Source organism: Salvia miltiorrhiza, chromosome 1 (genome assembly GCF_028751815.1).
Source record: "Salvia miltiorrhiza cultivar Shanhuang (shh) chromosome 1, IMPLAD_Smil_shh, whole genome shotgun sequence".
In the NCBI taxonomy this organism is placed as follows: Eukaryota; Viridiplantae; Streptophyta; class Magnoliopsida; order Lamiales; family Lamiaceae; genus Salvia; species Salvia miltiorrhiza.
The window spans coordinates 36,991,356-37,062,881 of record NC_080387.1 but is presented as its reverse complement, the minus strand read 5'-3'; the positions used below and the strand labels follow the sequence as shown (position 1 = coordinate 37,062,881).

At 34.2% G+C, this 71,526-nt stretch overlaps 7 protein-coding genes across 9 annotated transcripts; 3 read left to right on the top strand and 4 right to left on the bottom strand.

Annotated features, from left to right (window-relative positions):
- Window positions 1-402: 402 nt before the first annotated feature.
- On the bottom strand, window positions 403-1,458 carry LOC131023408 (uncharacterized). Its single transcript, XM_057952950.1, has 2 exons — window positions 766-1,458; window positions 403-684 (listed from the first exon to the last, which is right to left on the bottom strand). Exons 1-2 carry the CDS (start codon window positions 1,348-1,350, stop codon window positions 445-447), a joined length of 825 nt encoding a protein of 274 aa, XP_057808933.1. The 5' UTR covers window positions 1,351-1,458; the 3' UTR covers window positions 403-444.
- A 3,466-nt stretch (window positions 1,459-4,924) lies between these two features.
- On the top strand, window positions 4,925-7,696 carry LOC131023402 (FHA domain-containing protein FHA2-like). Its single transcript, XM_057952945.1, has 3 exons — window positions 4,925-5,628; window positions 6,371-6,528; window positions 7,149-7,696. Exons 1-3 carry the CDS (start codon window positions 5,031-5,033, stop codon window positions 7,356-7,358), a joined length of 966 nt encoding a protein of 321 aa, XP_057808928.1. The 5' UTR covers window positions 4,925-5,030; the 3' UTR covers window positions 7,359-7,696.
- Window positions 7,697-8,691: 995 nt separating this feature from the next.
- Window positions 8,692-13,064, bottom strand: LOC131023385 (ethylene-responsive transcription factor-like protein At4g13040). Of its 3 annotated transcripts, none has more exons than XM_057952933.1 (7): window positions 12,732-13,064; window positions 11,539-11,598; window positions 11,248-11,375; window positions 10,568-10,643; window positions 9,655-9,829; window positions 9,215-9,336; window positions 8,692-9,143 (listed from the first exon to the last, which is right to left on the bottom strand). In XM_057952933.1, the coding sequence occupies exons 2-7, from the start codon at window positions 11,579-11,581 to the stop codon at window positions 9,028-9,030; spliced, it is 660 nt and encodes a 219-aa protein (XP_057808916.1). In that variant the 5' UTR covers window positions 11,582-11,598; window positions 12,732-13,064; the 3' UTR covers window positions 8,692-9,027. The 3 variants fall into 3 exon arrangements, with proteins under 3 accessions (XP_057808916.1, XP_057808919.1, XP_057808910.1); XM_057952936.1 differs by lacking the exon at window positions 12,732-13,064 and adding an exon at window positions 12,532-12,635; XM_057952927.1 differs by lacking the exon at window positions 12,732-13,064 and adding an exon at window positions 12,328-12,538.
- A 14,947-nt stretch (window positions 13,065-28,011) lies between these two features.
- On the top strand, window positions 28,012-29,203 carry LOC131023380 (wound-induced basic protein). Its single transcript, XM_057952920.1, has 2 exons — window positions 28,012-28,195; window positions 28,974-29,203. The coding sequence occupies exons 1-2, from the start codon at window positions 28,125-28,127 to the stop codon at window positions 29,044-29,046; spliced, it is 144 nt and encodes a 47-aa protein (XP_057808903.1). The 5' UTR covers window positions 28,012-28,124; the 3' UTR covers window positions 29,047-29,203.
- Window positions 29,204-32,096: 2,893 nt separating this feature from the next.
- Window positions 32,097-33,617, top strand: LOC131023376 (uncharacterized). The gene has a single exon (XM_057952917.1). It carries the CDS (start codon window positions 32,321-32,323, stop codon window positions 33,428-33,430), a length of 1,110 nt encoding a protein of 369 aa, XP_057808900.1. The 5' UTR covers window positions 32,097-32,320; the 3' UTR covers window positions 33,431-33,617.
- Window positions 33,618-34,787: 1,170 nt separating this feature from the next.
- On the bottom strand, window positions 34,788-38,653 carry LOC131023362 (nuclear transport factor 2-like). Its single transcript, XM_057952905.1, has 9 exons — window positions 38,350-38,653; window positions 38,131-38,201; window positions 37,914-38,051; window positions 37,299-37,578; window positions 36,970-37,211; window positions 36,632-36,800; window positions 36,407-36,528; window positions 36,221-36,286; window positions 34,788-35,428 (listed from the first exon to the last, which is right to left on the bottom strand). The coding sequence occupies exons 2-9, from the start codon at window positions 38,179-38,181 to the stop codon at window positions 35,081-35,083; spliced, it is 1,416 nt and encodes a 471-aa protein (XP_057808888.1). The 5' UTR covers window positions 38,182-38,201; window positions 38,350-38,653; the 3' UTR covers window positions 34,788-35,080.
- Window positions 38,654-49,089: 10,436 nt separating this feature from the next.
- On the bottom strand, window positions 49,090-50,836 carry LOC131023370 (nuclear transport factor 2-like). Its single transcript, XM_057952911.1, has 5 exons — window positions 50,669-50,836; window positions 50,374-50,444; window positions 50,150-50,287; window positions 49,561-49,840; window positions 49,090-49,462 (listed from the first exon to the last, which is right to left on the bottom strand). Exons 2-5 carry the CDS (start codon window positions 50,422-50,424, stop codon window positions 49,245-49,247), a joined length of 687 nt encoding a protein of 228 aa, XP_057808894.1. The 5' UTR covers window positions 50,425-50,444; window positions 50,669-50,836; the 3' UTR covers window positions 49,090-49,244.
- Window positions 50,837-71,526: the final 20,690 nt, after the last annotated feature.

Sequence of the window (71,526 nt, the reverse complement as noted above, 5' to 3'; positions counted from 1 at the left end):
AGAATCATAATCTGAAGGGCGTGCAGCAAAATGCTGGGTCTCTGGATGGCGTGGTTCCTCATCGCGGGGGTCGTCGTCGCAGGGAACTGAAACGCTTGGCCCTGAAGCGTCGGGCCCTGAAGCAGTATGCGGGGCTCTGTGCTTTGGAGGAGACCGTGGCTGGTAATCATCAGGGGACCGTCGCTGGGCATCATCATCAGGGGAGTCGGGCACTGGGAAATGTTTGCTCTTCTTGCACCTATCCTTTTTACCCTTGCCCTTCAGTTTATCCAGTAATTTGCCGAAGGCCTTCTTAATCTCCTGACGGATCGTCTTCTTCACCCACTTACGGTCCACCTCACCCTCGCTAGGACTGGATACAGCCCGAGATCCGCTCGACGATGAAGAAGTATGCGGCGCTGGGCGCTTGCCCGTATCTACTGAATGACGAGTCGGCTCGTGGGGTCAAGCATCCCTCACAGGGCCCCGAACACTGTGACTGCGAGTCGTACGAGGTTGTCTAGGTACATCCTCCTCGCGCTCCTCCACAAAACGGGCTCCGGTGTGCTGTGGAAATTGGACACCCCGAGCTAATGGGTTGTCGGGGGGCCTGAAGCTCACCGAGAGTTCGCCCGGTGTCAGCGCTGTTATGAAGTAGTGACTCGACAGATCGTCACCATCGGGCTCCACTGGCAGGACACCACCCTAGTAAGCAACAAAGATAATATATTAGAACATAAGTAAAACCAGTAACGGTGAAACACTAAATCTGAAATAACTGATTACCTGTCCCTCAAATAGCTCGCGCAGACCGTGAAGCCGGGGCTTACCCCTGAAAGTCCATCTCAAAAATCGAGGGTGCGCTGTCGGATCACCGCTAGATGCTGCGACCATGTGTCCGAGGCCCGGGACGCGCTCCAATGCCCAGACATATAAAGCCCACGAAGGACCGTAGAAGTGATACTTCTCGCCCTTTCCTGTCTCTCTCGTATAATGGCATAACATCTTATACGAATACGCGCCCCAGGGGAATCTATCAAATGCAGCCAGATCATCCACCAACACCCAAAGCCACGGCTGTACCCGCGCATCCAACCCAAGAACAAGGGTGTGAGCCACACACACGAGGACAGCACGAAGGTACAGGCTCACATCCTCATCATCCACTCGACGATCCAAATCGCACACGCGTTTGATGAGCGACTGTATGGTCATGCTTCGCCCACCGCAGAATCGTCGGTATGCCTCCACGCGACTGCAGTCGTGCTGTAATGTCGCATCGAACCTCGATCCCCCGAAATTGAGCCCAGTCACTAATGCGTAGTCCGCTGGGGAAAATCTGACTCGTGCTCCGCACAGAAAGAAGCACATCTCATCGTCTTCTGACACAATCTGCCTCGATACAATCTGGTGTAAGGCTTTATTGCTCTTCGGGCCGGGCCTCCAATCAGTGAAATGCCCAAAACATGATGCTCTAAATCTTCCCCACAACCCTTCGCCGCCTATTTGCCTTAAAGTTTTAACCAGCTCCGGAAAAAGCGAATCCCTATAGTAGGTGCTGATAGCAACCTCCGTCTGATTTATAGTGTCTGGACGAAGATATGGGACATTCGCCTATTCATTTACAAAATGAAAACATATTAAATTCACTAAAATATTAAAAAAATAATACAAATAGGCATAATCAAAAAAGAGGCGAAATTAATTAATACCAAGCAATACCAAGCAATTTAATTAAACTGCAATTTAATATTAAATTCAGTAAAATTCAACTGCAATTAAATTCGAGTAATATTAAAATTCAGTAATTCAATAAAATAGTAAAATTCAGTAAAATATTAAAATAGTAATTCGAGTAATATTAAAATTCAGTAAAATTCTGTAATATTAAAATTGAGTAATATTAAAATATTAAAATTCAGTAAAATTAAACTGCAATTAAATTCAGTAAAATTCAGCAATTTAATATTAAATTCAATAAAATTCGAGTAATTCTGCAATTTAATATTAAATTCGGTAAAAATTCAGTAAAACATTAAACTGCAATTAATACCAAGCAATTTAATTAAATTCAGTAAAATATTAAAAAACTGCAATTTAATTAATACCAAGCAATAACAGTTTCAATAATTAATAATTAAACAATTATAATTAAATTAAATTCAGTAAAATAGTAATAATTAACGTAAACATACAGATATATTTAATAAAGTATTTTATGCCTAAAGAGAAACTATCCGGCCGATGAAGTGTCCGGTAAAATGTATCCTGCCGGGTACATTTCAGATTGAAACTGTTCCGGCCGGACGCATTATTCCGGGAATAGTGCCGGCCGGATAGTTGCAAAATAGGCATAAAATAATTCATTTTATTAAATTGTACAAAACCCACATAAACAATGCAATGTAATACCCAGTAAAACTCGCAATAATAATTCAATAATGATTACTTAAACAAATATTAAACATACAACTCAGTAAATTAATAACTGATTAATATAAACATACAACTCATTAAAATGGAATATTTTATGCTAAAAAAATATCGATCCGGCCGGTGAAGTTCCCGGAAAAATCAATCCGGCTGTATGTTTCATTTAAATAATGTACTCGGCCGGATCGATTTATCCGGCCACTTCACCGGCCGGATCGATTGTTTTTTAGCATAAATTATTCTATTCTATTGAATTTCATGAAAATTAAAAATAAAAACGTGTGAAGAAGATGCCATGGATGAGTCCGACGTGCTTCAATATTTTGAACTCTCTCGGTGGGTAAAAAAAAAGTGAAGAAGCCGTGTGGTGAGTAAAAAACCCTAGTGAAGGAAGGTAAATATAGTGTTAAATAGAGATAGATATATGGACGAAAATAAAGTGATTGAAGCCGATACAATCGGCTTTATGTCTATCACAAGAGAATCAAATTTTTTAGTAAGATTTTTTTGTCCTTTATGTATCGGTTCTTGCATAATTCACTTGGTAACATGCATGATTTTTTTGGGTAACAAGCATGCATTTATTTGGGACGGATTTTGAGTATATATATATATATATAAGTGAGGCGAAATTTAACACTTTTGGCTATTAACACTATATATATTTTAAATTTAAAGATATGGATTAATTAACACGATATATATAGTGTTATATACTATATATCAACATTCAAGAATAACACAATATATATATATATATACAAATAATTTCAAAGAATATATGTATTGAAATTAAGATATTAAAGGGAAAAAAAATAAAAAATTTAAGATATATACGCATGGATATATTAAATTAAATTCAGCAAAATAGTAAAAATTATAAAGATACAAATAGATAGAATACAAACTTTTATTTCGATATATCATCGATCCGGCCGGTAATTGTCAAGGAAAAATGTATCCGGCCGGGTCATTTGTAACCTGAAATGTACCCGGTCGGATACATTTATCTGGCCATTTCACCGGCCGGATCGATGATATATCGAAATAAAAGTTTGTATTCTATCTATTTGTATCTTTATATTAATTTTTACTATTTTGCTGAATTTAATTTAATATATTGTTTAAGTGTTAATTAGTGTCCGGTCGATATATTTACAATTTAAAGATATGAACACTATATATATATATATATACAGTGTAAAAAAAATTATTGCATGCACTCAATGTAATCATTTCGGTCATTATTGTAAAAAAATGCATTGAAACTCAAAAATGTGTAAGATTGTGTAAGAAGACCGAAATGATTACATTTGATGTTGACCCACTTAAGGGTTATTTAGTAATTTAGGGCATGGATAACTTTGCATGATAAGGGTGGGCATTTTTCAAATTATGAATAAGGAATGGGGCACTTTGCCTATTAACACTATTTTTTATATATAGTGCCATCTGATATAATAATATGATGTCAAATTCATATGACTAAGGTAAAATGAATTAATTAACTATCTCAACAAGCAGTAATAAAATTGAGGCATCTAAATACTCTCATTTGTTAGAGCATCTCCAATGCATTGTGTCTTAAAGAGGGTCTTAGATGGTGGTCCCCACCTAAGACACACTCCTCTCAAATGCATTATGTCTTAAAGAGGGTCTTAGTTCTTCATTTATACAAAATCCTCAATTCTACACTTTTAATTTTAAAATTTCAAATTTTCATTAAAAATAAAATTCAAACATTACAATAAAAAAAATATTACTACATAATTTAAATAATAAAAAATACATAAAGAAAACATAGGATTTTAAAAATTAAAATATTCAATATTACATTAACTAAAATAAAATATAGGATTTTAAAATGAAACAATGAATATTATTTTATAAATATGCTTAGGGTAAAATATTTTTAAGAAAACTCTCAAACGATGGGCCAAAAAATTGACATTTTCTCATTTAAAATTGAAATAAGTATGATAAAAAAAAACACATATGGGGTTTTAGCAAATAAAATCACGAATTATTTTAAATTTGCAATTATAACGGGTCTTTTGATGTGTGGCGAATTAAATCATCATCTTTTCAATTTTTGCAATTCCACCCCCCTCCCCCCCCCCAACTTTTTCCGGTCGTTGGATTGTTGATTTCTAATTTACGTGGATTAACTCTCCACGTAATATTCATATTGCGACATCGTTTGCAATAAAATTATTAAATATTGAAAATGATTGTGCAAATACAGGAGATAGTCGACTCCTTTATAATTTGAAGAAAATTTTAATTAAAATAGTACGAAACGACATCGTTTTGACCTCACAAAAATATTGTCACTTCTATTAATCCACGTCAGCTCCAATTCAATACTCTGTCGATCAAGAAAAAAATTATTGATACGAAATTACAAAAATGAAAAAATAGTGATTTAATTCGTCACACTTCAAAAATCACGTTAAAATTACAAATTCGAAATAGTTGGTGATTTTATTTATTAAAATCCCAAAACATATAGATCAAATTTGAAGAAAGAAAATCAGTTCCCTATATAAATAGGATGGCCCTTGAGCAAATTCGAGCAATTTTGCTACCAAATTCAAAAAATTCCAATCTGATCGGCAATGGAGAGCGGCGATGGCGGTGATGTGGAGGCAGGCTTCGCGAAGCTACAAGGCGAAGATTTCGAGTACTACATGCAAACCTACTCCATAATTCTCGGCCGCAACTCGAAGAAATCGGCCGTGGACGTCGATCTCTCCTCCCTCGGCGGTGGGATGAACATCAGCCGCCACCATGCCCGAATCTTCTACGACTTCCAGCGCCGCCGTTTCGCGCTCGAGGTCCTTGGCAAGAACGGCTGCTTCGTCGAGGGCGTCCTCCACCTCCCCGGGCACCCGCCAGTCAAGCTCGATTCGCAGGACCTTCTGCAGATCGGCGACAAGGAATTCTACTTCCTGCTTCCCGTTAGGAGCATCCTCGGCGGGCCGGTCGCCCCGAGAAATCACGCGAACAATTATCAAACAGGTTCTGTGCAGCCGCAGCATTTGGGGCTGCCGCCGCCTGCTGGCAGCGGAGGGGCGGGTTTTGGGAAGAAGGGGAGAGCGTGGGATGAGTATGATGAGGAATGTAGTGAGGAGGAGGAGGAGGAAGCCGGCGGCTCCGGCGGCGGCGGTTATAGGTATGCTTCTGGTGGGAAGGCGGGGTCTTCCGCGCGATCGGGTGAGCTATTTTTAGGGTTACTTTGTTTGAATTGGGGCTGAATTTGTTGATTTTTTTAGGGCTTTTTTGTTGATACCTGCTTCTTTGAATTTTGATGTATTTTGTTTTGTTAATTGGCTCCTAATCTTGATTATGTGAGTGTAGCTTCTGCATAATGAGGTAGTAATGCTTCAATTTTGTTATATATTCTTGCCGATAAATGATAATTTGAAGCTCAGTTTACAACACATTTATTGTTGATTCATTTTCTTGATCAGAAGTAGAAACTGGTGAAAATAAGCTGTGATTTTGGCAGCTTATTAAGGCTATCTTACTTGAAATATCTGACAGCAGTTTGGCCTGAGAGTCAATTCTCCATTTCCTTGAGTGAATTGCTGAATAGTATGGCATTCTGATGCCATTATTGGTGTAGTTTTTCGGTGTTGAGTGTTAGGTACTTGAACTGGCTAGTTTCTCTGCAGAGGGCTATCTTTCAGTTATATCCTCGTCCTGCATTGGACCAATTTAGCAGCGTTTTTATGTACGATGACCTTTTCTCGTCTCAACTATATTTGTACGTTTAGGAGGGTATCTATAGGTTTCTGTGACAACAATATTAGAGAAGTTGGGGACTACATTTCTGAGGAGTGAAAATTGCTTACACAGAACGTCCTATATGGAATTTTTTTCCTACAACCTGATTTTCTAGTTCAGCGGGTTTATTTGCACTGTAAATCATGCCTTAATACGGATAATCTTGCAGATAAGAAGGCTGATGTGAGAACACGTGTTGATAGAGAAGCGGATAACCAACAGCTTCTTCAGTTAGAAGAAAAGGATGTTGTGACATCAGTAGCCACAGTGCTGTCTGATATATGTGGTCCTGGAGACTGGATGCCGATGGAGAAACTACACTCTGAGGTCAATTGTTTTCTTACACTCCGATGCAAACCTCCTTTGTTGTTATATTTCACTATCAGCTATGATGATTTCATGTTGGGATTTCTAGTGTTTCTTGTGATTATTCTGTTGCTTTCTCAATGGCATAGTTCACTACTATGGATATTAACGATTTCAGCATGTGCGTTTTTTTCTATATACTAAGACGAACTTAGAATGTGCACACACACATGCCCCACAACCTATTAAAGGTACAAATTATTGAAACTTGAGATGGCATTGTCTGAATTGTTAGATTCCAGCTACTAGGATGGACGTGAATTCATACGAATGGGATCAAGGTAACAAGTTAATTCCATCAGAAGGCCTCAGTTCAAGGCATCTTGGTGCAACTTTGATGATGGACTTAGATTGATTGGGACTCCTATTGTCAATTGGTTATATTCTTTTTCGTTTCTTGCAATCGTATTCATAAGCTATCACGAGACTCGAATCAATGGCATATTCCACCCTTTTAGCACTATGATATCTACATTTGGTCCCTTTCACATTATGCATTATCCATGTTGTGTTCCAAAACTTTGATATTGTTTCTTGAATGTTGGGATCATCACTTACCTTCGCCATGATTCTGTATGCAGCTGGTGGAACAATTCAGCGACGTCTGGCATCACAGCCGTGTAAGGAAATATCTCACGTCCGAGGATTATGCTAGTCAAGAATCCCAAGGGAAGCCGTGGTTCGGATTGCTGGTGCTGTTGAAGAAATACCCCGAACATTTTGTCATCAACACGAGATCCAAGGGACGAGTGACACTGGAATTTGTCTCCCTCGTCTCGCTAGTTTCCTGAGAAGCGGCGGCATCCTCCACAGTGAACACCAGAACACTCGATCCCTTTTCTGACACGATCATATATCTGTTTAGCTTGGCTTTGTCCACATTTCTTCTGTCTTAATCTTCTATATCGACCAAGTTTGTGGGCTGTGCATTCCGTTAGTTGGATTTAATAGTAGGCCCAATAATAATAATGCATATGAAAGGAAGCCCAAGCCCATATAGAAATAGTTGGTTTTTTTCTGTATTTTTTTTGGGTTGAAATTGAATGCTTGGACGATGAAACTTTCTACTAAAAGATTTACTGTAAATAATTGATGAGGATCTTGATGAAATAAAAGTTTACTTACGGCATGAATGTTTTGGTCAGTTACTTTCCTTATATTGATTTCATGAATTGGTTTTAATTATAATAATGCTGTATGAATTATTTCTACAAAATAAATGTCTAATAAAGAAGGTGGGTGTGGGACCAACAAAATTTAATACATTTCCGAACTAACAAAATGTCAAATTTGTTCTGTTTAGTATATAAGTCAACGTGTGACCTATGGCTTGTGTGGTTTGTGCCTTGTGGCGATAACTCACCTAAGATATTTGTAATAAATTTATTAACATTTATATGGCATGTAGTACGAATAAATTTTATCGGTTTAAGTTGGCAGCTAAAATTTGGGTCAACTAATCTGAAAATTGAAAAATCGGATTTATCAATCCAAGTTGAATCTTGGAAATTATAAACTATATACTCCATTCAAGAATTAAATCATTAAAGCTTTTGAATTTTCCGTTGAGATTTTTGGACCTTTCAAAGAGACATTACTGATATGTACAAATATGTATGTTGTTATTGTTGAGTGTAACTCGAGAATCACTTTTTATTCAAACCTAGTATAAAGAACTTATCTTTTCAGGCATTTACTTTAAACGATAAGATAGTTTGATTAAAGTAAGGTAAGTTATCGCTCAAGTAAATTCCCTTACTATATGTTTAATTGTCTTAGTTTAATTTAATTTACTTTGACAAGTATTTAAAGCCATAATTCAATCGGGTGAAATATCTCTTCTCTTATGAGTACACAGTTGACAATATAGAAAAAATCTAACTAAACCAAAGTTATGAGAGCTATGGCTAAAAATAAATAGTTTGTGTGTATAGCGTATTGATCTAAAGATAGAGTGGTTAATGAATAATGTCAAAAGATTTTAAGTTTGAGTTCACCGTCGTCACACCATCTTTAAAATTATAAAAAGAAAAAAAGTAAATATAGTTAGATCATCCACTACATATAGAAGAACAAGGCATCTATATATAGTAAGACATTTTAGATCCTCAACAAAGAAAGTGAAAAAAAAATAACCATTCTCCCATAAATAACTCAGATTCCACGTCATCAAAATCAACATTTATTGTGCATGTTCATGCTACCTTGAATTGTGCAATGAAACTAAGAATTCTCAGACAAGAACGATGATGATAAATCGATGTGATCCATCTGTTACCAAACTACAGCAAAATGTTGTGCTTTTACCTTGCGGAATTTGCCCTAATAGGGGCACTTATATACCAAGAATCGAATCAACTCTTTAGCATTAAGCCGAAACATATATATTTATATAAGGTGAAAAAATGAAAAAGAAAAAGGGAAGAAAAAAAAAGTGGTAAAGAAGGCGATCAATGGAGGTTAGGGAGCTAGCATATCATCATCAGAAGCCGATATACCACTGCGCCCTTGCTCACCTTCCCAGTCGTGGTCTAGAAGCTTCCTCCGTGGGCCAGTCCCATTTCGTCTCTGGCTTTCTGGATCACGGATCAAATCAGAGGCGTGTAGTGAGTGGCATGAGGTTTTAAGAATGTGGGAGAAAACTTACTCTTGTTGGTGATGGCGGAGCGCGTGATGGCTAAGAACTCGTCCCAGTTGAATTTCCTGAGCTCCTGCTTTTCTTCCTCAGATAGTTCAAAGTTGGGCTCTCTTCCACACATGAACGCGGCCCTGCACGTGTTTCAAAGTCGAATGAGCAACATTGGTTCATATACTCATGAGTTGAATGTGTTGTCTTTGCTCATCAATCTGCATAGCTTTGAGGTTGCAGTAATCTATGTGAATCTTGTAAGGGTAAGAGGGTTTCTAACTTGAGAAAGCATGCGGCTGTCTAAAACGATGTGCCAAATAGTTGTTGGCGCGAGCATGAAGTTAAATAGTTCGTCTATCAGCCGAGGAAAATCAACTTGATGCAAGAACCATAATGGGAAAAAACCTAGGACTGATGCCGTTAGAATGAAGAGGAGATGTTGTGAAACGGGACGATACCTGTCATAAAGTCGAGCGGCCTCTTCCTGGGAGCCTACAGTTCCTAAATGGATCTGTTTCTTGTCAACTTTAATTGCAGCTTGCCATTTCAAATTCTTGAAATAAACACCTCGCATGATGCATGGCTCTTGGTTCTCGACGTGCTTCCTTCTGTGTCTCTTTCTTCGTTTAACCTCTGCAGGAACGAAATCAGTAAGCAACAAAGAATCGAAGTAACTGACATTCAAGAATGTTGGAAACAACTGAACACAATGGATTCTAGTTATCTACTGTATTAATGTTTGAAGTGAAACAATACATCAGATTCTTCAAATATATATAAAGCCTCTCTAAAGCTTATTCCATATAGTATATTTTTTATTCTATCCACCTCAGGCGTGATCTTCTGAGAGGACAAGAGCAACTCACTACTGAACCAGTCGAACATATTTTGGGCGCGTTCATCAGAAAAAGAAAGTCCAAATTGAGTAGACACAAGTCACTGTTGATCTTCAAAGCAACAAACTTCAAGGGAGATTTGCTTCTACATTTGGTACGACATGTATATACGTGATAGCTATTATAATGCGCAACTCAGTCACAATTCGAGATTGATTTCATCTTCCTGGAGCTACTCCTACTCACCTTGGGTAATGCACGGGACGATGAAAAACAGATGGCGAAATTAAGCATGTTTGATTGCTGTTTTTTCGTGAACTGACAAATTCATGGATGAAGGTATGCTGTTGATTTAAGCATAATACAATCATCCACAGTTGTACTCCATTAATTAGCTATAAAAAGAAACTAATCTAATTTATGAATGAATTGCCATAGACAAACTCTACAAAAAAGGAAATACTTTTACTAGAACCGAAGCTGCTATAAGTACTCAACAAGACCAAGAGCAGAAGTATAGAGAATAAGAACAGACCGGGAAAATGCTGAATCGATGCACTTGAAGCAGCAGACATGTTTGATGAACCAGGCCCAGCTTCCAAGCTGGTTTCCTAGACAATGATAGAAATCGATGTCTAAATAACATCATTTGCATGAATTTTCAAAGACAAAACAAATAGATAAGCAAGATTTTCTATTCCAACATTCATCCATCCAGTTCAAACACAATCTGTAAGCTACTCATTTTCTATGTGCATGTTTATAAATTAGTAACAGTGATACCAACGACAAGGGCACCGTTCCAATTCCAAAATGTTGAGATTCAAAAATTTGATGGAATTAAAAGTGTAAAACAATCATCTATATATGTAATACACAAATTTAGTAGATATACACATACAATCATCTATAATATGAAGATTAGAACAGCCTTCTATCTGCAGATGATGATTCTATATAAAACTGAATTAAGAAGCTTCCACAAAACTTGAAGTTTGATGGATCTATCATCCTCTTATCAACGTCTGAATGCTATCTCTCAAACCTCCCTGCTCACAGAAGCCACTATACAGCAGCCACACAGTTATGCAGAATATTGGTCCTAACTTTAGAGGGTAATTCGAAGCCAAGCAACTAACAATGTAAAAGACGAGCATGGAGAATCACATGAATGTACTCAAAGGTGCATATGAATACTGGTATTTAGAAGCTTACTTCTTTTGGTTTGCGACTATCATTTAAAGGCAGAGGATGAACACTGACTGGTTTAGTGCTTTCAGCGGTCTGTGGATTCTGTCCTTGCTCAAAGATCGGAGAAATTGGAGCCAAGAAAGAATTGAATCCTACAGAGATTAGTACTACTACTAAGTAAGAACTCACAGGAAGTGATCACAAACAGCATAATTATCACACGAATGAACGAATCAGGATCGTGCATTATTTTGATGGTTGAATACAAACATACTTGAACATCATCCCTAACTTTTAACAGAAATTGGAAATTACCAGAGCACAATCCTAAGAGCTTGCGCCTCCGAAGGCTCACCATGGCAGGTTCTACTTCTCCTACAAGACAAGGTACAGAGTTAGTTGACGGCCTCATCTTTCACAAGAACAATCAAGAGTTATTGCATAAATGGAAATTAACACATCGCGAGATGAAAAGGTGTATACATTCAAACTATATGTATATATAGCTCAAAACACAAGTATATACACCACAACATCACGCATTTTGACACCAAATATCTCAACATGTATAGCTCACCTCAGATCTCACACCCGAAACCAAAAGGCATTCACAATACAAACAATTCTGCGAAATTCTTGAAGTCGGAGGCATCGAGTTACCGACGACTCTCATGCCAATACAGAGCATGCCTATGCTCTTCACCCGAGTTCTTGACATCACATTACTTTGGGCACATAAATTTCAAAGCAACTAATATCAAAGAAGACAAAACACTTCAACTCTCACTCCAAGTAATCAGCCACCATCAATACCAACACAAACTAGAAAGATAGAAATTTGGAAACAACAATAAGTGGCAATTTGAACAAAGACACAGCCATTAACAATTTATTTCAAGAAAACTACAAGCATACATAAAAGTCTCAAGAATCGTTTCAATCAAAGAGCACAAAGGGTTACAACCAACTTGTAGAAGCCATAACCCAAAGGTGACCAAGAAAAAATCTTGAACCCTAACCAGCCCGACCCAAAACATTAGAAAGGTGGTAGAATGACAGCCAACATATGCAAATTTGCCATAAAAATAGACCAACACCACATACCACCCATCACCCTATACAGAAAAAGGAATTTCATCGAATCTACATAATTGCCCAAAAATTCTCCAGTTTTGTGGAAGTCAACCCCACCAACCTACCACCTTTCATGGAGGCAAGAAATACACAGAAAAAGATAAACCCAACAATAAAAAAACAATCTTTAAAACTCCCACAAGCTAGAAGAGAGGAAAAAATCAAGAGTACCACCCGCAACAAAACAGCTCGAAAAACACAAACTTTGTCATCATTCAAGATTGAGCCAATGCCAGAGCCCATATGGCAACCAGCAATTAGTGCAAGACCACAAGTCAACCGATGCAGACAAAACAGTTTAGAAACTTAAATAAAAACGCACAAACATAAATATGTGTGTGTATCAGACAAGAAGCCATAGTGAACAGTTATACCTTGAAGAAGCAAAGGTGGGTAAAAGGCAAAAAAGGAAGAGGAAATATAAGAGTTGGCGGTGCGGGGAAACCGAGGAGGAGGGGGAGGGGGTGGTGGGGTGGTTTTGGTTTGTGTGGATTACAAAAGGAAGATGGTAAGAATAGAGAGAGAAAGAGGAGAGTGGTTTGTAGTTTACAACACACAAGTAGTTGGTGTTTTACTCATGCATCTACCACCTTTTGTTTTATTTTTACTATCATAATGTCTTTTGTAATTGGGGAGGGTGGTGTGGTGATGTTGGGTGGAGAGAGAAAGGAGAGAGAGACGGAGGTTGATGGTTGAATAAGAGAGAAGCTGTGATTCTCTGCTATTTTTTCAATGAATTTTAAGCCAAGGAAAATAATCAAAATTTTACGTGTGGATGGACAGAAATACCCTTGGAAAACTTGCGGAGTTTACATGGACTTTAGGTTTGATTGGGCGAATGCCAATTGACTGAAATGACCTCCTTCTTTTATCTATCTATGATCACCTTCTTCTTTTATTTTTGATCAATCATCAATTATTATTAATGTAATCGCACTCGAGTCCAAAAGAAAATTAATTCATTATGATTTTGATATTCTTTTCCACCCACTTTATTAGTAACAAATGAAGTAGGATAGTTGAGATTCTACCACGTATCTTTATATATGAAAATTTGTGTTAAAATTATCTCACAATTTAAGGTAAGTCATGGCGCATATTTAAATTGAACTCATATTTAATGGTATGTATTTTCTTTGTTTGGTGTAAGAATGTGCATATTTCTCAACTAAAAAGGACGCTCGAAAATAATAGCCGTATGTATTTGATAGTAAAAAATATATCAAATCGCCTTCATTAAATTAAATCCTACAATACTATAATGAAAACTTCTGATGGAGTTTAAGTATATTTATTAAATTTGATTGATAATTAATATTGTGCTTACGTCCTAACTACATAGTAGATTGTGATATGAGAACTATAATTTTTAAAGTGACATATTTTACATTAGACTGTCATCCCACCGATTAGGGGGTTAGTATTATTTATTTACCATTGGCGTGCTATAACCTATAATCTATTAATGAAATTTTGTAGAGTGGGGTTAAACTGAAATAGTGCTTGGTATAAATATTACTACTGCGTTAGTTAAACCATTATTTCTATTATGCAAAGTAGCTTCGGACTTTTTGAATTATATATGTGGGTACAATTTTCTTGATGCGTAATTATATTTATCACTCAATTTACTGTTTTATAGATAAAAATATAAATAATGTAAAGTGGAAAAGCGTAATTATATTTATCACTCAATTTACTGTTTTATAGATAAAAATATAAATAATGTAAAGTGGAAAAACATCGCCGCCAAGCGAGATTGAACCCAAAATCTCTCACAAAGGAGAGTCTTTGGTGCCTGATCATCAGCTTTGCCACTAGAGCAAGGCATCATCGATATTTTTTTTTTTTTGAGACAATACTTTCTGAGTTATTAATTCTGCAATGTGTCTTTCTTCAGCATGTTTAATAAATTACATCGTTTAAGGGCAGCATCTTGTAGAATCTCAATAACAAATCTTGAAAGAGAAGTAGTTATGTAGCAAAGGTTAATTGACCCTAACTTTATCGTTAAAACATAATCAACTTTTTTCCTTGTATATTTTCACTTTGTTTCTAGTAAATAATTTAAATAAAATAAGTTTCTTTGCATATTTGCTAAATAAGTAATGCAAAACGGAAAAAGAGCTAACGTCTATATCTAATTAATTAAGGGCTCACATTTTCTAGGTTCACTTTAGTCCCTTTTGGAAATAGCACGTGAAAGAATCCATTTATTTTCCGTACCTTTTTTAGATACAAGATTCATTAAATTAAATATGTATATAAGGAATAATCAAGTAAGTCGATCGAATTAATATAAACTTGACTAAATAACCAAATAAGTGAAAATATAAGCAAACAATGTTGATGAGATTTAAATAAAGGACTTGTTGCAAGAGAGAGATTTTAATGCATCAATTTTATCGGTTAGATTAAGCCTTCTCGATTCTATTTAGCCTACTTTTGGTCCCCTTCCATTTAGAATTTAAGATATCCAGTAAGACAAAGTAAGTATATATAAGTTGGATAACGTCCTTCAAAAAAGAAAGATTAGGATAACATATTTTCACCTAGTAAAATCTTTCTCAAACATGAGCTTAATTTCTCCTCAAGAAGACAAGAACCCACGTATAAATATATACTACATTATGACATATAGTAAAACATAAAACATATCTCAATCAAATATATCACACATTATCATCTCATACCGCGTACCAAATGAATCCTTAGTAAATATAATACACGATGAATTATTAGCATGTTTGATAATTTTATTATGGAATAAGAAATTATTATTTAGTAAACCAATATTTTACCATTATTACCATAACAAATACTCCCTCCGTCTCAAACGAAATGTCCTGTTTTCCTTTTTGGTTGTCCCAAACGAAATGTCATGTTTTATTTTTTGGCAATACACTCTCTCTCTATACTTAATATTTAAATAATTTTCACCAATTCACTTTATCTACTTTATACACATTTATTAATCTCCGTGTCGAAAAGAAATAGGATATTTCGTTTGGGACGGAGGGAGTACTATAAAAATTATATAATCATGATAAATTATATTCCCTCCGTCCCATGAATCTTAATGCATTTATTTTCGGCATGAGAATTAATGAATTGTAGATTAGTGTTATAAATATATAGTTAATAACTTAATATACCATTAAAGGAATATGCATCAAGATTATTCGTGGGAGTGCATCGAAATAGCAAATATTATTGTCCATTAAATTCGTTAATTTCACATATTCATATCATCTGTTTCTTTAAAGAATAGATCATTCGGATTTTGGACTCATATAATACGACATAGTATATTATATTTTCTCAAAATATATCATATACTAATATAATGTAGTATAGTACTATATATACACACAAACAATATACACATGTATTGGCCATTCCATTTCAGTTTTCATATTCTTATCCCTCACTACTTAAAAAGTTATCAAGTATTGAGTATCTCGAGTAATAATCGAATTGAAATGATAATCTTATGATAATTTCGATTTTAAATAGGGAGAGTGTAGAATACTGGAAGTATGAAAAAATCCGATTAATTGAAGTTAATATCCGATTTATTTTATTATTCTAAATACCTAATTAATCTGAGAGAATCGCGCCTCTCAACTCTCTCTACTTTACGTGTGGCCCGCTCCTGGAAGGAAGCCAACCCCAGTCGCTCGCCTCCGAGCTCCGGCGGCGGCGCTCCAAAGTCTAGGCAACATCTGCACTGCTCAGCAGCTCAAGTGACTGGTTTTTTGATGAATTGTTTGCTTTTCAAATCTGTGTTTTTGATTAACTAAGCTAATCAACTTTGCCTGGTTTTGGTGTTGAGTTCAATCTTGGTATGTGTTTGTCTTGAATCAATTGTGAAAGAGGGTGATGTGTGTAAAAGCTATGCTCGAGTCGACTCATTGTGGTTTTTTGGAATCTGTTTCTATAAAATCATGTTTGCAGAATTGCAGATAAAATAGCGATGATATTATTTTGACAAATCGGGTAACCCGTTTCTCTACTCGGGTTCGGGGGATTTAGGATATTCTCAGGTTTGATACCCGATTTTTTCGGATAGAGTAACCGAACCCGACCCAAGTCCCATTCTATATAGTATTTAATTTTTTATTTGTATTCAAATTAAATTAGGCTTAAATTAATAGTTTTACTGTTTTCATTCTCCTTCTTTCTCGTTCGTCTCTCCGCCAGTCGAGGGCTGCCCGTGCCCGACGGCCGACGCAGCCCGAGTTTAAGATTTGATTGCATTATACTCAAGATTAATTGATTGCACGAGACTGCCCAAGACTTTGATTGGAGGTTGGTGACTTGGTCTGTGAAATTAGTCTCTGTGTGTGAAGTCGTTGCTGAATATTGATAATGAATTTGGACATTCAGTGTTGTTTTTCCTCTGTATTGGCTGTCGAATACTTCTGTTGCATATTCCGTATTTCTTTCAGAAATCAGAATTCTTTCATTTGTGATTGTAAGGAATGAGGATTGATAATTCTTGGCTGATCAGCTGTTTGAGAAAATGCCTAAGTAGAACTAAGCTTGCTCTTGTTCAATGAATCAATTGCGAACTGTGTGTTTGCTATTGTTGCTGTGCTGACTTTGTATGTGTTCAAAAAATTGGTTATTTCGGTACCCGATTAAGTCACCCATCCAAAATGTGATCTTTTTTTTTTCTTTATTTCTTTCCATTTTTGGGTCGAAATAAATAGTCATATTTTTTAAAGATCTGTGAAATGCAATGCTATTCTGAATTCAATTTCATACCCGATTAATTGGAATGGTAATGGTGGTACAAAACCATGAAGTTTTGCTAATCCACGAGTTCTATTCTTTATGAAACTGTAATTATTGTGTTGCTATGTATTCACTATACACGTTTCACTCCATTAACACGAGTTATTGTCTCTGTGCATTCGAATAGGGAAACGAATTATCTAATAGCTGAAATGCTGAGTTTGTAAATAATAGTATGAGTTTGATTGCTTGCCAGCTCTATTTTCCTTAATGGAATGTTCTTCGCGTAAAGGTCTTCTTTGAGGAGCTTAGCAACAATCATATTCTTCCTCCCTGGCATTTTAAGCTTCAACGAGATAACATCATGTTCAATTTTCCCTATAGGATTATGTGGAGTTGATCAGTTTATGCCTCTTCTATATGCTGATGATTATGTAAGTACAAGTTACGTGGAGGTCATTCCTTAAGCAGAAGCTCTGCACATTTTTGTGTTTATAGATATTGTTTCTATAATCTGACCTGCTCAGTTCCCCTGCCTCCGCTCCCTTTCCTTTGCAGTTGAGAATTCATTAAGAAGTTATTTGAAATGCCAACTGGTGTTTCTGAACCCTTGCGGATGGTAGCTACCGTTGCGGCTACATTTTTTGGTGGAATTTTTGCTGTTGGTTTGCTGTCCTCTTCAGTTTCTGAACGTTATACTTCATTTAAAAAGGTTAGAATGCATTGTGTTGTATAGGTGACTTTGAGTGGTTTTCTGGTAAAGTATAGGTCCCGAAACCCATTTTGTTTCGTAATCACTCACACATCTCTCACATAATATTAGACGTCTTTGTCCTTTTTTTTGTGTTCTCTTTTCTACGACTTCATTTTGTTTGCAGTGCATAACTCAAGGAGTCCTACTTAGTTCTTATGCATGTCTAGTTGTGTAATGTAGGTTGCTTTTGCAGAGAAAATATGGGCGGCCATGTCGGAGCTGTAAAGCAATTGGCTACTACGCATGCAAGCTGTGTAAAGGGGACGGCACAATAAACTGGTCTCCACTCTATGATCCCGTGTTTATAAACCCTTGTGTTTGTCCAACATGTGATGGATTCAAGTAAGTGCTTTCTGCTTCAAAACTTCCCATCACATAAAAAATAAAAAAACTTTGATCATTGACAGAGTTGTTAAAGGTGTTATCTCGTGCATTTCTTGTTGTAGGGTTCAACGCTGTCTTAACTGTTTGGGATATGGCTCTGCATAATTTTCAGATGACATGATGCTAGTAAGATTGAATTTTCTTGTTCTTTCGGTAGTAAGCTACATGATTTTTTCCTTTTACTTTTCCAGACTTCACTTGTCTTGAAAGATGAAATCAGAAACGGTTAGCTATTTTTCTTATTGGAGTCACACTTATAGATAGAGCACACACCACCAGCTAGAACTTCGTCATTCTACCTTTTGTAGAAGCTTAGCAAAATGGTCATCCAAAACCATAAAGTGCCACTAATGTTACCATTTCAATAGCCTTATACATAAATGACGAAAATAGGCTTAGTTGTCTTAGATAGCCAGTCAATTTCCATCTAGTATTGTCTCTTCAGGATTTCCATTTAGGGTTAAATGCACGGGGACTTCCTCGTCGAATGAATTGCATATTCAGTAATATTAAAGGAGCATCACTAATTCTCTTTATTCATATTGTAAATTGGAGAAGTGAAGTTAATTTTCACTGCATTGCAGTGTTTGCCTTTCAAATGAACTTCAGGTTTCCAATATAGCCAGTTATGTTTGCTAATTAAGGATATGTTCATATTGGTATATATACATCAATTTTTGTGTAATAATTCTATTTAGTCAGTATTTGATCTAGCCATTATAAGTTTTATATTATAACTATAGTATTTGTTTGCAGGGGTATAATTCTGAGGTTTGTGAGACTCAAAAACTTTCTTCATAGATTAGTTAATTTAGTTGGTGCTAATAGTGATTTTGATGTACTTGATATTCTTATTGAGACAAGAATCGATGGCATATTTTTTTAATAATTTATTCTTTTAGTTAAATGTAGAGAAAGATGTAGCAAATTTCAATACAATGGATATATTATGCTTTATTTTTTTGGATAAATTAACAGTATTAATTATTAAATAAGAAATTTAAAGGTCGCGCCACAGGCAACTCGAACTCAAGACCTTTGGTCTTAGGCATTATCCTTACCGCTTGCCAACACACGCACACTATATTATGCTTTATTTATGTCTTGATTTAGTTGGTATATTGGCCCAAAATTGACAATAAGAAAATAAAACAAGTTAAAAGAAAAACAGAAAGAAAAAAAAAGAATTAAAAAAATTGACTTATCCAAAAAACGAGAGAGATGAGAGAATTTTCTTAAGTTTTTATCTCTAAACAAATACTCTCTTGGTCCCATAACTACACATACACATAAGGGACTCACTTTTATTGTAGTATATGATAGTGATAAAAAAAAGTTAGAAATTTGTTATGAGCATGTGTGATAAGGTTGTAAATAGATTGATAAAAGGTAAAATAAAGAATTTATGATGAGATAGTGCATACACACTCACAATCTTATGGGACAGAGGGAGTATAATTTTATATTTCAAATTCAATTAAATATTGAATTTGAATATTGAATTTGAAATATAAAGTTATACTCCCTCAAAAACAATTAAATATATTAAATTAAAGCACTATGTTGTGATCTTTAATTTGATATGCAAATCAAAAACTCATACATTTTATATTAGTTGAACTTTACAATAATAATAATAATAATAATAATAATAATAATAATAATAATAATAATAATAATAATAATAATAATAATAATAATAATAATAATAATAATAAGAAGAAGAAGAAGAAGAAGAAGAAGAAGAAGATCAAAAAGGAAATAAAAAGAAAAATATGTAATTCATGGATGAATAGGAAAGTGGAAAAAGTGATAAATATAATAAGTATACAAATAAATCTTCAATTTTATTTATAATCACATAATTACCATTTAATTTTGAAATTGATTTGAATTTGTTTAAAATATAAAATTATTTATTTAGAATATTATAAATTGGAGGTTGGCATCTCAAAAATGTTAATTAGGATAAATAATAAAAAAATGATTTTAGAAACGAGGAAGACCACAAACCAATATAATCTAAAGAGAGAATGAATGCCTAAATATATATAGGTGGTAAAAAGCATGTGGATAATAAGTTGGACCTGCAACACAACACTTGTCGATGTATACATGGAACCAAATAAATTGCCATACAAACTTTTCAATTTGTATTTATACTACCCGACGATTTAGATAGTCTTCGTGCGAAAATATAGGAACTCATTCAATTCTGTATTGTGGGAAATGGAATAATTAGTTATCTGCCTACGCATCGCATTCAAGAGCATGTCCCTTTATTATGGGACTAGAAATACTTATTTTTTTAAAAGCGCATCATTTTTTATTTTTTTCATAATAACTTGAATCTTAATTTAATGATTAAAAGAAAATATCTTATTATAATTGAAAAAATTATCATATCAATTAAGTTGTGCTTGGTTGTTAAAATAAATATCATAATTGGTTTTCAATATTAAACACTAGTAGATCTTAAAAAAAAAACACTAATATATATTAGAAAAATAAAATAAAATAATAATACACACTCGTATCACGTATTCACATGTTCCAATATATTCGCTGTGCTAATTCAGTAGTTTTTGATAGGCACTTGTTTGACTTAGTTTTTATATAATTAACAAAAAATTAAAATACAATTAGACTCAAATAGCATACAAAAATCCTAATCTATAAATTATTGTATTAACTAAAGTATCAGAAGTCCAAACTTGCATAATTTTCGTCAATATCTTTTTGTTGTGAGAAAACAGATTCGTGATTTATTTGATTTATGGGTTTTTTTTCCTTTTCGTTTCGATGGACAATCGTAAATCCTACATAAAAAAGACAACATTACAATTACTAACTAAATATATATATTCTCTAAAAAGAACTAAATAAATATGAGACCTAAAAATAAATAATCAAACGTAGCTAACCGAACAGTTATTATAATGCTAATGTGTTTCCAAAATATAGAAAATAAAAAAGAATAAAACATAAAGGCTGCAAGGGTAATACCGTCAATCTGCAGGTCGTATCATGACCTACCGCCGCTATTATGACGGAGAAATGCCGTCAAACATTAAAGAGAGAGGAGGAGAAAACTGTAATTTCAAGAAATAAAAAACACACTAACAGAAAACAGAAGGAATTTAGGGAAATGAATCAATAATTGAAAAGGGGTGGGTGGCCGCAACGAATAATAAAACTTTGCTTCAAATAAAAATAAATAAATAAATAAATAAACTTCACCGACGAAACCATTGATTGGATAGCCCGCCTGCCATTTAACCGGATAACGCCCTGTCAGCTTTTATTTTATTTTTTTACACATAAGCTTTTATTTTATTTAAATTGTCATAAAACTCACAACGCTAGTTCTGTCTATATTATTTATTTTACCATAAAAACAAATCAACATATTTTATTTTTTCATTAAACAAAAACCATCAAGATTTTGTATTTTCATTTCTTGGTTTGATTTGTTTATTTATTTTTTCGATCGGAGGAGGAGATTAAGGAATGAACGATATAATCACGCTTCATGAGTCGTGAATTGTGACGAGAGTTAGTTATCGTTGAATTACGAAACTATAATAAATTGAATTTAAATAAAATTTATATTTTTTTTTCATTGATAAAAAATTTATTACATTGTGAACAACACAAATTTTAATAAAATATTAGTGAAATTATTAATGGAGTACAAGTCATACTTTAAATATGAGTCGAGTTATGTGAATCATACTATTATAAATGAAAGTGATTTTTTTAAAAAAACAGATCAAAAACAAAATTGTGATAATTTTTTTAATGAACGAAGGGAGTATATATTTAGTTGGCAATAGATAAATTTTACTATAAGGATTAATTTTTTTTTTTTTACATAAGCACACGTACACATGTCAAATGAGTAGTGATATATGCACAAGTGAATGGATGGTTGTGTACAAGTAGATAGTGGTTGTTGCATCTAGTACAACCGTTCACATTTTGTGATCTATATATACATACTAGTACAACCAATTCGTGTGATGCACAACGAACATCGAAATTAACGATATATTTAAATAAATAAATTTATATATTAAATAGAATTAAATATATAAATAAACGCAAACTATATTTTTTTAAAAAAAATCCACATCAATTACTCAATAAAAACGTAAATTTTCAACTTTGTATAAAGTGTAATGATAATTATAGTTATTTAATAACTTAAATTATTTATAATAAAAATTAACATTACTTATTATTATTATAAAATATTACATGTCATAGTAAAATAAATAAGTATCGTCATATACAAACATAAATAAAAAAAGTTGTAAAATTTTAACGAATCGAGAGAATAAAATATTTTAAAATTTTCATAACTTATTCGTTTAAATTCATTTTTGATGATTTTTTTTTTTTTACCATATTAAAGATCTTGTCATAAATCTAAATTTAAGATGCATATTGATTTTTTTTTCATAAATAAAATTTGATGATTTTTAGAATAGATTAAAATTATAAAAAAGAAGAGAAAAATAGTGAAAAATGTTGGAAGAAGAGAGAGAATTATTATATAGATTTGTGATACGTGATACTCAATGCCTTATTACTTTTGAGCGCAGAGATTAAAAAATATGTAATTAGTAGATAAAGTGAATTAATGAAAAAATAAATAAATATTAGGTATAAAGAAAAAATATGTTACAAAAAAATGAGACATTCCATTATAAAAAAGTGAGACATTTATAATGGGACGGAAGAAGTATAATTTTAGTGCAATCCAATTATTATTAGTTATTAACCCTTCAAATGAATCTGAAAACTTATATACACTCGATAATCAAGACTTTTCTCAAATAACATAATAATATTATGTTTGTTTCGTTAATATTGAAATATATACAATGATGTTAGACACTTCAATTTACAATTTCATGGAGGATATATACAATCCCCATAAAATTACAATACATAGAATGTTATTTTGATTTAAAAACTATTGCTACTACACTACTATGTACCCCTTTTGTTAGTTACATAGTGAAGGGTAGTTTAGCCCAATAATATTGATATAATACATACCCCTTGTTTAGTAATACAATGAAGGGTAGTTTAGTCCAATATTGAATTAATGTTTTGTATATGTGAGTTATAGATATCGGGTGGGCCATCTACTCTGTTTAATACTAAGAATATTGATACATTTCATCCAAAAGTAAATACTATATTTAATTACATTTATCAAAATCAAAATTAAGTGAATCTTGAATTCCATTAATCCACAACATATCACATACTCCTAGCTCAGTCATATGTTTTGCAATCTTAACAAAAACACACTCTCCAAAATATAGTTGGATGTCAGAAGCAATTAAAGAAACACGTGGGGGCAATTTATTTTTTATTAATAATTTTGATTTTGGGTCCAAAATTTTACGTATAAATCTCAAGCCATCTGTCTAATACCAAAATAAATACGGTGTGGAATTATTAGCCGGTTGGCCTAGATATATTGTATGTTGAAAGAGTTGGACAACTTCATTTATTTCATTTTAATTTTTTTGAGACGACTTCATTTTTTCTAAGTCCTCTTCCTTCCTAGTCCTTGTAACGACAAGTATGAAAATTTGATACAAGTCAGAAATAGACTTCCTAAGACTATAATTGATAAATTATTTAACTAATCACTATTTTTCTTTCACACTCAACATAAAGTCGCGTTTGTATGACTTTCAAGATTGGCGAGCACAGAGAGAGAGCTCAAAGTAAAAAATGCAATCGAAAAATCGAGCACGAAAATGAATTTTATGTAACATGAAAACATATATCAGGCTTGTAAGCTATGATATTATTTAATAATTGATATTCGTCTCAAAATATTCAATCAAAAAATTATATGATATTTAGTTTTACATATAAGTACAGTATTTTATTGATTTTTAAATGCTGAACTAGTAAATTATTGATTTTTGTAATAATTTTTGTAATTAATAACACCCATCTAACTTAGTTTTTTATGCGAAAAGGTTATAGTCGTCCATTCGATTTCTACCAGATTATAGAATTGTAATCAAATCCCAAGATTTTCTCACTTTCCTTGTAGATGATGATTGGAAGCGATTTCTACGAACTGAAATTACATATTTTTGCAGTCATTTTTGCTTGTTCACATTTGTTTCATCCTCCGAACTTGTACAAAATAAAAATTAGGGCGGCATCTTGCAGAAGGTGGGGCTGCATCTGAACCTGTTCGAGAAGGTAACTATATATTGGTTCATACTTTATGGGGTTCTTGATCTATCCTATTTGTGTGTTTCTTTCTAGTTTTCTGTTCGGAATTATTGAGTGTTCATGTGATTCCATTTTGTTTATGTATAGTTCGTGCTTTTTCGTTTTTTATTTTTTTTTATGGATTTCTTAATTTTTTTTTTGGATTTATTATGTGTAGTTCATGGGTTTGTTCGAGAAATAAAAACTGGGGTTTTTCATTTTTTTTTACATTTTATTGGGTTTTTCATTTTTTTCATGGATTGTTCAGAAAGTTCAATGTATTTTAATTGCTATGTTCGTTTTATGATCGAACGTAAGAAAATAAATAGGTACCCAACTTGCGTATTCTGTATTTTAGAATAGAACACTTTTTATTATGTGTTTCTCCACAATTTAAACTTGCAGTCCTGCGAACTTATGGTCCTTTTTTATGAACATTTTATCATTTTTTTGTGATTTTGTGGTTCTCGATATTGGTCCACCATGTTCAATAGTTGTTGTTTTTTGTAGTGTTTTCGTCTCCCCTTGGATTCTGACTTTTTTTCGTCCAACTATAAAACAATATCAATGTATTGTTTGGACTTTTTTAGTTGTTTTATGTGGTTCCAGAATGTGTGTAATTATTTAAAACCTTAGATGCAAAATATAAGGATAAACTTTTAATATTATCTTAATGATGGTGTGTGATGTGTTGAATTTAATTCATTTTAATTCATAAAATTACTGAATTGTCTGCAGATTATCTCTATCTATAATGTTCATCAGAAATATATAACATGTTCATCTCAGATTGATTGTGGTGTTCATCTAATATAATTTGATATCGAAATTGAAGCAAGTATGAATAATTGTATTCTTTTGTTTTAGGTTTGGTTATTGGTTAGGAGATTCAATGAGCCACAGCAGTACAAGCCCTTTGTTAGCCGGTGCATAGTCCAAGGTGATCTGAAGATTGAAAGTGTTAGAGAGATGAATGTGAAGTGCATATTTGTTATTTAGAATTTGTGTTGCACTTATTAATGTAATTTAGTGAACACTGTACTTTTTTTGATGAATAAATACTAAAAGAATGTTGCACATATATTTTTTTTTTTTTTTTGTGTATTTTGTTGTAGTATGATAGCTAGAATAGCAAAGGTGATGAATATGAAAAGAAAATTGGTAGATCTATTATGTTGTATCATTCTAAATATTCTAAGTTGTAGATTCATCAAATTGTGAAAGTTCAACGTAAATATATAATATATTCATTAATTAAGTTCGTTAAATAGTGTGATATAGTTCAATAAAAATCAGATAACGTTCATTATATAATTTTGAAGAACGTGTTTAAAAAATATAACGAACAAAGTGAGTTGTTCGTTACTTTGTGATACAAGTTCAATAAAAATCAGATAAAATGCATTTCTGACAAACATATTAAAAATATAACAAACAATGGAGTTGTTTGTTACTTTGTGATACACGTTCAATAAATCAAATAATTTTCATTATATAATTTTGTGAATAATTCAATTTAGGAGAAGAAGAAACGTAAAGTTAATAATATAAAAAACGTATTTTCAATAAAATCTTCCTAAAATATTTTGATTTGGCTAAGAATAATAATGATAGTTTAATCAAAAATTGGATTATAAAATTTTAATCTACCAAAAATAGTTCAATCAATATATACATATACGGTTATATCAAAATTGGAGATTATAAAAATGTCCTTTTTAATAGAAGGGACGTATGGTATAAGATTAGATGATAGCTGTTTGATTTTGTTAAATAAAGGGTTAGGATTGCTTCTCACTTCTTAAAACATTTGAGCTTCTCACTTCGTATAGAGTGCGTACACAGTAAGTTCAAAAAATATATTGAACATATGATAAACTTCGTTGAACTCATTACAATATGTTAACATTTTACGAACATTTATGTGGGGGTTTATGTTTCGAACTCCATGTGTTCAACCGAAAAACTATGAACATGTTTTCAATTAATTATGCTCAATGTATTATATAAGATGTAACTGAATCTTCCTAAATATCGTCTAATATTATAATGATTTGATTAGTACTAAATAAGGATACAAACGTATATGGTAAATAAGCAATTTACAAACATGCCCTTCAACGGATGAATTAAAATGAAGGGCCAAGATTAACGGATGTATTAAAATGATAGGCCAAGATTACTTCTCCCTTCTTTTTCATATTTAGTGCTTTTTCATTGAACCATTGCTATATATATATATATATATATATATATATATATATATATATATATATATATATATATTACAAAACAAATATTGTTAGATTAAATAAATATAAATCATATGTTCAATTCTACTTTTTTTACATGAAAAATAAATTACAGATCTATGAACTTATCTTTTTTTTTTTTCTATTAGATTAAAGAATTCTAAAATAAACCAATATAAATTCCTACACCAAGTTGGATTTAAAAAAAAAATATATTAAAATTAAAACTCATGTAAAACTCAATTGTATATCATTAAATTTCATATTTTTATATATAACCAATACGAAATAATCTATTCAAGCAATCCAAACATACGACTAAACATATGAAAATAATTAAATGCACTATGGTCTGTATCTCTCTACACTAATAACAATAATAAAAAAAAACCATAAGTATAACACAAAAAGAAATTATGAAAAACTTATGCAAGTTTAAAACATGAATATAGTGAAAAAATAAAATAAAAACTTGAAATAAAAGAGTAATAAAAATAATTGTAGTCTTGCATAATAAAATGTACATAATTTCATGATTTCATAAAATATTTTATGCAAATAACAAAAAAGATGAAAAACTAACTTCCTTTATAAAATAAGAGAGAGAAAGAGATTAATTTTAAAAAAATTAATTTGAATATCTTCTTTTTTATTTTAAAGTTTTTATTTATATTTTTATAAATTAAATTAAAGCTCATGTTATGATATTTAATTTGATATGCGTAATAAATTTTAATTAATTTAACTATATAAATTTTAGGAAAAAAAATTCTAAATGTAAAAAAATCAAAGAAAAGAAAATAGAAATTGAAAACTTGCAAAGAAAAAGAAAAAGAGAGAGAGAGAGAGAGAGAGAGTGGGTTAGAAGTGAGAGAAGTTGGTTAAATTTAGAGAATAATGAGAGAGAGAAAATTTGAGGGTAAAAAATTACCGTTATACTGATCTTTTATACTCCCTCTGTCCACCAAAGATATGCCACTTTACTTTCGGCACGAGTTTTAATAAAATGTGAGTGAAGTTGATAGTGGAGTAAGGGTCTCACTTTAAATGTGAGTGGAATGGTGTGGACTTTACTATTAAAAATGGATGTGGCATATATTTGGTGGACGGAGGAAGTAGTATATATAGATTTCAAATTTGCAAAGTTGGCAACTGTCAGTTTATATCTGAATCAAATTTATTTAATTTTGGACAATGTATACAGCACTATTGGGCTTAGGCCTAATATCAAGTAGTAATGGCCTTATAAACCTTTGGCCCAATACAAAAACAATAAATAACGTTCCTTTTCATCTAATCGAAGTTGCTCGAGACAAAGCGAATTAGGGTACGAGTTTGAATAAATTAGGGTTTTATCTGCGCCGTTGAATTGATCTCTCAAAATGATTTACGACGTGAATTCTCCGCTTTTCCGTTCGTTCCTCAGCCAGAAAGGTGGCGCCTCCGACAAGAGGTATTTCTCCTCCGAATTTGAAGCTCTCTAGTTTTTTGTTTTTGTTCATTTAATTTGCAAAAAATTGTTTTCCGTAGGTTTTGTTGATTGTTAGTTGCTATCTAAATGTCTTGGGCCTTCAGAGTCTATCATTGTTCACAATAAATTTCAGTTTTGTTTTAAAAAAATTACGAGAAATTTCTCGGAAGCCCTATGCTGTCAATTTTTATATGTAAAAGCGAACACTGCTGATCGTTATGTTGAGGACTTTCCAGTGTTTATTGATTAATTCGCTAGCTTATCTGGAGGAATCGTATATTGCTTGGTTAATTGATTATGCAGTAGCTAACTCGAGCACCTTGTGATTATATTGAGTGTTTATAGAATTTCCCCCGATTAAATTATTTAGAAATGTAATTCCATGTCCAAATGTTAACCGTTTGTTTTCTTGCATATTCTTGTTTAATTGATTATTGTAGCTTGCCAGCTTATTTGGTGAAGAAGAAACCATATAGCCTAATGTTAATTGATTCTGCAGTAGTTCTAACCTGAGATATTTTATAATAGAATTTCCCCCAATTTAGCGCTCTATAAATGTAATTCTGTGTACAAATCGGGAAATTTTTCTTATGCCAATTTTGCTTGGTGCCACATGTATTATCTTCTGCTGTGTGCTTTCTCTTCTGCTTGAAACTTGTAGTTAAATTTCTCCATATGCATTATTTCAGTAGAACAGGAATAAGATTAGTGATACCCTACTTTAATTTCCCCTGACATTGGTGCTAATTATTTTCAAAAGGAAAACTGAAGAGCAGAAGCCGAAGGAACATAGGCCAAAGGCAAATGAGAACAAACCTGTTATGACAGAGTAACAGAGTGCATGATGCAAGAACTAGCTTGAATGGAGTTTCCAAGTGTTTGATGGTCAAATAATATTGTAACTCCCTAAGCTTGAATGTCGAGTTTATTTCTATAGACTATATGTAACAAGATTGTTGGTTTTGATGAGTGAAGCTCTTGGCTGATAAATCTACTTGTCTCAAGTTCTTCGGTGCTCTTATGTGATGTCGCTAGGGATTGACTCATGCATTTTATGTTATGTGCTTTGAGTTTGGAGCCATTTTGCTGGTTCATATTTCGGGGTTAATCCTGTTATTTTTTCCCTATTCTTTTTCCTGGATGTTATGACATGCATCTATGTTGATATATAGTCTCAATCTATAATTTAGATTCGGGTGATTCTTGATCTGATTCACCGAAGTGAAAAACATACATGTCTAAGTAGAAGGATTCTGCATTATTTCCCTCTTTACTGTCTGCTTTATAATCATGAAAATCTTGTATTGTTGCTGTCTTTAGATGTTAGAAGAATTACTTTATGCTTTACACTTGTGAAAGCCTTGACTTGCCTGATAAAGTTTGTTGTGGGATTTCACCTAGTGAATGCTCTCACAAGATTGATACTGTAAAAATGGTCACAGCAGACAATTAGGGGTCCCCTAATCAGATAAAGCTAGATGGTGGTTGTGAAAAAAAGTGGTGTGTGCAATGGAGTAGTAATTGAGTGGCTTCCCATGTGAAGGTGAAGACTTGGAGCTTCCTTTTTCCAAACCAAAAAACCCTTTAGAATTCACCATCAATTAACCTCCCTATCTTATGTACTTCCCCCATTATTGATGCTCCACATTAATCACTACCAACATTGATAATTTGATCTCGACATTATTGTGGTAGACTTATAGCTAGATCAAGAAAATGTGGGTTTTGGGTTCGATTAAAAAGATATTTGATGGTATTCTAACCGACTAACTTTAGTCGACAGTCATGATCTATTCCAACGACTAGGTTACTATACATTTGTGCATAGATTGATGCTTTGTACACTTTGATTATTTGCATGATGCTTTTATGCATATTCTTTGCCATATAGAACTCGGATTAGTCAAGTTTGTCTTTACATGTCATTATTTCTATATGACCAATTTTTGCCTTTTTGTATGGTGAAGAATGTCGAGGCAGAGAGTATAATGCCAAAGTGTGTTATTATTGAACGAAATTTATAGCCCCTTGACTTTGCCAAACTCTAAATTTAATTCTTATTTGTTGGCCATGTGATGTATGTCTACTTTGGGCTTTTTGCCGACTACTGAAAGGTATTTGGATTTCGGTAATTAATTAATTGCCTTAAATAAAATTAAATGAAATACTTATTTCTCCCATTATGGTGCATGATCTATTCGTGCCCTTTCATAATTTGTTAAAACGTGCTCTTTGGTTTTTTTTTTAATGATCAAAAATGATTTTTCGATTCTTTAATAGAATTGCTACCTAGTGGTTGAAGGGAAGCGTTCTATAAACTCAGTTCAATTTATATACAACTTTCTCGCTCTATATATGTTGTTCATGTGTGGTAATGGATGAATTTTGTAATTGATGATATTGAATAATTGATTTATTTAATATCAATATTCGCCAAATTTAAGATGCTGCAAAATGATAGCCAGGGCATATTATATATTTCTGGAACAATTGACTCTCAAATGCAAAATTAATAAAAATTCAAGAGCACAGGTAAATATAACTTAATTGTTCAATAATCCCCCCAAAAATAATTGTGGACGTTCTTGTAGGTATATGTGTCTATCCGTTGCTGATGAATTCATCAATTAAATTTGACTTTGTTGGAACTCCTCCAAGATGGTTGGGTTAATTTTGTTAATTATGCGACGAAAGAAATACTTGCGTGCTTGACGTACTATACCATAAATGATTCAATATTTACTACATATCTACATATACATGCAACATTTAATATAACTACTCCACTTAATACTCACAACAACAAACTAATTAACTTTAAGATTCATATAATCATCATTTTCTCCTATTTTTAACTATATCCAAAATAGTCTATACAATAATTAGATCATCCATTGTAATTCCCTATAGCAGATGTACTATCACTCAAGTGGCGAAGGGAGCTGAGGGAGAGGGAGAAGGAGATGGAGGAAAATTTGAGGTCAGTCATTGGGGCGCTTTCTCCTTGTCTAGAACTTATGGACGGCTGGAGCTGGAAGAACGCAGCGGGGGGGAACTTCTCGACTAAAGCGGCCTATGAGGAGTGCGCAAAGGCGGAAGGTGATCATTTTGGGAGACACATTGAAGCTACTGCCCAAATGTGGACGGCACCGGCTCCTCACAAAGCCAGAGTGACAGCTTGGAGAAGCATTTGTAACAGGCTGCCAACCTGCGAAAACCTTCTCAAAAGGAATGTCCTCATCCCAGCCGAAGAACAGTGGTGCAATGCATGTGTGTGGAGGGAGGAAACAGCTAAACATTCTTTTCTCCATTGTCCGAAAGTCGATCGCGTGTGGGACAAAATCCATCAATGGATTGGAATGGAAACGGCTAAACCACAAAAAGTCGAAGATCATTTCATATCTTTCATTGGAGGAGGAAGAGGTAAAAGAAACAAGAACTTCCTTAAAGCTCTTTGGATTGGGACTGTTTGGCTGATCTGGAAGTATAGGAATGAGAGTAGGTTTGAGAACAAGAATTGGGAGGTGTCCAATCTTGTTAATGAGGTCAAAGGGAGGCTTTGGAGCTGGAACAAAATCTTCCATGTTGTCGAGTTCAATGTTTCTTTTACCTTGTGGTGCTCTAACGAGTTCGCACCACTTATTTGATGTTTTTGGTACTCCTAGTACCACCCCAGTTTTTTAATGAATTTTTTATTGATCAAAAAAAAAAAAAAAAAGCAGATGTACTATCATACTTAATCCAAAATAGATTTTATGAGCACATTTCTAAAATGGAGCTTAAAAACGCAATCAAAATTTAACCCAACGCCAATCCTTTTCACATAGACTAAAAGAAAAGGCCATAATTTTCGGTTGTTCGATGCAATAAAGAAAGGCAAGAAAAGCTTTCTTTCGAAAGGAAATCGCCCTTTTTTCTTTGCATTGTCTGTCGCTAGTTAGTTATATTACATGATCAATCTATCTTCCCTTTATTCACGCCGCATTCACTACTTCCATCACTACACTTCCCAATCAACAAGATTCCTTCTTCTTCTTGGTCTTCTTCTTCCCCATTTCTTCACCATCTCCCATTTTTCTATTACCCTCTCTCCCTAGACTTGGAGAAATGTCTGAGCTGTGCAGCTCCAAGTGTCATTTTTCTAGTCTGATCATCTCTGACTTGATCCTCCTCTGCTCCTTCATTCTCTCTCATCCCCTCTACTTCTCCTACTTCATCTTCTTCTCCCCTTACCTCTTCACCCTCATCTCCTTTCTCTCTCCTCTCTTCCTCACCACTTCCCTCCTCTTCCTCGCCTTCCTCGTCCACACCCAAACCCGCTTCACTTCCATCCTTGAAAGCTTGCAGTTCAATAAATTAGATCATCCCAATGAAGAAGAGCCCCAGCGCTACGACGACCTCGGAATCTACGATATCCTCTTCTGCCCTCCTTCAATGGCGGCGGTGACAGAAGAAACCCCATCCCCATCCCAAATCTCCGACCAAACCCCCCCAAAAGATCAAATTTTGGAGCTGAATTCGTTGCCGGGCCCGGACGAGGAAGCTCCCATCGCCGTCACCGGAAAATTCGAGGATTCCGGCGAAGAAAAGGTGTCCGAAACTCCTCCTTGCGGCGGCGTCGTGATGGAGGAGAAGAGGCTGGAGAATTTCTTGAAGATTCTCGACGAGTTCGAGCGATTGGCATCGAATGCTGAAGAGAAGAAGCAGCCACTGCCACGCAGCGCGAAATCCGATAAAGCCGTGGAAAAGCAGAAGTCACTGTTCGTCAATGGATCCGAGGCAGCAGCATGTGTTAATAATAATAGTAATAGAATTGGTTCGAAATCGCAGTCTCATGATCAACAGTCTCTCTCTAGCTACGGGTCGATGAGGAGAGAGAGAGAGTGGAAGAGGACGCTGGCGTGCAAGCTGTTCGAGGATAGGCACAACGGCGGCGGCGGAGAAGGGATGGACTCGCTGTGGGAGGCGTACGAGGTGGAGTCGAGCAAGACAAGTAGGAAGAGAGAGAAGATAGAAGTGGAGATGGAGGAAGACGATGAGGTTGGAGGGAATCTCTGCTGCTTGCAGGCGCTCAAGATGTCGGCGGGGAAGATGAATCTCGGCGTCGGAAGGCCTAATCTTCTCAAGATTTCAAAGGCTATCAAAGGGATCGGATGGTTGCATAGTCGTACCAAAAATAGCAAGAAGGTGCATAACAATGGTGATCATAGATATTAGATACTACTCCTTTTTTGTCTCTTCATTCTCTACTCTTTGTGTTTCTTTAAATTTGCTTTAACTGGTAAATATATTTTCTAGTAGGTGTTTGTGTTTTCTTCATCTTCCTTTTATAATTTTTTTTTAATGATTTTAAGGTTACCAAATAATGTACTCCAATATATCTCTATCTCGTTTAGTTTCTGTGTGATCTGGTTATTTCATTTATTGGGAATTTGATGGGATCTACGAGATTGACTTTTTTTTGGAATCACGTGCTTGAGTTCGTCTCACCTACATTAAGATCCAACTAATAAGAAAAAAAAAAGATCCAACTAATAAGAATATATCCAAGTTAGCATAGTACTTCTTTTCTTGGATCACGAAAATTACTTGAGGGCATGGGGTGTTAAATGTGTAACTAATTAAGTCGTGCGCCGATTTATTTAATTTGAAAAATATGGGTGGAATTCGAATTTATAATTTTATTCATAAACAAACGAATTAACTCGGCTATTTGGCGAATATACATATGGTAATCTGTGATAACTTTATGAGGCAGTTTTATTTGAGCTGCAGTCTGCAGATGTTTTCGTAATAGAGAAAAGTTAATAACTGTAAGTAGAAATATCCCTATTACTATTGTCGTTATCGTCGTGTCATTGAACATTATCTTTTATATAAAAACAAGATTTTCTAACAAGAGAATTTATGTGAATGTAAAGGAAGAGAATCCAACCATTAAATATTTTATGTTTGTTTTTATAATGAGTAAAATCTACAATTATTAGCCATTAAATATTTATGTTTGTTTTTTTAACTCAAATATTTGTGTTGTTACCATTCAATAATTTCAAGCATTCCCTTAAAAAAAATAAAAATAAGCATGGGTGGAGCAATATGTAGGTTGGATCTGTGAGTGATCAGCCCAATATTTGGAGTATTGTGATTCAACCAGCCCAACAACAATTCATCGCAATTTCTTTGCAGTGAAAATAATACTTCCTCCGTCCATGTATCTACGTATGATGAAATGAAATTTTAACAAATAATTAAAAAAATATCAAACCTAAGTTAAATGGTTGAAAATTTTATAAATATGAAGTGAATGAAATTTAAAATATAAGGGATAATATTTAAAGAAAAACATACAATACTTGTAGACAAACGAAAATAACAATAATCACACAATTTTAGTGGATGGAGGAAATAATAAACCTTCGATGCCTAATTTATTGCAGCACTACGATGATCTTATCTCGTCTCAAAACATCATATGTTGCCTGATATATGATGGTCTGGTAACAACTAATTCCCATAAAGAACCAGAATGTGAAAAAATAACATAAAATCACCACTGTCAAAACACCAATAAATCTAACGGGAAACCAAGTTTCATTCCAATGAATGGGGCCCAATACAAAAAAAGCTTCGAATTTTTTCATCAGCCAATATGCTAATTCCAAAAAAAAAAAAAAGACCTACATAATCTCATCTACTGATAAAACTATACCCAAGAATGGGAAAACTGTGAACAAAACCGGCAAGAAGAGGGCTAGCTATTCGGCGATATTGAACACTTTCGGGCAAAAATAATCTTGACCATGTAAAATTCCCTAGAAATAAAAAAAAAAAAAAAACTAAAATAAACACGCTCACTACCTTCATCGCTCAAGCAGTAGCAGAAACCCGAGGCGTCATACTCTTTGCGTTGCCATTGGCAAAGCCACCAGTGCGGTTCATGCGGCCACCGCCTCCATTGCTGCTCATGTTTTCAGACCTCTGATATCCGTCACGATTTGAGGACCTCCCACCCCTGCCACCAAACTCGCCCCTGCCATTGAAATCACCCCTGCCGTAACCCCTTCCACCTCCGTAGTTCCCACGTCCTCTTACTCCCTCATTTCTGAATCCAGAACCCCTTCCAGATTGAAATCTCCCCTTGGCATTTCCTCGAGTGTTCGTAGACCTCTTCTCCTCAACAAATGCTTGGCGTACACCAATTGTCACTGGAGAAGCCTGAAATGTCAAATTTAATGTTCTTAGGGAGAACTCTATTAACATGGAGATTGATTCCTGAATAGAGTCTTATGAGGGCTTATGAATAAGTTCCAAAAACGGGCTTATTTCAATGTATAAGGTGATATATCGAATAGAGATGAATAAGCTTATTCAGGAAATACAGAGGAAGCTCCGTCATATATATAAAACCTTGTCCAAGGGTGAAGTGATTGAGACAAAATATGCAGAAAATTATACATAAAACATAAGCTCAACCCAAAGGTTTGTGCAAGGAGGCCACTCAAATGAAGGCCAGCAATAACGAACTATATAGTAGCAGGGGGAGACTAGTCCCCATCCAATCTAATTTTAGTGAGATCTAGGACACGATCTGGTGCATTTATTTTATCAATCCTATGGCTGATATTGTATCTGGAGGGTGATTTTTTTTCACAGGGTTCGAATCCTGGAGGGAGCAGAATATTTTAAATTTTGTTATTCATCAGCATATATTGCATTGTTCATCAGTATATACGGCCCTGTTCATCAGTATATATGTCTTATTCATTACGAATTTTTTAAATTTTATTTTTCATCAATATATACATCTTGTTCATTAGATATACGTTTTGTTCATTAGTATTATATGTCTTATTCATTGTCCTAGTGTTTCACGAAAATTATGGGGTCTCACTGGAGCGCGCCCCTAAGCATGAGATTCATGAGATTCATATATATGTCTTATATATATGTAGTTTAGGGACAGAATCATGAGATTCATGTTGCATAAGAGCATATATTATAACATACCTCCAGAGCTTTTTGTACAGAACTTGCCTCCTCAAATTCAACAAAGCCAAAACAGAAGGCTTGTTGCTGCAGCAAGAATAGTTAGGATTGTTATTTTGCATGTCTAAAGATTTGATCCCATACTAAGCATCACTTGCATGTTCCACAATTAAATTAATTGAAAACATCTGTCGGATTTAAACATACTCTGTTGCTCCTAACTTGAATTCCATCACTCTTGATAGTGCCAAATTTCTTGAATACTTCCTCAAGTAAGCTCTCAGTAGCATTCATAGGGAGGCCCTTTATGTATATTGAATAACCATCAGCTGCATAAATAAAGGACCAGATGGTTAGAAAGATAGAAGAGAGTATGACTCAAGCCTAGACAACCAATTCTCTGAAAGGAAATAAAAAATTGCAATATCATGCCTTCACCCTCTGGGTTGTTTCCATTATCAACAAATTCTGAACCAGAAATAGGTCCATCAGCTGCTGGGGCAGAAGGTGGATGCACTGGCTCTACAATCTTTGGTGGAGCTTTCCGAGGAGCCACTTGTGGAGGTGGGGAAGATGCAACACTTTCCTTGAGATGCATCACCTGAACATTATGTATATTTATGGATCTCAAACTTGAAACAAGAGAGAGCTGCATACTCTAAATTCTAAACAAACCATGCAAACAGTTCATCAGCACTTTATTCATGATAACCACAGGACTACAAGACAAAAGATAAAGAGCTCAACTCCATTACTTATGGCCTACTTACAATAGAGGCATAAGATTTCTTTGGCAATTCCTCAATTTTGGCACTGGATTCAACAATCATCTGTGTGTCATCTTCTACTTCATCAACAACCTCAGCCACCGGGACTTCTTCTTCAACAATTGGCACATCACCATTCTCAGATGGATTGCAAACTTCTTCTACCACATCTTCTTCTGCGGGAGGTGTTTTATTCTCAGAGGCAGGAACATTATTCTCCGGAACTGTTGTTGGGGCAGCAGGAACTAGCAGTAGAAGTGTACAGGATTGTCACTTCACAATCGGAAATGAATAGACAAGTACAAAAGTAGTAAGATATACATATACGTTACCTGGCTCGGGAGATGTAAGTGCCACATTTTCATTGACCACGGCTGGGTACGAAGGGGAACTATCTAGATACCGAAACATATCATTCAAGACAAAGTAACCCTTGTCCTGAGGTGCAAGGAAAAAAGACTGTGCAAAATTGCGGCCTGAGTTGTCCTTCGCTGTCATATAGCCAGTTACTAGAACATTAACTCCACCACTAAAGGACTCTTGAGAATCTACTGACTTGATCTCTGCTCTGAAATCACCATAGTTGAGGGCAAGAATCTTCTCATTTATGGCCTGTGCAATCACATCATATCAACACAAGAGAGATTTATTTAAAATCTATTAGCAGTTACAAATATTAATCTCTATCAATAATCTACACATACTAAATTATTTTACAAGAACGCTATCAAAATAATTATCTCAACAATTCAAAAACAAATGGAACCGCACCGCATTGAAAATCAGGCATTCCACCTTCCATGCACTAAACAAACGAAAAAATCAACTCCAAAATCATGTATCCAATTGCAAAAAAAGAGTCACACCGGGTTTCTCATATCAAGTACAGTTTTCGGAGATCTCATTAACACACATCGCTAAATAAGAGGTAGAGAGAGTGGAATTACTTGCATAGTGGTGGTGATGGTCATGGAGCCATCCTCTTCTGGCCGACCAAGCTTACTTACGTCCTGATAAAACCGATGAACAAGCCCCGGCGAGAGATGCAGAATGTGATAATACTGAGTCACAAATGCGTTCCCAACCTATATCTCCCCACCAAAGAGCTAAATTAACAATACCAAAAAAAAAACAAAAAAAAAACAAAAGAAAAATAACACTTACAACTTCGGCAGTAACTGGTGGCTGTGCTGCTACCTCTGCTGCCGCCGCCATCTCCGATCTCACCAAACGACCTATAACAGCCCAAAACACATCAATACAGAAAGCCCGCTCTCCCGCACTCAAAAACCCTAACTGTACGGATCTTCCCATACCAATCAAATCACATAAAAAAAAATCCTACAAACACGCGGCTAAAAGGTAATCGGATCGTTGCCGTACCTGGAAGAAAATCGTATTAGCTGCAGAGAGCACGAGAAAGGAACCGGATTTTTCGGAACTCTCTCTACCCCGAAGCTTCCCTTGGAGCGCTGAAAAGCCGCCGCAGCCCCGGCGACGGAATCTAGGGTTTGGACGACGTAAAAGGAGGCGCAGCGGTGGATCTCGAAGAGGCGCGAGCGCGGGCAGTATGGAGAGAGAAGAAGGGTTTCTGATGATTTATTATAAATGGAAGAGAAAGAGAGAGGGAAATCTTTGCGTGATATATAACAATATTTTTTAAGTACGTTATTAAATTATGATTAGTGTTTTAGCATTTGATTAGATTGCATTTCCTATTGGATCTCTAGAAGTCTAGAACTTTCCATTAGCCAATAACGAACTCCACTTTTTTTTATTGCCTCGTTACAATATTATTACGATGATTTTTACTGCACCTATGGAAAACTTAATAATAATGCACGAATTTATGGGATTTTATAGAACTTTAGCTTAGACATATCCCACCACATAACAGTATGAGGTGATTAATACGATGGAATGGACGCGTGAATGATATAATGGTTTTTATTTTATATCTTGATTTTATTAATGAAATAATGGTTCTTATTGACTATCTTGATTTTATTCTTTTATTTGATATACTCCCTCCGTCCACGAAATAAACTCCCAGTTGGGGTTCGGCACGGAGACTAAGAAAGCTGAAAAAGGTGGTGTAAAGGTGGTGTAAAAAACTAAAAGGGTAGTGTTTATGTATTGTGATTACTTTTACTAATCTTTAATTAGCAATTTGATAATAATAATAATAATAATAACAATAATAACAATAAAAATAATAAGGATAATAATAACAATAATAACAATAAAAATAATAAGGATAATAATAATAATAATAATAATAATAATAATAATAACAATAATAATAACAATAACAACAATAATAACAATAATAATAATAATAACAACAACAACAACAACAACAACAACAACAACAACAACAATAATAATAATAATAATAATAATAATAATAATAATAATAATAATAATAATAATAATAATAATAATAATAATAATAATAACAACAACAATAACCATAACAATAATAATAATAATAAGGATAACAATAACAATAATAAGGATAATAATAATAATAATAATAATAATAATAATAATAATAATAATAATAATAATAATAATAATTAGTTTAGGGGAGACTAATGGTGGAATAAAGTGGGCCCAATAGATAAAAGTGTAGCAAATTTAAAAGCAATGGAGGGTATAATTGTCCAAAAAGCAGAGTAGGAGTTTATTTCGTGGACAAATATTTGAGGGCAAGTAGGAGTTTATTTCGTGGACGGAGGGAGTATATTTTTTTATATAAGAATCATCATTTTATTTGAAATCGCCATTCCTATTAAAATCATTATTCATTTCACTCATTTCACCTACCATGATATTAGTCATTTCATTTCATTCTTTATTTTTTAAATGTAAGTTTTGACATGTATATTTATATGAAATATATATTATTATTGATTTTTTACTTAAAATGTATAAAATATTTTTTGAATAAAAAAATAAAAATATTATCAACTTTATATAAGCAATAGTGTAATATATGGATTGAAATTGATGCACACATTGCATAATCATGTATAATAACATTCTACATATTTTTTTCTTTTTTTGTTCTTCTTTCTTTCATGTTTCTTATATAAGCAATAATCTAGTATATGGAGTATTTGTTTTTTCTTATTTGTTGTACATTAACAATTACGCTAACTAATTGATTTTTTTTTTCTAACTTATATATACTAAAAACATTGCATCCAGATCATTAAAAAATGTGTTTAACTAAAGTAACTATTTACAGTATAACGAATACAATAAAAATATATAATTTGTAAAATTTGTAGATATATATTTTTATGCTGAAATAATATTATTTAAAAATGAGAATTGATATGCTTACAATTTAACTATGTTATTTGAAATTTATGCTAAAATTTTATATAATCCTAGTATTTAGTCTTAATATAATTAAGTATTAATTAATTCAAACGTTTAAGTTCTATAAAGTTAAATAAAAAAATTGAATTACAAATACTTAAATCTATGTATCAACAATCAATTTTTTAAATTTTTAAGAAAAAAAGTGTTTATCCTATAGAACTATATATTACATCCACAAAATTATCATTGTAATTTTTAAATTTTTACAAATATTCTTCGTGAAATACATCAATAAAATATTTATCTACTAAATTATATTTATAATTTTTATACTTTTAAAGTGATGTAAAAAGTAAATTATTAAAATAAAATAATTCTCAAACTTTATTTCTAGCTACCAATCATAAGAATGAAATCAAACAAATAATCAAAATTTTATTCCTTTAGTATTCCTTATGCATACCAAGCATAAGAATCATTTAAGATTTGCCATTCGTTTCACATCTTCATTCCATTCCTACTTCCATTTCATTTCACCCTCTTTCCATTCCATCATACCAATCATCTTCTTAAATTCTCTCCCTCTTTCATTTTTTTAGTTCAATTAACTTCAGTACTCTTTCTTATTTTTATTTTTAGTTGGGAGAGAGAAATTGGGATTGGATCTTGATTTATTAGTTCTTTACGAAAAATGAATGCCACCAAACAAATTTTGTTGAAGATACAAGTGCTATTAGATTGAAAACTAAAAGTTCCACTAACATATTGGAAAAAAATTGTTATTTTGGTGTGTATTTTGTTTTTATAAATTTAATTTATGTATTATTGAAAATAAGTTTGTGTTCTAAATTCGAGTTCTCGTATAAAATATGCACTCATCCCATTTTGAGTTATGTTTAAATTGGATTCATTATGAGCAAGGATCAGGAATCTATAAATACATATATTCAAAAACTTAACTATTAGAAATGATTTTTTTCTAAAAAAAAACTTAATTATCACAAATGAAATTAAAAACAAGGCAAATATTTACAACTCAAAATGGGTCGTCAAATCACTTTGTTAAGAAAAAAATTGGGCCTGTAACATAATACTAATGGGCTGCATCAACTATAAATGGGCCGTGCTCTCAAACAAGCCAGAGTCCCTCTGTTTTATTCAATATAACCCTCATTTAAAATAATAATACTATAAATTTACTATTTTATCTTATAGTCCATAATCCTCAAATATCATACTTCATTTTCAGAATTGCATTATGCAATCTTCTCAATCAACTCAATTTTTGAAGTTCTGGATTGTCATCTTAATTTTCGCAAGTTTGAATTTTTAACTTTTAGTACGAGATTGGTGATTCAGCGAAGATGCATCATTCACTCCATCGTCAACTTTGATATTCTTCATTTTACTAAAATAGTTCAAACTTGTTGTGAAAGGGTAGGAGGCTACATTTTGAACAATCAATAAATAACAATAAGGTGCACTAATTATGTTTATGCAATCGGTAAAAAAGAAGAGCATTCCAGAAATCTCCATTTTTTCCCAATTTTGAAAAATTCAATGCAATCAGATTTGTAGAAAACTCCCGGAGGATTAGTTCCCAACAATATAGCTGACAGAATCGCATCAATTAGAAATCAGATTGCTCTAGTTGCAGAGGATACTGGTATCTAATTCTTGAACTCAACTTTTACCATTTCTTTATTTCTAAATAGTAATTTTTGGGGTTATTTACGGCTAAATACACGAACTTTGGACCATTTTATTTTTCCCACGAACTTTGAAAGTTGTCAAAAAAAAAAAAAAAACACAACATTGTTGCAATTTTCCCACAATTTGAATTTCAGTCAAAATTGAATCTGACATCAAAACGACGTTTTGATTCTGAAACATATTTAAAAAATAAGTTATTGCCAACGCAAATAAATGAACTTTTGCTCTTTTTTTCCCCCATACACTTTGAGAATTATCAAAAAATACACAAACTTAAACATATGCGATCTTATAATTGTTTGATGTTATCGTATTATTATTTCGTCCCAAAAAATCTATAACTAAATGTATTGTAGGCACCACAGTCATCTACAATCCTACGTGGCCTCATTAGAATTTTTTGTTCTTATTTATCTAAATTCATCAAATCATGCATTCATATAATACTACGTCGCATGGAATGGTGTTGGGAGGTCGCTGCACGTTGTATTCGGTAATTAAAGATAGAGCCCCAATATATGGTACCCTTTTGGTCAGCGCCTTTGACAAAGTCAAATGTAGCCACTGCATACAAACGACAAATGAGTGTCGCCTCGGCTGAAGTATAACCACCTCTTTGTTTGGTGGTCATCAGTATGGTCGCTATCTCCTCTACCACGGGCTCAGTCGCTGCCGCGCATTGAGCGTTCAAATTCATTTCCTCAAGACCCGCCGTTAGAACGCCGTTTGATTTTTGAGAGAACAGCGAGAATGCTTGGCCGGGCGAATTTGCATTACCGGGAAAGGGATTTTGGGAGTGGTTCATTCACCAATTATCATCCTTTTTTGTAGCACAAAATATATGAAGTGAAGAAAAAAAAAATTGCAAAGAAGAACGAATGAGAATTATGTGTGAAATTGAATGGAAAAGATGGAAGAATTTATAGAAGGGAAAAGAGGAATAAAAAAAAAGAAAACAACATTGAAAAAGAGTCGTTGAACGGCTCTCTACCGAAATCCCAAAAAAAGAGGCCATTTTTCGAATTTAAAATCAATTTTTTTTTAATCGACTCATTTTTTTCTAATTTGACCGTGAAAATCACTCTCAATCATTCTGTTGTCACAGTGGGAGCGGAGCTGGGCGCCAGACATGAGTGAGGTGGATGCGGCATTGGTGGGGGGGCTCGTGCGGGCCCAATGCGCACCGGCGTCGAAGCCCCCCACTGTGAATGCTCTAATAAATTTGCTTGCTCCATAAAAATTGATCTTCCGATCAAATATCGTCATCAATCTCTTCTCATCTCTTAAATTCTAAAACAGGATTATATTAACTTGTTGCGCTTGCTTATTGTTTTCTGTATACAATCTCAACGGTTTTTCTCATTTGTTAAAGGTTCTCAACCACTACATTTTGGAATTAGGCATTGTTATTCACTCTCTAGTCATTTTGCTTTAAACAAACAATGTTGGGGCTCATTCTTTAATCTTCTAAGTGAAAAATTGCTGACATTGGTGATATAAAGACCTTATGTAGCTTGAAGTTGCTGCTACGTTCACCTTTTCATGCTGTGTGCTTCGATATACTGAATTTTGTATGCAGACTTTCTATACTTTGACTTTCTTTGTTTATCTTTCTATATTTCTATCCTTATATACTTTCTATATCTTATCTTTCTATGTTCCGTATTTTCTATGTTCATCATGTACAACTTAGGGGGGTGTATTCGTTGTTGATTTCCACAGACTTTAAAAAGTCCATGGAATTTAAATTCCATGGAATTCACATAGATTCCAGACGACTTTCAAAGAATTCGTGGTTGGATTTCACCCCGATTTTCACTGATTTTCGAAGACTTTACGGGATAATTTTGGAATTGAATTCCATGAAACCAGTGCCCGTGGAGAACCAGCGCCCGCGGAGTCCCAGCACCCGCTGGAAACCCAGCGACCACTGAGTTCCAGCGAGCGCTGGAAGTGTGGTACTTCACAATAGTCTATCTTTCCCATTTGTCGTGCATTGCTGATTGATTGTAGCAATGCTTTCAATGAAGCTGGAATCAGTTTTTGGATCACAAAGACATAAAAGTTCTTTCTTTTACAGAAAAGACAAAACAGATGTTAAAATTAGATAATATGTTTCACAAATAGTAGACAATGAAGGTAAAGGAAATTAAATGTTGCTGCTCGATGTCAGAGCAATGTATATCTTGATTTATAGTTGTTCTTATGAAGGCTTTATTATTTCTATATCAACGATTGTTGAGTTCCAGCGCTCGCTGGCTTCTTGGCCGCGGGCGCTGGAACTCAGCGCTCGCTTAAAACTTCGTGGATTTCAATTCTCGTGGTTCTTGGCCGGATTTCGTCATGTGTATTTTTTGGATGAAATCCATGAAAGTCATTCCGGATTTTAAGTCAATGGAATAACGAATACACCTAGATTTGTATGGATTTTAAAAAGTCTTGAACGAATACACCCAGATTTATATGGACTTTTAAAAGTCTTGAACGAATACACCCAGATTTCTGCAGACTTTTAAAAGTCTTGAACGAATACACCCAGATTAGTTTATGTTTCATCCTTCATATATTCTGCGTGTTATTGCTCAGTCATTTCTATGTTTTGTCCATTCATGTATGTTACCGTCTATGTTCGGTCCTTTTAAATCCACTCTATGTTCAATGCCTTCAATGTTCAAGCTTTTCTATGCCATGTCATTCTATTCTTAATGCTTTCTAGATACGGTCCTTTCTATTCTAAATCCGTAAGTGTTCTTCTAAGATACTTTAAACTTAAAGATAAAAATCTAAAGTCATTCTTCATCAGTTCATCAAGAACCTACAGTCTAGTCATCATGTCATTTATAGGTTCCGAATCTAACTAAAGCATATAATTATATGTGGTGGTTAAACCATCTTTAGGTGATAAATATCATGCGTCATGGAACATTTTCTCATTTCAAATCAAATGAGTACATAATTTCGCATGGTAAAATATTTTATGTCTCAAATTCGTTCTCATATGCATATTTCATCTCAATACATGTTAAGGTTCCATACATGTTGTGTCTCAGTGTACGAATGTCTCCATATATGATTCGCTCCAGTGTATGTTCAATCACAATACATGTCTCGTGTCAATGCATTCAGACTTAAAACACATTTATTCTCATTGCATGTTCAGTCTCAATACGTATATTCCATTTCAATGCATGTTTAGTCTCAATGCGTGTTGAGATACATTGCATTTTCATTTTCAATGCATATTCAGTCTCAATATGTGTTCTGGTTTAAATACATGTTTTATTTCAATGCATGTCCAGTCTCAATACATGTTCCGTCTCAATGCATGTTAGAAGTGCATGTTCAGTCTCAATGCGTGTTTCGTCTCTATACATGTTCAGTTTCAATGCATGTTCATCTCAATACATGTTCTGTCACAATGCATGTTCCATCTCAGTCCATATTTAATCTCAATCATATTTATGTTCTATAACATATTCATGTGGTGCATTTCAGTAAACACTTTGAAGTCATTTTTAATGTACCTTAGTTGAGGGCAGTGTGGCGACAAGCTAAGGGTTGCCGAATACATTTTGAAGTCTAGAGATGTTATTCTAGACTCAACATCAATGAACTTGAGGTATCAGAAGCAAGAACTTTCGTTTTGATACCATCTACTATCTATCTCTCTCTCTCTCGACGGATAGCGGTAGTCCACGGACCTTCGCCGCCGCCGACCCTTTTGCTCAGTCAACGGGCAGCGGCAACCATAAAGCTACCGTTGCTGCTGCCTCCAACTTTCTCTCTTTCTCCCAGGCCTTGCTCTCCACAATCTCTCACATCAACACACAGAACCAAGGTTCAAGCAAAATAGTAAAGTTCAAAAATAATCATTGATAATCATTTCCTCATTATTTTATATTTCAATTTATAATCTCGTTTCAAAAATTGTGAGGATGTTATTTGGGTTTGTATGACAACTTATCTCATTTATTCTCTTGTTTCAATTTGGTTAAAAAGGAAACCTTAGTCCATATATAGAACAAATGTCTCCATATCATACTATGTAAAAATGTGCGCACACAAATTGTGATGGTAGTAATTGATTTATGCGAAAATGGTTATGTTTTGTGAAACTGACCGTGTCTATTATTTTTGTAATTATACGAGCACATAAGATTATGTCACAAAAGGTGTTAGAAGGGCCAAACCTTGATGATGAAAAAGGTTATGCAAGTTCTGTTTGTTGGAAAGGATTACATATCACATTTAAATTTTAATGAGAATTTTCTTTAAAACAAAAAAATTTAATTGAGATTAGCTGGTAGAAGTTTACCGTGAACTGACTAAAGAAATTTACACTGGAGAATTGATACTAAAAGTTTATAAAGTTGTGGTGTGTGCTGCAAATGAAGTTGGGTGAGAAATTTTTGGCTGAGAAGTGGAGCTTTATAAAGAAGGGAGTGTGAATAGGGAAGTATATGTGGATTCACCATCGTCTTTCATTCTTAATAAATTTTTGAAAGAATCTTAATTATTAGAAGGGATGGGGTTGGGCTCTTAAAAAAATGGGCTTTAGAAAAATACAAAAAAATTGGCCAAGTATTAAAGGCCCAGAATAAAATTGAAAGATCATATAAAACTTCATGGGCAATTCTATTCATAGCCTCAATTTTACTCAATATAGTCCTTTATTTAAAATAACAATAATAAATAATTATACATTTACTATTTTATCCTATAATTTATAACCCAAATTTAAAACTGTATACTAATTCGTAGCCTCCAAACAATGTACTCCCTCCGTCCGCCAAGATTATATAAAATTGCTTGGGCACGGGATTTAATAAAATTGGTGATGATTTTGATGTAGTGGAGAAAGGGTCCCACCACTTTATGAGATGTGTGGTTGAGATTGAATTTTGAGTGGGTTTTTTGTAAATAAAGAGTGTTAGTATGGATAAAATATTAAAGAGGATGGTGGGACCATTGCCATAAAAGGAAAGTGACATAATCTTGGCGGACGCCAAATATAGTAATTTTTACATAATCTTGGCGGACGGAGGGAGTATATATTATTCATCCATATTTCAATTTCAGAATCGTATCTTCTCAGTCATCTCAATTTTTGATGTTTTGGGCGTATCACGTCAATTTTTGAAGATCACAATCACTACACTCCCTCCTAAAATGGCTTCCGCCACCAATCGATTATGTCTCTTCCTTCTCCTCATCGCACACTCACGAAAGAGACATTCAATTCTTCAACAAAGGCTCTGTCATCCCCTACACCGAACAACCCAAATTCTTTCAAGAATTTGTGTTAGAAAGGTAAAGTTTAGAATAACGCAGGTGTCAAAAAAGTTGAGTCAAGAACAATTAAACCGCAAGATCTAAGGTCGTAAAGAAGAGAAGGCGAAATCTAAAACTTGCACCACAAAAAAAAATGGTGAAGCACTAATAAAGATAGTATAGAGACAAATAGAAGATGAGACAGAAACCATATATCTTGCATGGGGTCCGAGAGGGGTTGGAGAAATTTCTGCTATTTCTTTTTCCTTTTTTATTGGGAACTCCCAGAACAACATGAAATGTGACTATTGCAAAACTCACAGCGCCATTTTCATAATTTAACACCCAAAATAAAAAAGTTTTAATTTTGACGAAGAATGAAATGAAATTCTAAGAGAAGATCAACCAAGAAATGGATTTTACAGCAAAAAGTCATGAGAAATAGTGAGTTGCATATGAATTTGATGGTGAAGCATACTCGAGATGAGTTTGAAGATAAAGTCAATAATTGCCTCGATTGTTATATTAAATAATTTGGGGTTATAGATTATAAGGTAATATAGAAAATCTACAATTATTTGAGGCTATGCAGAGTAAAACCGAGACTATGAATAGAATTACCCAAACTTCATTGAGTAGGTCTTGGGTGAGGTTGACCTCATAGCATGAGACGGGTCGGGTCGGGTCGGGTCGGGGGCGCGGGTCGGGTCGGGTTTGGACGCGGGTCTGGGATAAAGTACACATTATCATTAATAAAAGTAACAATTATTGTGAACAAATGTAATCATTTAAAAACATTACATTTCTTCATGCCAATAATTACTTTTCATTATAATAACAATTACTTTGAATAACGGAGAAAATAAATAGAATATAGAAAAAAAAACTAAATAATAATTTAAGTAATCATTATCTTGAGGAAAAGTAACTATTGATATGATGAAATAATCAAATAATAATTCAAATAATCATTGTCTTGAGGAAAAGTAACTATTGATATGATGAAATGTAATGTTTATAAATTATTACATTTGTTCACAATAATTATTACTTTTATTAATGAGAATGTGTACTTTATTTCTGGTATCCCAGACCCGCGCCCAAAACCCACCCGACCCGTCAAACCCGCGCCCCGACCCGACCCGACCCGTCTCATGGTATGAGGTTGACCTCACCCAAGTTTTTGTGAACTTCATTTAAGAGTCCAATCTTAAATTCCTTATTCAAACTTGAATTAAGCTTTAGGAAAAATAATTTAAAGCCCAAACTTGATATTAATATAATAATTTCTTAAAACTTTTACATCAAGACTCTCGCTTTAAAACTCGCACCGAAATTTAATCTAATCATATATTGACTTTCAAATTAGTTAGCAAATCAAGGAAAAATCAATTTTTCTCAAAACTTTAATAATTTAAATCTTCTTGTAAAACTTTGGTAAAATCTTGTGTTAGTATGAAATACTTTCTCAAAAAATTCTTTGGATAAGAAACAACTTAAATGAAATTCTAAATTAAAAATTCTCATGAAATTTTAATGAGAAAAAGTCGGGGTATTACAAATTCAGCTCATACATAACAAACATTATGTGTTGTTTATGTGGAAAATGTATGTTGTTGAGGTCTTTGTTATTTATTCGGGGGCGCTCATAGGCAACATGTTTGTAACTTCTTGCCTATATTATGACAATTTTTTTATATATATAATATTCAAATCCTATGTTTTGTAATACCAAAATATATGACAAAATTAAAATACATCAAATAATAAAAAATAATCAAAATTCATTAATAAAAACTTCTAATATTTGATATCTCATCAAAAGATATAAGATCCCTAATTGTATCGTCTCTAACTACACTTTGAATCATCTACTAAAAATACTTCTAATGTAAAAGGAAAGGAAAAAAAATCTAATTAATGTAATCTTCAAGCTTAAGTTTGTCCAACACCTGATGGATTCAAGTAAGTGCTTTGTGCTTCAATTCCTCAACTCTGGCACTGGATTCAACAATCATCCATGTGTCATCTTCTACTTGATCAACAACCTCAGCTACCGGGGCTTCTTCTTCCACAATTGGCACATCACCATTCTCAGATGGATTGCAAACTTCTCCTACCACAGCTTCTTCTGCGGGAGGTGTTTTATTCTCAGAGGCAGGAACATTATTCTCCGGAACTGTTGTTGGGGCAGCAGTAGAAGTGTAGAGGATTGTCACTTCACAATCGGCAATGAATAGACAAGTAGAAAAGTAGTGAGATATACATATAGGTTACCTGGCTCAGGAGAGGTAAGCACCACAATTTCAGTGACCACGGCTGGGTACGAAGGGGAACTATCTAGATACCGAAACATATCATTCAAAACAAAGTAACCCCTGTCCTGAGGTGCAAGGAAAAAAGACTGTGCAAAATAGCGGCCTGAGTTGTCCTTCGCCGTCATATAGCCAGTTAGTAGAACATTAATTCCACCTCTAAAGGACTCTTGAGAATCTACTGACTTAATCTCTGATCTGAAATCACCATAGTTGAGGGCAAGAAGCTTCTCATTTATGGCCTGTGCAACACAAGAGAGATTTATTTCAAATCTATTAGCAGTTTCAAATATTAATCTCTATCAATAATCAACACATACTAAATTATTTTACAAGAACGCATCTCAACAATTCATAAACAAATGGAACCGCACTGCATTGAAGATCAGGAATTCCGCCTTCTATGCACTAAACAAACGAAAAAATCAACTCCAAAATCATGTATCCAATTGCAAAAAAAAGAGTCACACCGGGTTTCTCATATCAAGTACAGTTTTGGGAGATCTCATTAACACACATCGCTAAATAAGAGGTAGAGAGAGTGGAATTACTTGCATAGTGGTGGTGATGGTCATGGAGCCATCCTCTTCTGGACGACCAAGCTTACTTACGTCCTGATAAAACCGATGAACAAGCCCCGGCGAGAGATGCAGAATGTGATAATACTGAGTCACAAATGCGTTCCCAACCTATATCTCTCCCCACCAAAGAGCTAAATTAACAATACCAAAAAAAATAACAAAAAAAAAAACCAAAAGAAAAAAAAAACACTTACAACTTCGGCAGTAACTGGTGGCTGTGCTGCTACCTCTGCTGCCGCCGCCATCTCCGATCTCACCAAACGACCTATAACAGCCCAAAACACATCAATACAGAAAGCCCGCTCTCCCGCACTCAATAACCCTAACTCTACGGATCTTCCATACCAATCAAATCACATAAAAAATCCTACAAACACGCGGCTAAAAGGTAATCGGATCGTTGCCGTACCTGGAAGAAAATCGTATTAGCTGCAGAGAGCACGAGAAAGGAACTGGATATTTTGGAACTCTCTCTACTCCGAAGCTTACCTTGGAGCTCTGAAAAGCCGCCGCAGCCCCGGCGACGGAATCTAGGGTTTGGACGACGTGATCTCGAAGAGGCGCGAGCGCGGGCAGTATGGAGAGAGAAGAAGGGTTTCTGTTGATTTGTTATAAATGGGAGAGAAAGAGAGGGAAATCCTTGCGTGATGTATAACAATATTTTTTATGTTATTAAAAGTGTTTTAGTATTGGATTAGATATTTAGATTGCATTTCCCATTAGCCAATAACGAACTCCACTTTTTTTTATTGCCTCGTTACAATATTATTACGATGATTTTTACCACACCTATGGAAAAGTTAATAATCTATATATTATATAAAACATCAGTTTTTAACGGTAAATTTTTTGCGCTAATTTTTTAAGGAATTTTAAAAAACGTGATCTACTTGCGGTTGAGATAATTATGGATCCATAATCCATTAATCAGTTTTATTGATTAGTGGGTTAATTTATATATTTATCTTCTTCAGAAAACCTTACCCATTTTCCAATAAATTTAGTAACTGCAACTCTATGAAAAGTAACCCAATTGTTTCTCACCACTTTTCCAACAAGCGTCAACCGCTACCATCTTCCACCTCTCCTCTCGCCTCCGTTACTCACTGTTTTTCCAACAAGCGACAACCGCTACCATCTTCTGCCTCGCCTTTCACCTCCGTTACTCACTGTTTTTCCAACAAGCGACAACCGCTACCATCTTCTGCCTCGCCTTTCGCCTCCGTTACTCACTGCTTTTCCAACAAGCGACAATCCTTTCGCCTCTGTTACCTTTCATCCACAGTAGGAACGCCATCGTTGTGAGCTCCGCTTTTCCATCTAATTTCATCAGGCCAAATCATTGAATCGCTACCTCGCCGGCAAAAAATCCACCACTCCCTCGCCAAGTCAACCGATAGATAAACTACTATCATCCTTTCTTATTTCTTTTATAATTTCTTTTTCTATTTCACTTTCTTTAAATTTTTAATTAATTTCTTAATTTTGTTAAATACAGGGTTTTGATGTGTGTTTATAGGTGAAGTTTGAAAGTTATACGGAAGTTCATGAATTTTGGTGGAATTTTGAGGTTTTCAATATTCCAATTTTCTTTACATTGTAGATTTTAGATAATTTCTTTGTATCTCAGGTTAATTGATGATTTTTTTTTATCTCATGTTAGTTGATGATTTTGAATTTATTTTCAGGTTGAAAGTGTTGATAGAGAATGACGAAATTTTTTGAAGGCATGGACAATTATTGGTTGCTTGAATTGTAAATGTAATTAATATCTAACAAATAGTAATAAATTGTATGTGTATCTCGACATTCATGAAATTATATTGTTCTATCTAGCTTCTTCTGCACTTGGTGGCTATGGGATCCTCCAAGTCTCTGACTCTGTTGGGGAGATGATGATTGAATCTGAATATGATCCATTGAATATGGGAGATGGCGAGTGGATGCGTGACTCTTAAGTTTGGAAAAGTCACACTTGATTGCCCAACATTGTGGACTGGTGAAAAGTTTTCATAGGCTAACAATGCTAAAGAGTTTCTGGAGCTTTTGCCCAGACATGTTCATCCTCACAATGTGACCTTTTTATCCAGGATCAAGTTGAGACTCATCTTTAGGTAATGCGTGGTATGTTTCTTTGTTCTTTATTATAGTATAATCTTATTTGATTGTGTAGATAAATGCTATGTATTTTATTTTGTAGTTGTCTGATGTTAAGTAACTGATTCTCCACATGTGATTAGTGCTCTGTTTTGTTATATTTCAAGTACATAATTTATGTTACAAAATCGAGACCATGTTCCTTCAAGTATTACATAGTTGAAAATTTCATTGTTCTCATTCCCATGTATACTCGATAACAACACTTTTTGAAACATATACCAACACTCAAATTTCGTTGGCCATTTGTTAATAGGGTATATGAATTATAGCTAAGAGCTTTTCAAAAAATAAAAATACTACTAATAATAAGAATTTTTTTCTTACACATGACAAATTAATTGATGATATCCTTTTCGTAGGAACAAACGGATGTTATTATTTTTATATTTTCATATGGATTATAGTAATCTAATTGACTTGAGAACTGAAAGTTTTCTTGCTTCATTAATATTTGCATGAAAATATTTAATGTGAAAATTGACTTAAGAAATGATAGGTACATGAAAATATATGAAATAACAATAATCTAATATTTTTTTTTTAAAAAAGTAAATATTTTTTTATGTAAATAATGATATTAAGGTAGTTTTACATAATTTAAAAATAAAAAATTATAAAATATATCGTGGCCCGTGCATTGCACGGGAGGGTGTACTAGTAATTAATAATGCACGAATTTATGGGATTTTATACAGTCCACCACATAATATTAGGAGGTGATTTTTTTTTTGAGATAAATATTAGGAGGTGATTTTTTTTTGAGCCAATATTAGGAGGTGATTAATACAATGGAATGGAGGCGGGAACGAAATAATGGTTCTTATTTTTTATCTTGATTCTATTTTTTTGTTTGATATAATTTTTTTTATAGGAATCATCATTTTATTTGAAATCGTCATCTCTATTATTATTATTATTATTATTATTATTATTATTATTATTATTATTATTATTATTATTATTATTATTATTATTATTATTATTATTATATATTAAAACAAAATAAATCATATCCTACGTGGCATATATCCTATAATCACATCATTCTAATTTTCCTAAATTCTCATTCATTCTTATTTTTTTTCTAAATTTTAATCAATTTTTATATCTAAAAACCATTAAAAATCTAAAAATCATGATATATTTAAAAACTAAATATCTAAAAAATCTTTATATAAATATTCCAACAAAATAAATTCTATCATACGTGGCATCGTACAATCACTCTATTCTAATTTTCCTCAATTCTCATTCATTTTTATTTTTTAATCAATTTTCATATCCAAAAACCATTAAATATCTAAAAATCATTATATATCTAAAAGAAACAATAGTGCCGGATGGCCCTATTGAGGATGGAAACTCAAATTTTGGCCACAAAATGAAAAATCACAATATTTGGCCATCTTTTATGTGTCATACCTAATTTACCCTTTTAACTTAGCAGATCCAACTCAATTTTCTTTGACCCGTCGGATCCAGCTTGCTTTCCTCATCTTCCTCCCTCTCTCTCTCTCTCTCTCTATTATTATTATTATTATATATTAAAACAAAATAAATCATATCCTACGTGGCATATATCCTATAATCACATCATTCTAATTTTCCTAAATTCTCGTTCATTCTTATTTTTTTTCTAAATTTTAATCAATTTTTATATCTAAAAACCATTAAAAATCTAAAAATCATGATATATTTAAAAACTAAATATCTAAAAAATCTTTATATAAATATTCCAACAAAATAAATTCTATCATACGTGGCATCGTACAATCACTCTATTCTAATTTTCCTCAATTCTCATTCATTTTTATTTTTTAATCAATTTTCATATCCAAAAACCATTAAATATCTAAAAATCATTATATATCTAAAAGAAACAATAGTGCCGGATGGCCCTATTGAGGATGGAAACTCAAATTTTGGCCACAAAATGAAAAATCACAATATTTGGCCATCTTTTATGTGTCATACCTAATTTACCCTTTTAACTTAGCAGATCCAACTCAATTTTCTTTGACCCGTCGGATCCAGCTTGCTTTCCTCATCTTCCTCCCTCTCTCTCTCTCTCTCTCTCTCTCTCTCTCAACACACAACACACACCAAGACTGACGCCGCCCCCTTCTTCCCCGGTGGAAAGCACCGCCGGCAGTTGCCGGCCACCCTTCGCCCGTCACCCTCTCAACTCCCTCTCTCGTCTCTCACCCCTTCTCCCTCCAAAAACACAACACCCTCACTGAAGCAGATCTCTCTCTCTCTCTCTCTCTCTCTCTCTCTCTCTCTGTTTGAAGGCCCTGTCGCCAACCTCGTCGGCGCGCGCGGGTTTGCTCTTTGCCGCCGCAGCCGATTTGGGGCTAGGGCTTTGTCGCCGCGACCACCGCTGATTTTTCCTCTAGCATCTGGTTTGCGTGTGTGTCGAGTGGGATTGGGCTGCTATTGTTAGGAAATTGAAGGAAAATGGGGAGCTGGATTTGGGGATCTAGGGTTTGGAGGTGGATCTGATCTGATCGTTGCGCCGCCTCCTCCATCGGCAAATCTGATCTCCGCCTCCTTCGATTTCAGCCATCGACAGATCTGGATCTGATCTGTATTTGTGCTGTACGTATGGCACTTATGGCACTATTAGTGCCATAAGTGCATACTTCTCCCTAGGGTTTAGATATTCCATTTAGGGTTTAGATTATCCATTTGGGGTTTAGATGTTCCATTTAGGGTTTAGATTATCCATTTAGGGTTTAGATGTTCCATTTAGGGTTTAAATGATGTTGTTGTTTCTGTATTTGTGCTGCACGTATGGCACTTATGGCACTATTAGTGCCATAAGTGCCAACGTAAATCCAAAATAAAACCAAAGTAAAATCTTGGCACTTATGGCACTAATAGTGCCATAAGTGCCTAACCCGACCCGGCACGCGACCCACGTGCCTGATCCTATCCGGTCCGCTTCATTAAGGGTAAAAACGTCCAAATCAATAAAAATGGCCAAATTTTGTGTTTTTTCAATGTGTGGCCATAAATTGTATTTTATGCTTCATTTTGGCTACTTCAAAATTTTTCTCTATCTAAAAACTATTAAATATCTAAAATTTTTATATTAGTATTCCACAAATCAATAAAATTTTATTTATATACATACACGAAAAATGGAAAATACATATTTTTGTAATTTTGAGGTTGTAATGATTATTGTAATATTATACTTCATGATATCCAACTCTCCAATTTCAATTTGAAAATATACTTGATTTACTTTAATATATATGACTTTCATGTTATAAATTCTATTTATATTCCCTAAAAAATTATCTTCGATCTAATGGGCAGACCAATTCAGGTTCCAACGAATATAATACTTTAATTGGGTTAAAATAAAAACCATCCTTAAGATAAGAATGTAGAACTAATCTATACCCTTAATCAATAATACTTGAATGGACACGATTTAAAATTTATTATATATTAATTTGCCCCTAATACCTACTGTATAATAGGAATAAAAAACTAATACCGAAAAAGACTATTTATCCCTTAAAAATCACAACAAAGTTGATCTCAAAATGCGAAATTAGATAAGTATCCTTAATTATTAAATCTACAAAAAAACAACATTTGAAATAGGATTTAATCATGTCGCCGCTAAGATGTAAAAATAGTAATTAGTTATAAGTTCTTACAATAAAATGGTTTTTATTTGAACCACCATATATATATATATATATATATATATATATATATATATATATATAATAACTATTAAATTCAATTGTTAACATTTATTCCTTCAAATATAAATAAATTGATTCCATTGTTCAAAAGTGCACTGGTGAACTTATACGATTGAATGAATTTAATCCTTTCTATCCTCCGATGCATTATCCGCTAATATTCATCTATGGAGATGACAGATTATAAATTCTCATTTATTCTAATTACTCCATTCTTATTTTCTTCAATTCTCATTCATTCTTATTTTTTTTCTATTTTTTTATCAATTTTCATATCTAAAAATCATTATATTAATATTACAACAAAATAAATTCTATCCTATGTGACGTCGTATAACACTCCATTCTAATTTTCCTCAATTCTCATTCTTTTTTTTTTCTAAATTTTAATCAGGTTCCATATACAAAAACCATTAAATATCTAAAAATCAGTATATATCTAAAAACTGTGAAATATCTAAAAATCATTATATTAATATTTCACAAATCAAGAAACAATTATTTATATCCATAACGCAATTAATAATGCATTTGATATAGAAATGTTCAAGAATAGAGCTATCTTAGCCCCTAATGAGATGGTTGATATGATAAATGATTACGTCATGTCTATAATGTCTACCAAATAAATGGTTTACCTAAGTTCATACATCATTTGCAAAGAAAATAGACAAATTGACCTCAATGAACAGGTATTCTCAGTTGAAAGTGTTCAGGATTGTCGAGTCATGAGATTAAATTGAAAGAGAAATGCATAATCACGCTGCTAAAAAATATGATCAATTTAATAAGCTTTGCAATGGCACCAGGTTGATAGTAACTAAACTTGGGGAACACGTAAGTGAAGGCAAACTCATTTTAGGAAAAAAATGCGCGTAAGAAGTTTTCTATAGTTAGAATGATTACAATTTCATCGCAACTCACTAAATTTCCAATTCGGTTCCAGAGAAGGCAATTCTCTATGAGTGTTTGTTTTGCTATGTTGAAAATAAATAAAAGTCGTGGATAATCATTTCAAATGTAGGTTTATACCTGTCGAAACCTATTTTTAGTTATGGACAACTCTATACGGCAATCTCAAAAGTCACTAAAAAAAGAGGTCATACTCAAGACGCAACAACTAACGTGGTGTATGATGAAATTTTCGATAGATTATGAGATAATTGCAAATTTAATAATTTATTCAAACTTTTAAAGTTTAAGTCATTAGTGATATTATCTAATTTATTATTATTTTTATTTTTATCTTTTTAATTACTGGTTCCAACTATAGACGTAATATAGTTACGTTTCAAATAATTGTTTCTATTTCTCTTTTAATATTTTTTGGATCGAAACTTTGCTTACATATAAATTTCATAAGATATTTAAATTAGGTCGGTCAATTTCAAATAAATATTATAATTTTTTACTTTAAAATAATTTCATTAAATTCTTTATTTTAGTGAAAAAAAATCATGAAACAAAAAATACATTAATAATTTCATAAATTTATATTTTAATTGACCTCGTCAAATTTCGATGGGTCACTTACTAGTTCTTATTAAAATCATCATGTCTTCCACCTACCATGATATTAGTCATTTCATGCCATTCTTAATTTTTTAAATTTAAGTTTTGACATGTATATTTATATGAAACATACATTATTATTATTATTATTATTATTATTATTATTATTATTATTATTATTATTATTATTATTATTATTATTATTATTATTATTATTATTATTATTATTATTATTATTATTATTATTTATTTATTTATTTTTTACTTAAAATGTATAAAATACTTTTTGAATAAAAAAGTAAAATATTATCAACTTTATATAAACAATAGTGTAATATATGGATTGAAATTGATGCAACACATTGCATAATCATATATAATACTCCATCCGTCCGTCAAAAGTGGGGCGCAATTACTATATCGGGCTGCAAAGAGTGTACCACTTTCCTTTTAAGGAAATGGTCCCACCATCCACTTTAATCTTTTAACCTTACAAACATTCTTTATTTACAAAAAAAACCCACTCCAAATTCAATCTCAACCACATATCTCATAAATTGGTGAGACCCTTTCTCCACTACATCAAAATCATAACCAATTTTATTAAATCCCGTGTTCAACTAAAGTGCCCCACTTTTGACGGACGAATGGAGTAAGATTATACATTTTTTTATTTAGTTTGTTCTCCTTCTTTCTTTCATGTTCTTATATAAGCAATAGTATAGTATATGGAATATTTTTTTCCCCCTTATTTATTGTACATTAACAATTACACTAACTAGTTGATTTTTTTTCTAACTTATATATACTAAAAAGATTGTGTCTAGATCATTAAAAATGTGTTTAACTAACGAATACAATAAATTTTTTAAAATATATTAAAATAACATATGCGTTTTATATGAAAAGAAAGAAATAACTAATAAAATATAAAAATATATCATTTGTAAAATTTATAGATATATATTTTTATGCTGAAATAATATTATTTTTAAATGAGAATTGATATGCTTACAACTTAACTATGTTATTTGAAATTTATGCTAAAATTTTATGTAATCCTTAATAATATTTAGTATTAATATAATTAAGTATTAATTAATTCAAGCGTTTAAGTTCTATAAAGTTAAAGAAAAAAAATAGAATTATAAATATTTAAATCTATCTACCGACGATCAATTTTTTTAATTTATAAGAAAAAAAGTGTTTATACTATAGAACTATATATTACATCCACAAAATTATCATTTTAATTTTTAAACTTGCAAATATTCTTCGTGAAATACATCAATAAAATATTTATCTACAAAATTATATTTATAATTTTTATACTTTTAAAGTGATGTAAAAGTAAATTAGTAAAATAAAATAATTTCATTCTATTCTCAAACTTTATTTCTAGCTACCAATCATAAGAATGAAATCAAACAAAGAATCAAAACTTCATTCCTTTTGTATTCCTTGTGCATACCAAACATAGGAATCACCTAAGATTTGTCATTCGTTTCACATCTTCATTCCATTCCTACTTCCATTTCATTCCACCCTCATTCAATTCTATCGTACCAATCACCTTCTTAAATTCTCTCCCTCTTTCATTTTTTTAGTTCAATTAACTTCAGTACTCTTTCTTATTTTTATTTTTAGTTGGGAGAGAGAAATTGGGATGGAATCTTGATTTCTTAGTTCTTTACGAAAAATGAATGCCATCAAACAAATTTTGTTGAAGTTACAAGTGCTACTAGATTGAAAACTAAAAGTTCCACTAATATATTGGAAAAAATTGTTATTTTGGTGTGTATTTTGTTTTTATAAATTTAATTTATGTATTATTGAAAATATTTTGTTTTCTAAAATCGAGTTATCGTATAAAATATGCACTCATCCCATTTTGAGTTATGTTTAAATTGGATTCAGTATGAGCAAGGATCATGAATCTATAAATATATATATTATAGGGAGAGGTTCTAATAAAAACCTCTATTAAAATGAGAATTAAGAACCTAATCTTGGCCTTTTAAATTTTAAATCTAATGGTTAGGATTGTTTCATTTATTAAATAACGCCTAATTAGGTATTCAAAATAGGAGGTGCCGTTTTTTTCTCTTTTTGTTAGTTTTAAGGTTAGTTTGGTAATTTGTATACAAATCATAATGAATTAATTAAGTAATTTCTCGTATATGCAATAATTCTTAACAACTAATAATTTATTAACCTATGCAACTCAACATACTTTTGTGCAATAGATTATTTACTATGCACTAATTCACTATTAAAATGCACTTAGACTAAACAATTAAAGCAAATGAACATCCCAATAGTCTTATTCAGGAATTTGTGTAACAATTCTTAACATCTATGTAACAACAAAATCTGTGTGTGCAATTCTTAACATCTATGCAACTGTGCATCTTAACATCTATGCATCTATGCATCCCAATAGTCTTATTCAAGTATTTTCGCAGAGTTATATTTGTGTTTTTTTGTTGTTAACAATATTTTTTTAGTTGCATATAATAAGGATATAGTTGCACAATCTGGTATTTTGTTGCATACGAACCACCAAACATATCTGTGCAACAACAAATTCAGCTAACTGTGCAAATAGTAATTTTCAATGCATAAATTCACACTTAAAATCTCTTATAATTAATATAAAACGGATGAAAATAAACAACACACAGTATTATCGAGTAACACATATTATTTTATGTGCAAAACTTAATAATTTATAATTTTTAAGCTATGCAACTGTCACGACCGGACTTAACTAAGGATAGGTAAGCCGGGAAACCGTGACTAGGGAAGGGAAATTAGGAGAGGGGACAGAAAGGGGTGATAAATAATTATAAATGAATTAAATTAAGATTTAGACTTCATATGAGAATAAGTCACACATATATATAGATAATAACGAGTAATCGGTCATGAGTATCCGATTTAAGTGTTTATACAATAACTTGATTTGACAATCCAACATAATAGGATAAACTGCATCATAACTGAGTGTTCGCAGCGGAAATGAGAACGTGATACATGTATGAAGACATGTATCGCCAAGAGTTTATTTAGTAAATATGACAAAGCTCCGCACGACACCCCATCATCACTCATCACTGCTCAACCTGCACATTTAGAAATACATGCAGGGCTGAGTACAAAGTACTCAGTAGACATATGCCGAAAATCATATACATACATAATAAATGTAAATTGTCATGCCATTTCAATAGTATAACCAAGGGTTTTTACTTAAAAAGGCCCTAAGCATACTAAATTCATTTGTGATTCTAAAGTTCGTCTGATCAGACTAAGTTCTTTTGTAATCTATCATATCTGAATCTGTATGCCGGAGAGGTGGCCACCTCTCACGGTCACTTGACCGGCCAACCCGCTAGATGACTCACGGTCACTGGTGTACACTAGCCAAGGCAGGATAGCTATCAACTGCTCAAGACTCGAATTCGATTACATGATAATTGGCAAAGCCATATCAGATAGATATCATACTGAAATTAAAACATTTTATGGCAAGACAATACTTGAAATAACTTCAACTCAAAGATTTTGTCATGAAATAACTTGCTTGAATGTAACATTTTAAACTCATTTGATATATATACGAAAGTAATGCCTACCTGATTGCAGTGTTTTGCTACTTAAGACAATGATTCTCTTTCCTTAGCGCGATAGGTTACTCAGGCGCTTTTGTTTATTTGAACCTTTGATAACACGAAACATATGTTCGAGTGAATAATAGAAAAGATAACAACAAATGCAGTGAATCACTATTCACTCATTTCTCTAACTACCCATATTTCCTTAAACGACTGTATCTAACTCATATACAATCGTTCTTCTTTTATCGAAATACTTCATGTACCTTTGAGGATGTAGGAAAGCCCATTTTATATTATTCCTTTATTTATCCATTATAAATAAAGAATAATTTATAAAATATTTTCCTTTTCCCCATTTAATAATGCCAATCAATATATATATATTGCTACTATTAAAAGAACTAATAAGTCATTAATAAATTCTAAATATTAATTCCTGATGAAAATTTCATTGTGAGATTTTAGGAACATTTGTAAAAATATTTTAAAATAATAAAAGGAGTTAACTATAAAAGAAATTTTCGAGAAGATCTAATAATTTTAATATTTTAACCATTTAATTAATAAATCTTTAATATTTCATTTATCAACTATTCCATCTAATATAATTTTACCAACAAGTTCTCATGAAATCTTTCTCAGAATATTTATATATCTCAATAGCTCATTTATAAACTAAAAGTGATATTTTATCAACAATAAAACTTTAAAATCCTTAATAAGAATTATTTAGAAACATTTCAATCTCAACAAAACTGTATAGATTCAACTTCAACTAATAAACTGCTTTTACTCCGAACTCGTATGGAGTCGAATTTTATATCAATAGAAACCTCTTTGAGTCTAGTTTAATTGAAAAAAAAGTATGTTGAAAAACTCCAAGTAGTTTAAGAGATATAGCGATTTTCCCATCGCCTACCAGATTCGGCAGTTTCTGCCAACTGAAAGTCCAGATTTTTGAAAAATAGCAAACGTTACCTGAATGAGCTCAAATTTTATATGTAGATAGCTAACACATATATCTTCATAGAATAAAAATTTGAGAGCTAAATATCAACATATGGTTACTGAAATAATTAACTTAATCATCTGCCTCACGACAGTTTTAGCAGATACGGGCAGTAGACTTCTCGAATTTTAAAAGGGTAGTAAACGAAGTTCAAATGATATGAAACTTTGTACGAATATTTACCACACTCCCATCTATACCCCAGAAATTTCTCATAATATAATAGAAACGGGAATGCATCGAAATAAGGGCGTCAACTTACCCTTGTCCAAGTGAGCACTAATGGAAGTTGTTCGCCGGGGTTTTTTTTTGGTCGTCGTTCCGCGATGGGGTTTAGCCGCGAAGGTCTACGACTTAGTTTTCCTCGTGCGAGATAGATCAGGCTACACAACGGTGGTTTCTCGATCCTTTTTCGTCGTAAGGATAGTGAGAAACGAAGGCCGTAAGTTGGCCGGTGGCTAAGTCGGGAATTCGACGTTGGCCTCCGAAGGATATTGTGGCCTTTGGTCGGGAAAATATAGAGAAGGTTTCGGCCTTTCGATTGTTGGGTTTGGTAGCCTAAAGATGGAGGAACGAGTACACGTTCTCGGTTCAGAGCCTAGTGGCCGGTCGACGAAGAAATGGCCCGGCGAAGGGAGCTCACTTGAGCTCTTGCAAGTAAAACAAATCTCCTAAACTCTCTCTTGCTCGCTGCACTTCTTCCTTCTGCAGAACTCTCCTCAATTTATAGAGGAGTTTCTGCAGACAACAGAATCAAAATGGTGGAAATTTTGGTACCTGGAGTTGCAACTTTTGAAGATTTGATCGTTGAAATTTACATCCTTTGACAATTGTGATCTTACCGTGAAATTTCTTTCTCGGCGTGCTGAAGCTTTTGAAAATTGTGGATATTGGCGTGATTTTCTTCTCCTACAGGAGACTTTGGGGTGTGATGGAGTTCAGATATACTACAGGAAGGAATCTGCAATCTTTACAATCTCCTTCTGCAGTAATGGTGTATTGGAGGGGAAGGTGAATAGTATAGGGAATAGTGTAGGGAATAGTGTAGGAAATAGTGTAGGAATTGATGTGTTGGATGAAAAATCGAGACATACGTGTAGTGCCGTGATCTAGTTTCTCCTAGTTCCTGTAATAATTCTCCAATTCTCGTTTAATAAATACTCGTCGTATTTATATAAATTAAATCCTCAATCTTGAGATTTAATACGTGAAAGTCGGAATTAATTCGCGACTTAATACCTTAACTCATATAATGCGAAATAATAAAATTATTATGCATATGATCTCAAGTTATAATTCTAGCAATTTGATTTAAATAACACGATTTATAAAATCGGTTATAAATCTAAATTTTCTAATAATATTGATTAAATCAATAAACTGGTAAAACAAAGTCTCAAACGTATAGTTAAACCAATAAATTTAATTATTGGTTTCATTCATGACTGAATATTAAATCGCAGCTCTGTATCTCTTATACAGACTTTTGCTGAAATAATATTATCTGAACAAAATAATCACCATAAATAATTAAAAGAATTTTATAACTAATGCACATATTTAATCTAATATGTATTTAAAAGAGCGGGGCATCACATACTACCCCCCTTAAAATAAATTTCGTCCCGAAATTTGCATACCTTCGTTAAACAACTCTGGATATTTTTCTTTCATCTTGTCTTCGAGCTCCCACGTAGCTTCTTCTTGTCCATGGTGCCTCCAAAGAACTTTCACTGAGGTGATTGATTTATTTCGGAGTTGTTGCACCTTTTTATCTAAAATCGCTTCGGGTCTTTCTTCATAGCTCAGGTCTGGATTAAGGATCATCTCATTTTGGTGTATCACGTGCTTTGGATCGAAAACGTACTTCCTAAGTTGTGATACGTGGAAAACATTATGGACATTTCCTAGACTTGGCGGTAATGCCAGCCTGTAAGCCACTGGGCCTATTCTTTCTAGGATCTCATAGGGTCCTATAAATCGGGGTCTAAGTTTCCCTTTAACTCCGAACCTAATGATCCCTTTTGATGGGGAAACTTTCAGAAAGACTTTTTCTCCATTCTCAAATTGTAAGTCAGTTCGGCGTTTATCAGCATATGACTTTTGTCTATCCTGGGCCTCCTTAATCCTCTGTCGGATTTGGCGAACGATTTCAATCATTTCACCTATTGTGTCTGGCCCTAGGATTTTTCTCTCGCCCACTTCATCCCAATAAAGTGGCGATCTACACTTTCTCCCATACAGTGCTTCGTAGGGTGCCATAGCGATAGTCGCTTGGTGACTATTATTATATGCAAACTCGATGAGTGGCAAAATGTGCTCCCAGTTTTCACCCTGGTCTAGCACTACTGTCCTCAGCATATCCTCCAATGTTTGAATCGTTCTTTCAGACTGACCATCTGTCTGTGGGTGAAAAGCTGTACTAAAATTCAATCTTGTGCCCAGTTCTTTTTGTAAACTGATCCAGAATCTGGATGTGAACTTGGAATCTCTGTCCGATGTAATTGACTTTGGCACTCCGTGCAAACGCACAATTTCTCTAACATAAAGTTGAGCTAACTTGTCGGATCCATGGGTGATTGGGATTGGTATAAAGTGCGCACACTTCGTAAGTCTGTCCACAATGACCCATATGGCCGTGTTACCTCGCTTGGATCTTGGCAATCCTGTGACGAAGTCCATTGCTATATCATCCCATTTCCATTCTGGTATCTCCAAGGGTTGTAGTTCCCCGTAAGGCCTTTGGTGTAAGGCTTTCACTTGCTGGCAAGCAAGACATCGTTCAACAAACGAGGCTACATCTCGTTTCATTCCTTCCCACCAGAAATTCTCTTTTAGATCTTGATACATCTTAGTACTTCCCGGGTGGGCAGTATAAGGGGTATCATGGGCTTCGCTCAAGATTTTATTCTTAAGTTCTTCATCTTGAGGAATGCATATCCTTCCTTCAAAGAGTATGGCATTGTCTGGTGCTTCTTGGAAATCTTTGAGATCTCCTAATCTTATCTTTTCCCGTAATTTTTCCATCTTCTCATCCTTTCTTTGTGCTTCTAGCACCATTTTTCTTAAACTAGGTATTGTCTCAACAACGCCTGCTATAGTTCCAGGTGGTTTAATCACTTCTATCTTCATCTTGTCAAATTCTTTTATAAGCTCAACTTCTCTCGTGAGAAGATGTCCTAATTTTGACGAGACTTTTCGGCTTAATGCGTCGGCTACTACATTAGCCTTGCCTGGGTGGTAGTTAATACCACAGTCATAGTCCTTTACTAATTCGAGCCATCTCCTTTGTCTCATGTTTAGATCTTTTTGCTCGAAAAAGTACTTCAGACTTTTGTGATCAGTAAAAATCTCACACCTAACTCCATATAGGTGATGTCTCCAGATTTTTAATGCATGTACTACTGCAGCTAGTTCCAGATCATGAGTCGGATAATTCAACTCATGAGGTCTAAGTTGTCGTGATGCATATGCTATTACCTTGCCATCTTGCATCAACACGCAACCTAGTCCATTTTTGGACGCATCCGTGTAGATTACATATTCTTTGTCTGGTTCGGGGACTGCTAAAACCGGCGCAGTAGTTAGCATCTTCTTGAGTTTTTGGAAACTCTCCTCACACTCGTCCGTCCAAGTATACTTGATCCCCTTCTTGAGCAGTTGCGTCATTGGCCTTGCTATTTTCGAAAATCCTTCAATAAACCTTCGATAATAGCCAGCCAATCCTAAGAAACTCCTGATCTCGCTTGGATTTGTTGGCGACTTCCATTCTTGTACTGCTTCCACTTTAGCAGGATCTACCTTGATTCCTTCTGATGATACGATGTGTCCTAGAAATGTGACTTCTCTCAGCCAAAACTCGCATTTGCTGAATTTGGCGTAGAGTCGTTCATTCCTTAGCGTTTGTAGAGTGGTCCTCAAATGCTCTTTATGTTCTTCTTCATTTTTGGAGTAGATGAGGACGTCATCTATGAACACTAAGACGAACTTGTCCAAGTAGGGGTGAAAAACCCTATTCATGAGATCCATGAATACAGCTGGTGCATTTGTTAGCCCGAATGGCATAACTACGAACTCGTAGTGGCCATACCTTGTTCGAAAAGCTGTTTTGGGTATATCTTCTTGTCTGACCTTCAGTTGATGATAGCCAGATCTCAAGTCGATTTTTGAAAATACACTCGCACCCCTAAGTTGGTCAAACAAATCCTCTATCCTTGGCAAAGGATATTTGTTCTTGAGTGTTAGCTTGTTCAGCTCTCTATAGTCAATGCACATTCTCAAGGTGCCATCTTTCTTTTTGACAAACAAAACTGGTGCTCCCCATGGGGATACACTAGGTCTGATGAAACCTAGGTCCAGTAGTTCCTGCAATTGAATTTTTAGTTCCTCCAATTCTTTTGGAGCCATCCTATACGGTGCCTTTGATACTGGCGCCGCTCCCGGTTCTAAGTCTATGGTAAATTCCACTTGCCTATTAGGTGGCAATCCTGGCAAGTCTTCTGGAAACACATCACGGAATTCTCGTACGATATCCACATCTTCAATTGCTCTTTTTGTCTCAGCTTTCCCGTTTAGGTACACGAGGAATGCCTGAGAGTCCTTCTTATTCATCATCTTTCTTGCTTGTAGGGTGGATATAATTGGTATTCTCCTACCCATTCTTATCCCGTGAAATTCCCAAGCATTTTTCTCTGGAAATTTGAAAGAGATCTTCCGCTCCTTGCATAAGATTGTAGCGTAGTTTTCAGCTAGCCAATCCATTCCTAGGATTATATCAACGTCCGACATCGGTATAACATATACGTTGTTTGCTATGACCTCTAGTGATCCTATGTTCAATTCTAAGTTCGAGCAAACATGCGTTACTGTCATTGTTCCTCCTATTGGTGAAGAGATACTCATGTCCTGATTAGATCTTTCTATTTTGAGTCCTAGGGTGTCCACACATGCACTTGCAATGAAAGAATGTGAAGCACCCGTATCAAATAGAAGTACAACAGGTGTGTTGAGTAGCATGCCCATACCTGCCAGGTTTCCCTGGTTTTTCTCGGGCTGGTTCTGTTTGATAGCATAGGCTCTTGCGTGATACGGTTGCATCTTTTGTTGCTGCTGACGTGGCTGTGGTTGTGGCAGCTGTGGTTGATGTGATTGTTGAGGCTGCGGCAATTGCAGATGACGTGGCTGGGGTAGCGCTTGGATAGCTCTCAGATGTGGGGCTTGGAATGGTGGGTTTGGCCTTAAGCTCATCCCGTGTTGCTTATTTGGGCAACGATTTGCATAATGCCCCTTCTGGTTACAGATGTAACAACTATCACTGCCAGCCTTGCAGATTCCACCATGGTTTTTGTTGCACTTTGGGCAGGGTGAAGTTTTCTGTTGGTTGTTCCCCGCCTGATTAGGAGCAACTTGCCTTCCAAAGCCCTGTTGCTGGGGTGGTTGTCCCTGCCATGGTTTCTTCTCAGTTTGGCCATTGTAATTGCCTTCCCATTTTCGTTTCCCTTTGTAGTTCTGGGATTGGGCTTGTGGGGGTGGTGGCATAGGTGTTGCCACTGGTCTTTCCCATGGCATTGCTGCCTCAATGTCTAGAGCTCTACTGAGGGATTCAGTATACGATAACCCTCCATGACTAGCCAAAGCCATCCTGATTTCATGCCTCAGACCGGCACAAAATTTTTCAGCCATTTTCTCGTCTGTATCAACTAGTTCTGGGGCATACCTAGACATGTCGCAAAACATCCTATCATACTGTGTAACCGTCATCCTCCCCTGTTTCAGGTTATAGAATTCCATCTCTTTCTTCTTTCGGTAACTTTTGGGTATATATTTATCATATATCCCAATCTTGAACTGCTCCCAGGTGAGGTTTTCTAGTTGATCAGCTGTCATTGTCTTCATTCTGGCTTCCCACCAGAAGTCAGCCGATCCCGTCAGTTGGAAAGATACACAGGTTAAACGTTCCTGGTCGGTGCAGCGCAGAAAGTTGAAGATGCGTTCGATTGCACGCACCCAAGTTTCAGCCTCAGCTGGATCTCCTGTACCGCTGAATACAGGTGGGTTTTGACGTAAAAACAATTCCTCTATTCTACGTTCTGGCCGTATTGGTTGTGGAGCTATTTCTGGTTCTGGCCCTGGTTCTGGACCTCTTTCATCATTTTGTGGGATTCTTCTCCCACCTCTTGGACGTCCTCTCTTTGGTGGCATTCTGATAAGTCAATATAATATGTTTATTAGTACATGGTAGATGTATTCTAACACTCGTTCATTGCTTCTTCAATTCCTTGTACTAGCTATATCGTATGCAAAACTTTTAAATCAACGAAATATAATAAGTACTTAACACACGAATTTACTGAAGGCGTGAATTTATATATAAGTACTTAAAGATTCTGCCTCCTAGAGGCCTCTTCGAATAATATGGAGTTATAGAACGGTCCATAGGTAGTTACCGTTCCTGTAGTAACAACTTCCTAGATAGATGAATATTACAACTCACGAGTTCGAGATACATCATACAAGCAAATACAACTGCCCTAGACTATCGATCCATGGGAGCTAGCAGACTTGCCCTTCTCCGGATCCTCTTCTGGGTCTTCCTCCGGATCCTCTTCTGGGTCTTCCTCCGGATCCTCTTCGGAGTCGATATCCAGGTAGTAGTCCTCTGTTTCCTCACCCTCTGCCCCGAGCTGAACACGACCACCGAGAAGTCGGATTTTCACCACATCCTTGCAGGGCGTTCCTGCATCGGAGGTCGTAGTACCCTTCTTAAGGGAAAGAGGCTGAGCAGGTAGTGGCTTCCAACTCGTCTTGCCTGGAGTTTTCTTCCTACTTCCCCCAGTGTCATCATGGGCTGGAGTTTTCCCTTTTTCAGCAGTCTTGAGTGCCTGGCGCAAGATCTCACCTTCATCGTTGTCAGTGCCTGCCAGGGCTTTGCCCTTATCAATAAGTTCGCGTGCTTGACGCAAGACTTCTTCTAATTGTTTCATGGCCGCACTGTAAATGGGGTCCTCTTCCCCTGGTGGAGGTGGCTGTATCGGGGGTGTACCGACTGGTGATTGGGGTGGTGGCGTCTCTTTCCTTTGGGTTTTTGGACGTGATGTCCCGGCCTCGAAGTCGTTTCGGCATCGACGACCGAGAACAGACAGTTGTGGGGAAACACTCTGCACTGGGATGGGTGGATCTGCTGTTATAGGAGCCTGAATAGGCATAAGTGGGGTCCTTTCTTCCGGACGAACTCCAACAGGAGCAAGGTCTCCTGGCCTCATATATGGTCCCCTGAATGCTCTGCCAAAGGCATCATAGGTGTAGTGAATTGCTGCGATGAACCGTGGAAAATCGCCTTCTGGATCAAACGACTCTTCTGCAGTGTGTACGTAGTCACCTGCGAGCTCTGTAGCCCATCCCTGCCAGTCTGGTGGAAGTAATAAGATCAAGCGCATGATCCCGTCATAACCAGTGGCTCCATGGGGATGTGCAGCTTTCCACAGTCGATAATAATGGGCGAGGAACTCTCCTAGGTCATCTCTCCAACAACGTGTGTAGGTTCGGTATTCCCTGAGGATACTTTCAGGACTTGGTCGCCTCGTCATTTGCTTTCTAGCGGTGCGTCGTGTTCTTGCCATCTTTGAAAGAATGACGTTCTATAATTAAACTCATAATAAGTTATTATAGCAGTAGGTTTCTAATTACTCTCATGTATTAACAACACAAGTCGTGATCATATCATAAGTAATATTGGTCTTAATCTCTGACTTATGCATAATTAATAATTCACAAGTCCTAGATCGTGCAGTCATAATCCCAATATTTACATATGTATTGAAATTTTAAGGGTTGAAAGAGATTCAACTCATTGCACAAATAGTAAATCATTCAATGCACTTTTGTCACTACGAGCTATATAATAAATAATTTTATTGGGTAAGGCAATAGTTGATATGTTTGAACAATTCGAACTATGCCCGTATCATCATGAGTGACACGCTCCGTCATGTCTCTATCTTTATACATCCTCGAGTGACGCCTGATTTTCTTTCTTCTATTGTGTTTTTTTCATTTCAACTGTAATGAATGATAACTAAACTCATGTATATGTTTTGCTTCTATGTTCTTTGTAAGAGTGATCAAACATTTCTAACGCATCTAAGTTCATCAAGGAATCTACTCAATCATATAGCATGAGATTTAAGCACTTGTACAAATATTTGAAAATACAACTTTCTCAACATTTAATAAATATTTACCTCTGTTTCTCTGTTGAGCAGGATGTTGTGATGAGGTGCTGAGCTTTTGTCAACTGACCTTTCTAACACTAGTATTCAGTAAAGAATAAATTTTGGGATAACTCTTGGGTTCAGAGCAACCGAACTGCTCTGATACCATTCTGTCACGACCGGACTTAACTAAGGATAGGTAAGCCGGGAAACCGTGACTAGGGAAGGGAAATTAGGAGAGGGGACAGAAAGGGGTGATAAATAATTATAAATGAATTAAATTAAGATTTAGACTTCATATGAGAATAAGTCACACATATATATAGATAATAACGAGTAATCGGTCATGAGTATCCGATTTAAGTGTTTATACAATAACTTGATTTGACAATCCAACATAATAGGATAAACTGCATCATAACTGAGTGTTCGCAGCGGAAATGAGAACGTGATACATGTATGAAGACATGTATCGCCAAGAGTTTATTTAGTAAATATGACAAAGCTCCGCACGACACCCCATCATCACTCATCACTGCTCAACCTGCACATTTAGAAATACATGCAGGGCTGAGTACAAAGTACTCAGTAGACATATGCCGAAAATCATATACATACATAATAAATGTAAATTGTCATGCCATTTCAATAGTATAACCAAGGGTTTTTACTTAAAAAGGCCCTAAGCATACTAAATTCATTTGTGATTCTAAAGTTCGTCTGATCAGACTAAGTTCTTTTGTAATCTATCATATCTGAATCTGTATGCCGGAGAGGTGGCCACCTCTCACGGTCACTTGACCGGCCAACCCGCTAGATGACTCACGGTCACTGGTGTACACTAGCCAAGGCAGGATAGCTATCAACTGCTCAAGACTCGAATTCGATTACATGATAATTGGCAAAGCCATATCAGATAGATATCATACTGAAATTAAAACATTTTATGGCAAGACAATACTTGAAATAACTTCAACTCAAAGATTTTGTCATGAAATAACTTGCTTGAATGTAACATTTTAAACTCATTTGATATATATACGAAAGTAATGCCTACCTGATTGCAGTGTTTTGCTACTTAAGACAATGATTCTCTTTCCTTAGCGCGATA

What these genes read in the sequence shown, in the direction of transcription:
- LOC131023408 (XM_057952950.1), bottom strand. Translation starts at nt 1,350, where the DNA reads ATGTGCTTCTTTCTGTGCGGAGCACGAGTCAGATTTTCCCCAGCGGAC. An exon ending in GCGAGCTATTTGAGGGACAG is followed by an intron (nt 685 to 765) that starts GTAATCAGTTAT and finishes GTTGCTTACTAG; the next exon opens with GGTGGTGTCCTGCCAGTGGA.
- LOC131023385 (XM_057952927.1), bottom strand. Translation starts at nt 12,361, where the DNA reads ATGAAATTCCTTTTTCTGTATAGGGTGATGGGTG. An exon ending in TCTGTATAGGGTGATGGGTG is followed by an intron (nt 11,599 to 12,327) that starts GTATGTGGTGTT and finishes CTTGTCTTGTAG; the next exon opens with GAGAAGTAGAACCTGCCATG. An exon ending in ATCGATTCAGCATTTTCCCG is followed by an intron (nt 9,830 to 10,567) that starts GTCTGTTCTTAT and finishes TCGTTCCTGCAG; the next exon opens with AGGTTAAACGAAGAAAGAGA.
- LOC131023402 (XM_057952945.1), top strand. Translation starts at nt 5,031, where the DNA reads ATGGAGAGCGGCGATGGCGGTGATGTGGAGGCAGGCTTCGCGAAGCTA. An exon ending in GGGGTCTTCCGCGCGATCGG is followed by an intron (nt 5,629 to 6,370) that starts GTGAGCTATTTT and finishes ATAATCTTGCAG; the next exon opens with ATAAGAAGGCTGATGTGAGA. An exon ending in TGGAGAAACTACACTCTGAG is followed by an intron (nt 6,529 to 7,148) that starts GTCAATTGTTTT and finishes TTCTGTATGCAG; the next exon opens with CTGGTGGAACAATTCAGCGA.
- LOC131023362 (XM_057952905.1), bottom strand. Translation starts at nt 38,181, where the DNA reads ATGGCGGCGGCAGCAGAGGTAGCAGCACAGCCACCAGTTACTGCCGAA. An exon ending in AGAAATCTTATGCCTCTATT is followed by an intron (nt 36,801 to 36,969) that starts GTAAGTAGGCCA and finishes CATAATGTTCAG; the next exon opens with GTGATGCATCTCAAGGAAAG. An exon ending in AAACAACCCAGAGGGTGAAG is followed by an intron (nt 36,529 to 36,631) that starts GCATGATATTGC and finishes TTATTTATGCAG; the next exon opens with CTGATGGTTATTCAATATAC.
- LOC131023380 (XM_057952920.1), top strand. Translation starts at nt 28,125, where the DNA reads ATGATTTACGACGTGAATTCTCCGCTTTTCCGTTCGTTCCTCAGCCAG. An exon ending in GGTGGCGCCTCCGACAAGAG is followed by an intron (nt 28,196 to 28,973) that starts GTATTTCTCCTC and finishes TATTTTCAAAAG; the next exon opens with GAAAACTGAAGAGCAGAAGC.
- LOC131023376 (XM_057952917.1), top strand. Translation starts at nt 32,321, where the DNA reads ATGTCTGAGCTGTGCAGCTCCAAGTGTCATTTTTCTAGTCTGATCATC.
- LOC131023370 (XM_057952911.1), bottom strand. Translation starts at nt 50,424, where the DNA reads ATGGCGGCGGCAGCAGAGGTAGCAGCACAGCCACCAGTTACTGCCGAA. An exon ending in CACCAGTTACTGCCGAAGTT is followed by an intron (nt 50,288 to 50,373) that starts GTAAGTGTTTTT and finishes GGAGAGATATAG; the next exon opens with GTTGGGAACGCATTTGTGAC. An exon ending in CCATCACCACCACTATGCAA is followed by an intron (nt 49,841 to 50,149) that starts GTAATTCCACTC and finishes TGTGTTGCACAG; the next exon opens with GCCATAAATGAGAAGCTTCT.